We start from the raw sequence: 72089 nt of genomic DNA, 5'->3' as shown, positions 1-72089 counted from the left end.
AAGTCAGCGTCTTGTACTGGTGAGAGTACCCAACTAGGATCACCTGGGTTCCAGTCTAGGTGACATTGGACCAGTCATTCTGTTTCACCTTAGCCAACCTCCCAAGGTGGTAGGTGTCATGGAACAACAGCGAAGGGGAATATGATTTTAGACACTGCTTTATGACCCCATTGGGAAGAAAAGCAGGGTATAAATATCTAAATAAATTATATCTGTACAGGGTTGGGGTTCTAGCAGGAGCTCCTTTGCATATTAGGCCACACACCCCTGATGTAGCCAATCCTCCAGGAGCTTACAAAAAAGAGCCCTGTAAGCTCTTGGGGGATTGGCTACATCAGGGGTGTGTGGCTTAATATGCAAAGGAGCTTCTGCTAGAATTCCAGCACTGCATCTGTACATTAATAGTGATCTTGAAAATCAGAGGATATATTGTTTGCAAAGGGAACCTTCTCTACTTCAAGGTTGCTTTGCCTAGATTACCCTGGAAAGAAAATATGTATAACACCTTGCCCTTTCACCACACCCCCTCCAGCCTAGAAATAGCAGCTCTCCAGCAGCCCTGGCCTCACTCAATGCACAGCAGCCAAGAAGGTCAGAGCGCCTGCTCCGGCTGCAACGCCACTAAGGATGTTCTCCGCAGCTGAGAACGAAACGTCTGGAAGCAAAACTTTCTCCAGTAGAACACGGCACTTGAGCCCGAAAGATTCTACGAACCCTAATTATGTATAACACCGCTGGCAATAACCTCTTGACTCCTATGTAATTTACCTCCAGGGAGGGTGGGTCATAGAAGAGTCTACCTGTGAAAGTCATGAGGTCAGTGCAAAGGGAGAACTTCAACCTCTGCCTCTTGCTGGCCCTGCAGAGTTACTGGTTGGCCACTGTGTGAGATGGATGCTGGACTAGATGGACCACTGGTCTGATCCAGCAGGGCTCTTCTTACATACAGCCTCTGAGCCCTGTTGTTGGACCATCAGAAGAACTGCTTGGCCACTGTGTGAGGCAGGATGCTGGACTAGATGGACCATTGGTCTGATCCAGCAGGGCTCTTCTTACATACAGCCTCTGAGCCCTGTTGTTGGACCATCAGAAGAACTGCTTGGCCACTGTGTGAGGCAGGATGCTGGACTAGATGGACCACTGGTCTGATCCAGCAGGGCTCTTCTTACATACAGCCTCTGAGCCCTGTTGTTGGACCATCAGAAGAACTGGTTGGCCACTGTGTGAGGCAGGATGCTGGACTAGATGGACCACTGGTCTGATCCAGCAGGGCTCTTCTTACATACAGCCTCTGAGCCCTGTTGTTGGACCATCAGAAGAACTGCTTGGCCACTGTGTGAGGCAGGATGCTGGACTAGATGGACCACTGGTCTGATCCAGCAGGGCTCTTCTTACATACAGCCTCTGAGCCCTGTTGTTGGACCATCAGAAGAACTGGTTGGCCACTGTGTGAGGCAGGATGCTGGACTAGATGGACCACTGGTCTGATCCAGCGGGGCTCTTCAAAAAGGCCTCAGCCTCCATGACCTGTTGTTGGCCCTCCAGAGGAAATGGCTGGCCACTTAGAGACAGGATGCTGGACTACATGGACCACTGTTCTGATCCAGCAGGGCTTGTATTATGTTTTTATTAGGGGAAGGCCCCTGTGCCCTACTGTTGGCCCTCCAGAGGAACAGGTTGGCCATTGTGCGAGTGAGACAGGATGCTGGACTAGATGGGCCACTGGTCTGATCCAGCAGGGCTCTTATGTTTTTTTATTATGATTTAAATGTGGAATTCATTAAGAACATAAGAGAAGCCATGTTGGATCAGGCCAATGGCCCATCCAGTCCAACACTCTGTGTCACACAGTGGCCAAAAAAACCAGGTGCCATCAGGAGGTCCATCACTGGGGCCAGGACACTAGAAGCCCTCCCACCAAGAATACAGAGTACCACTTGTCCCAGACAGAGAGTTCCAACAATACGCTGTGGCTAATAGCCACTGATGGACCTCTGCTCCATATGCCAAAGCTATGGTAATGGTATTAATGTCCTGCATATTAGCTTTCAGGGGAATTTGGCTAGACCAAGTACACAAGATGGATTTTTCTTTTATGCAGCAAGGCCATCTCAGTGCCCTGAAGCTGTCGAGTAATACAGTGGTATTAAGACAGGGTGCTCAACCCTTGAAATAGCAGCTGATAGTATCTCATACACAGTAATCCACAGTCAGAGAGCAGGTCTTGTAGAACATCGGGCTGCGGATGGAATCAGATCCGCTGGGCACTGTGATTTGTCCAGTATTAATACATCCATCATCTGTGGCCACAAAAGGTCCAGTATAAACAAAAATCACCCTATAACTCCTTGTAGAAGTGGGGGGCTCTTCCCCCAGCTACCACGAAGCAAGTTATATCGAAATTTCTAAGATGAGTCTGTGTTCCTACACAAGATTAAAGCTCACATCAGTCAGATAAACTGAGCCCAGTGTTGTGTTTGCATTTTAGAATCATTATGTCCATGTTTAAAACAGAATTTCTTGCAAACATATTCACATATGTCTCTTCGATTGTGCACACATGCTCTCTAATATTCCAGAAGTGGAGAAGTGTGAGCCACTTTAAAAAGTCATCACCGTGGATGTACCCCATGTGATTTTCTTTCTGTGATGGAAGCCCTGTTTTCCTTCCTTCTGGTCTCCTCTGCAATTCTGCTATAGTATTGTTTGCAGGGCTTTTTTTGTAGCAGGAACTCCTTTGCATATTAGGTCACACCTCCCTGATGTAGCCAATCCTCCAAGAGCTCACAGGGCTCTTCTTACAGGGCCTACTATAAGCTCCAGGATTGGCTACATCAGGAAGGTGTGGCCTAATATGCAAATAAGTTCCTGCTACAAAAAAAACCCAGATTGTTTGCAAGAAGGAACCTCATGGTGCAGAATGGTAAAGCTACAGTGCTGCAGTCTGAGCTCTCTACTCACGACCTGAGTTCGATCCCGGTGGAAGCTGGGTTTAGGTAGCCGGCTCCTTCAGAGGTTGGTAAAATGAGTACCCAGCTTGCTGGGGGGAAAGTGTAGATGACTAGAGAAGGCAATGGCAAACCACCCCGTAGAAAGTCTGCCGTGAAAACGTCATGATGCAACGTCACCCCAGAATCAGAAATGACTGGTGCTTGCACAGAGGACTACCTTTATCTTTACCTTTGTTGTTTGCTGTCTCCAGTTGTGTTGAAACCACCAGTACTCCCGTGACACCTAGGGCAAAATTCAGGGATTACAACTGCAGCAAAGTTTAGAATGGAACCTACCCACGTGGGGAAGACACTTTGGATTTTCAAGGCTAACTTCTCCACAGGAGGGTGGTTTGGATTGGTACACTTGTGCAAGGAGAACCAGTTTGGTGTAGTGGTTAAGAGCGGTGGACTGTAACCTGGAGAATCAGGTTTGACTCCCCATGCCTCCACATGCAACCAGCTGGGTGACCTTGGGTCTGTCACAGCTCTCTCAGAGTTGTTCTCTCAACAGCAGTTCTCTCAGAGCTATCTCAGCCCCATCTACCTCACAGGGTGTCCAATGCGGGGAGGGGAAGGGAAAGGAGATTGTAAGCTGCTCTGAGACGAGTGAAGGGTGGGGTATAAATCCATGTCTTCTTGCTTTCTTCTTCAAGGAGTAAACATTAAGCCTCCTTTCCCTCCTCCCCGCAGAGGACCCTAGAGCAGGGGTGGCCAACGGTAGCTCTCCAGATGTTTTTTGCCTACAACTCCCGTCAGCCCCAGCCATTTGCCATGCTGGCTGGGGCTGATGGGAGTTGTAGGCAGAAAACATCTGGAGAGCTACCGTTGGCCACCGCTGCCCTAGAGCACACCATATCCTCATGAGATCTAGGACAGTGGCTAACCATCATGGCTTGTTATTACTCTCAAAAAGGATGGACAAAGAAAGTATTAAAGGGCATTCCCCCAGCCCCCAATCCAAACACTTCAGTTATTTTTTACAGCTTTCCTTGGACACTTGATGCAAATGCTGTGTGGGAAAGTTCTGGATGCACAAGAGAGGGTCTAGAGTAGATACACTCTAGATGCAAATCGTAGATACAAATACACTGTTGTATTTGATATTGCAAGTGGAGGTGATCACATGCAGTGTTCCCTCTAAGCTGAGTTAGTGTGAGCCAGCTCACCGTTTTTTTGCCTCTGACTCACACATTTTTGACGTAGCTCAGGAAGGATGGCCCCAGAGCAAACTAATGTATGCAAAACCTCATAACTTTAAGCCAGTATGGTGTAGAAAGAGACAGTTTGGTGTAGTGGTGAGGCGTGCAGACTGTTATCTTTGATTCCGCAATCCTCCACTTGCACCTGCTGGAATGGTCTTGGGTCACCCATAGCTCTTGCAGGAGTTGTCCTTGAAAGGGCAGCTTCTGGGAGAGCTCTCTCAGCCCCACCTACCTCACAGGGTGTCTGTTGTGGGGGAAGAAGATATAAGAGATTGTGAGCCGCTCTGGGTCTGATTCAGAGAGAAGGGCGGGGTATAAATCTGCAGTCTTCTTCTTCTTAATGCCAGTAGCTCACAAAGTAGAATTTTTACTTACAAGACTCCATAGCTTAGAGCAGTGTTTCCCAAAGTGGGTGATATTGCCCCCTGGGGGGTGCTGGAACAATCCAGGGGGGCGGTAATAGCCTTGGGTGCAACTGGGGGGCAGTGAATAAAAATAAGAGGGTGGTGGAAACATAAAGGGAGAAGAGAAGAGAAGAGAAGAGAAGAGAAGAGAAGAGAAGAGGGTGGGAGGTGTCAAAACATCACATTTCTGGGAGAGGTCCAGAATTTCTAATTTAGAGGAAAATTCCAATTAACAAAAATAGAGGGTTCCTTTTTGTCTGCTACTTAGTGTGAATTCACCCAATTAGACTAGTAATGAGGACCAGAACTCCTTCCAATTAAAATATAAGAAGGATGCAGTTTATTTACAAGACAGAAAAAAAATAGAGGTATACAGACAAACAAGAAAGACAGAAACAAAAAATCTTACTAGTCTATCCTAGCCAATACTTGCTATAGCTAGCAGCTTCTTAAGGTTGCTTGCAGTTTCTCTCTCAGCAATACAGTTCAAGTCAGGACAGTGAAGCAATTACACAAACTCCTCTAAAGAGTTTCAACCTGTAGCTTGCTCCTCTCAAGGTTTTCTGCAGAGCACCAAGCTTCTTACAGTCTGCTGGTTACCAGGTGGTTGCTTCTGTTGATTTCAGCCAACCACAATGCCCCAGACACAGAGATGGACCCTCTCATCTCACGCCGCTCTCAAGTTCCTCTTCACAGTGGGACTTCCCTCCAATTTCACACTATCTGCCCCGGGACTGCAGCTAGCGTCTGCTTTTTCACACCACAAACAGAAACTGGGTTTTAGAGGTTTCTGTTTGCAGCGCAAAAAAAGTGGATGCTAGCTGCAGCCCCAGGGCAGATAGTGTGAAATCGGAGGGAAGCCCCACTGAGAAGAGGAGCTTGAGAGCGGCGTAAGACGAGTGGGAAATCTGTCAGAGTGTCTTCTGCAGGGCCAGCGCATAGGAGTAGGTGGGTAGGTAACCACTTAGGGTACCACCCTGTCAGGGGGCACTGCTAGGCACTCTCTTACTCCCTCTTCCCTTGTGGCACAATTGCGCCAGCCAGCAGGCAAGCCAAGAGCCCCAGGCCATGCTGCCACGCCGCCGCTTTTCTTTGCAGGGCAAACATTGCCTGCGCTTGTCAGAGGTTTTCAAGGAAGTCTACAAAGAGTGCCCCTTTTTACCACTGCCCGCTGCTTTCAGGTTGAAAGCGGCTAGGCGGGGCACCTTCCCATTGCATTAGTTGGAGCTGACAAGGGGAGGGTGGATAATAATGATAAGGAAATTTCAAAAATTCTCTGTGTATGGGAATGTTACTATGGTTGATTTTATAAAACAATTTTAGAATTTCAAGCTTCAAAGAGTCTCCTTTACAACATCTTTGTTTACTCCGTGTGCAAATATGTCACTGCATCTTTTAGTCCACTTCTTGAAGGTAGATTTCCAGGGGGGGTGCTGCGTAACCTTTTTTCTGAAAAGGGGGCGTTAGGTCAAACAAGTTTTGGAACCTCTGGCTTAGAGGGAGTATTGATCACATATCTGAATTTTTAAGAAGTTCCTGCATATGGAAAAGTAGTGTGTATGAGGAAGCTAGCTTGAGAACCCATTCCTAGATATCTCATGTTCTATGATATTGGATTTTATGATATTGGATTTTATGATATTGGATTTTATGATATTGGATTTATATCCTGCCCTGTACTCTGAATCTCAGAGCAGTCACAATATCCTTTACCGCCCCCACCCCCAACAACAGACACTCTGTGAAGTAGGTGGGGCTGAGAGAGCTCTCCCAGCAGCTCTCCTTTCAAGGACAACTCCTATGAGAGCTAGGGCTGACCTAAGGCCATTCCAGCAGCTGCAAGTGGAGGAGTGGGGAATCAAACCCGGTTCTCTCTGATAAGAGTCCGCATACTTAACCACTACACCAAACTGTCTATGTGCAGGATACTATCATTCAGTTATGCATTGCAGACCAGCTCTGGTTGTTCAAGGTGCTGTTTGTCTGGTCTCAGCCTAACTTTTCCTTCTGGCAACTCTACATTTCAGGTCACTAAATTTATCCAGGTACTCTGACCTTCAGCCTCCGAACATTTAATATGTGCAGCTCTCCAGCAGGGGCAGCTGACCTTTATCTCCCTGCGCTATTAAAAATCCCAAAGTATACTTGTGGCAGGGCACTGAAAAATTGACTATTCCTTTCCGTGATTAACCCAAAGAGTGATGTTCGCTGAAGGAAAGGGAACGTAAATAGGTCACTTACAACAGCATGACAAATGTCATTGGGGGGGGGTATGAGAATATCACGGTGCGGCCGGTTTCAAGAGGAAATGTTTTCATCTGCTGTGTCCAAACAATGTTCACATGCGACAAGGCTGAAATTGTGGGTAGATATTGATTCAGCAAACATTTCAAATGCATATTAACGTTTTCTTTCCCCAGCCACTACTTTGAATAGCATGTTCAACACTTCCTCAGTGAAAAATTGGATCACAGAGGATTAGAGGTGAGGGAAATGTCCCATACTTCTTTCCTTTTTATAGTTCTCCCAGATAAGAGTCCGCGCACTTAACCACTACACCAAGTTGGCTGAATGAAGTGGTATAATCCAGCCACCCAGCCCATGGTAACATCACTACCAGAGAGCCAGTTTGGTGTAGTGCATTTTAAGAAAATGCCCAGCAGGAACTCATTTGCATACTAGGCAACACCCTCTGATGCCAAGCCTGCCGGAACTGGTTTCCTTTGAGTTCCGGCTCAAAAAAAGCCCTAAGAAGGAGATTGTAAGCCATTCTAAGATTCCCATTGAAGGCTGGGGTACACATACAATCTCTTCCAGTTTGGTGGAGTGGTGAAGTATGCGGACTCTTATCTGGGAGAACCGGGTTTGATTCCCCACTCCTCCACTTGCACCTGCTGGAATGGCCCTGGGTCAGCCATAGCTCTGGAAGAGCTGCCATTGAAAGGGCAGCTTCTGTCAGAGCTCTCAGCCCCACCCACCTCACAGGGTGTCTGTCGTGGGGGAAGAAGATAAAGGAGATTGTAAATTTTTACAATTTTTATGTGGTTGTTGTTGGCCTGCATTGTGCTGTGTATTTGGTCATGGACCGTAATAAAGCAAACTGAAACTGAAACTGATTGTAAGCCGCTGAGACTCTGATTCAGAGAGAAGGGCGGGGTATAAATCTGCAGTCGTCTTCTCCTCCTCTTCTTCTTCTTCCCACCTTACCCCCTCCCAGTGTTTGCGTCTTTTCAGCTCCCTGACAGGAATGTAAACCTACCATATTGGAGAGGTTTCATAGGCAGCGCAAGCACACAGTCACATGCCTGTTGAAACCTATTAGCCGTAATAGTGTAAATGGGGGGGGGGGGTATTGCAGCATTACCTTTGATCCAAGTTAATGACAGCATTGAGCAGAGCCATGCTGTTTTCTTGCTCCCCATTAAGCGACACGGTCCGTTAAATTATGCAAACAAGATGCCTTCGCTAGCACCACATTCAGAGATAATGCGTTATTTTACCTGGTGTCGCATCTTTTCAAATGTGACATGTAGCCGTCATCGCATTCAGAGCTCATTCTCTCCTTCCCCTGCCGCAACAAATGGCTTATTATGAAAAACACAGATTGCTGCTACCTCAGTTAACAACACAGAACTTCAGGTAGGGCTGCTAAGCCCCCCGGTCCAGGTGGGGTTTCCCCCACCCAGGAGGTTCCCAACCTGCCAGCCCACATAGGGCCAGTGGGGGGAACCTCCCCCGACATTGTCACCTGGAAGTGACATCATTATGCCAGCAACGGGACACAGCGGCCACTATAGGCGTTTCTGGGAAAACTCTATTGTTTCCCGGACGCTTTAGCCATGTAGGAGTGAAAATTCTATGGTACGATAGGTGTATGCCAGAGAGTGCAGGTTACTTGGCAATCCTAACTTCAAGCAAAAAAAGGAGAGGGTTCCTGTTGACAAAATTATTTGTGGCTTTAGGGCAAATGTACATAAGCAGGCAAGTCATGTGGTACTGAGTTCTGAGTTTCCCCTGGAAGTGACGTCACATTGTTGCCGGAGGGCCATTTGTTAGCTTATTTTTCTCACACTGCCCACAGGAGTGGTGGCAGGAAATGGGAGCCTGTCAGTTAGGGTTGCCAACCACCAGGTGGTGGCTGTACATCTCCTGGGATTACAACCGATCTCCAGGTGACAAAGAGATCAAGTCATCTGGAGAAAATGGCCTCTTTGGAAAGTAGAATCCAGGGCTTTTTTTTTGCAGCAGGAACTCCTTTGCATATTAGGTCACACCCCTCTTATGTAGCCAGTGTAAGCTCCAGGAGGATTGACTACATCGGGGTGTGTGGCCTAATATGCAAAGGAGTTCCTGCTACAAAAAAAGCCCTGTTTATAAGTATATGTCATGTAAGATGTGCTTTTGCTTTTGAACGTAGAATTCCTCCCTCTTCTTACCGTTGGAGTCAGATCATCTTTGTAATTTGTTTGAATAGCATTTTCTCCTTAACTGAGACTCGTGGAGGATCAGGGATACTGTGCACAGCTTCCATGCTTCCAAGCCGATTTTTTTTTTTTTTACATTTAGCCCAATAGCTGGGTTCCCCATCCAACCCAGCCATCAGCAGGGGATGAGAAGGTAGGGTTGCCAAATCCAGACTGGGAAACTCCTGGAGATTTGGGGATGGACCTTGGGGAGGGCAGGGACCTGAATGGGGTACAACACCATAAAGCAGGGGTGTCAAACTCATTTGTTAGGAGGGCGGGATCTAACATAAATGAGACCTTGTCTGGCCAGGCCATGGGTGTCAGAAAATGTAATGTCAGGTAACAGATATAAACTTTATAAAGGACACAGACAAAACAATTTTTTTTTTTTTTTTAAAAAGGTTAAAATAAAAAAATGCTTGAAACATTAGCACTTGTTAAAAGTGTGTTCTTTGTATCTCTCCCGTGCAATCCAGGGAACTGGGCAAAGGAAGCTCTGGCTCTTTCCTCCTTCCCCAGGGGACCAGGAGGGGAAGGCGCCCCAGCCAATAGAAGGAAGAGAGGCTTGGCTCAGTAGCTCTGCTGTGTGATTGAGAGAGCCTGGCAAAGCAAGCTCTCCTCTCCCTCCCTTACTCCCTAAGGGAGGAGCCTCAGCCAATGGAGAAAATAGAGGCTTTGCTCTGTAGCTCCTATGCGATTGAGCAAGCCTGGCAAAGCAAGCTGTGATGCAGAACGAAGCAAGAAGGAGGGAGAAGGAAGCAAATGACAGACAGTTACTCAGGGGCCTGATAGGAGTCCTTTGGGGGTTGAATCGGCCTCCAGGCTGCATGTTTGATACCCCTGCCATACAGTCTGCCCTCTAAAGCAGCCATTTTCTCCAGGGGAACTGATCTCTGTCACCTGGAGATTCCTTGTAATCCTGGGAGATCTCTAGCCACTGTGTGGGAGGTTTGCAGCTCTAGTCAGAGCTCATTTTTCATCTTCTGTTTCCCCCAGTATTTAAACACTGAACACAACATTGTTATTTCAAACTGTGCTTACTCTTCTCTGATGTTTCCTCCTTGGGCTAAATTCCCAAAGCACCAAAAGAAGAAGAAGACGACCGTGTCTCCTAAGCAAATTGCCAAATGTTTTATTTATCTGTTGATTTCTCCGGGCAGAATATTTAAAGGAAAAGGAAAGCTGACCTTTTCTTTTTTCCTTACCTGACATTATTTCTACCGAGAGTCAATAGCATCTTTGTGCATGCTACAAAATACGGGTTAGCAAACAGAATAAATTTCCAGAGCTGTGATTAAATTGTCTATGATCGCATTTCGATGCACCTTGAGCGGAGTCAGCCAACTGGTGGCCATGAAAGAAGGAGAAGGAAAAGATGATTTTTTTTTTTTTTGCTTTAGGTGGGTGTGCTGCAAAATTTATGCGTAGGAGAAGTTCAGTAATGCTTGTCTTTAGGATGAGCCTTCTTAAATCTCATGTTTCTCACAATGAATTCTCTCCAGCTTAACTGGCTCAAATGCCTTTTGTGTAATGGTTAAGTGCCAGTTTGGGGTAGTGGTTAAGTATGCGGACTCTTATCTGGGAGAACCGGGTTTGATTCCCCACTCCCCCACTTGCAGTTGCTGGAATGACCTTGGGTCAGCTATAGCTCTCATAGGAGTTGTCCTCAAAAGGGCAACTACTGTGAGAGCTGTCTCAGCCCCACCTACCTCACAGGGTGCTTGTTGAGGGGAAGGAAGATATAGGGGATTGTAAGTCACTCTGAGACTCTGATTAAGAGAGAAGGGCAGGGTATAAATCTATGGTTTTCTTCTCTTCTCCTTCTCTTCTCTCATTTAAAAGGATCAGGCAGTAGGTGATGTGAAAGACTTCCACCTGAGACCCTGGAGAGCAGAGATAAGCATGAACTGGCTGATGAACTAAAGTTCATCACAAATTTTGAGCGGTTTGTGGTTCGTGAAGTGATGTTCCTGAATGAAGAACCACCGCAAAAATACCATGAATTTTTATGCAGTTTGTGGTGGTTCACACAAAAACATCATGGAGCCATTTAGACCACTCTTTTCTGGAGAGCCAGTTTGGTGTAGTGGTTAAGTGTGTGGACTCTTATCTGGGAGAACCAGGTTTGATTCCCCACTCCTCCACTTGCACCTGCTGGAATGGCCTTGGGTCAGCCATAGCTCTGGCAGAGGTTGTCCTTGAAAGGGCAGCTTCTGGGAGAGCCCTCTCAGCCTCACTCACCTCATGGGGTGTCTGTTGCGGGGGGAGAAGATATAGGAGATTGTAAGCTGCTCTGAGTCTCTGATTCAGAGATAAGGGCGGAGTATAAATCTGCAATTCTTTTTCTTCTTCTTCTGCTCGCTACAAAAAGCCACAAAGAGCAGTAAGCAGGGGGTTTACATGGCTCTGAACCATTTATACCAAAAAGCTGAATGGCAGAGACCTCCCTGGAGGAAGAATATACCACTGTGTTGTGAATGCTACAGAAGCTGCGCCAGAGATTAGAAGCATTAAAAAAATATTTTGAACTTGATGCATAGTTTTGAGAACCTCAGTATAGCGGCTTAAGTTGTTCATAAGAACATAAGAGAAGCCATGTTGGATCAGGCCAATGGCCCATCCAGTCCAACACTCTGTGTCACACAGTGGCCAAAACCCAGGTGCCATCAGGAGGTCCACCAGCAGGGCCAGGACACTAGAAGCCCTCCCACTGTTGCCCCCCCAAGCACCAAGAAGACAGAGCATCAGTGCCCCAGGCATAAGAGCAAAAGAGAAGTCATGTTGGATCAGGCCAATGGCCCATCCAGTCAAACACTCTGTCACACAGTGGCCAAAACCCAGGTGCCATCAGGAGGTCCACCAGCGGGGCCAGAAGTTCAGAAGCCCTCACACTGTTGCCCCTCTCAAGTACCAAGAATACAGAGCATCGCTGCCCCAGGCAAAGAGTTCCAACAATACACTGTGCATCTCTTGATAAAGATATTTATCAAAACGAGAAGTATAACTATCAAAATTCTGTTAAGAACCTACTTTATGCACACTTGGAAGAATTTATATTCATACTACTCTTGAGTATTGAATATTTTTTTAAATATTCCTTGGAAGTCTGGAATTGTATTGGGACTTGGTGGTTTGGTTTATGTATTTTTGACCATTGCATCTATTGGCAACAGTATGTGTGTTACAACATTTCGACTTTTTTGCCATATGCATTACTAGCATTTGGTGTATTTTTCATGTTCATGTGTAATTAAGTACATTGTTTTCATCGAGCAAAGAAGATAGCTGGTGTCTTCTGGACCCTGCTTTTTCAGTGATGCAGAAGGAAGCAAGAGAGAGGGAGAAGGAAGCAGAAAACAGCCAGTTGGCTTGGGGACCTGATTTGACTCAGGCCACATGTCTGACACCCCTGAATTAGACTATTGTGGCATGTCGTTTATGCAGTATTATAGTTATGTATGATTTAGATATAGTAGATGAAGCTGTTGTAGAAAAATTATTATGTCTATGTAAAATGACTGGCCATGTTCTATGTATGATTATGGAATCATAGAGTTGGAAGGGACTTTCAGGGTCATCTAGTCCAACCCCCTGCACAATTCAGGAAACTCACAAATACCTCCCCCCCACCCCCGTCACGACTCAGGGTGGTCTTACCAATTGCTGCCACCACTCTGGGTTAAGGGTCTCTCTTGAGAAGGCCAAGAGTCCCCCCCCCACAGCCCTTCCAGTTCTCCTGTAGCCTAGGCCAAATAACAGGCGTGAGGACCAGGCAGAGTGAACAACAACGAAAAGGTTTATTTTAAAGTCAGTGCAATATAAACAACTAAGGTGCATAAAACAGTAAAAGGGTGAAGGAGAAAATAAAGAAATGCCCTAACACGTCTGTCAAGCATCGATATTTCCCAATAATCAGTCTTTTGTTATTGAATCAAAAGTTGTTTTATTGTAGAAACTCAATAGCTTTGCCAAGGACAGAATCCTTGGAAGTAATGACATATAGAGACTTACATAGTTACTTTATAGGATAGCTTCAGATGCAATTTGAGTCACAGGTCCAAAGGTTACTACATAGTATCTCTTTTTTTTACTAAGGAATATAGGCTATTAAAAACATCTCCCTTTCTCACACTTTCTCTGAGGCCAGATAAGAGCTGCCTGTGTGAATCTGGGGGAGAGGCGCATCACACGGTTACCAGCCATGCTAACCTAAACATCCTTGGGCCAGATGGATTTATCACAGTCCTTCCCTAGCCGCAAAGTGCCCTAAACTCCAAAAACCTGCCACTAAAGTGACCGCCTATTTAACAGCGCCTCCCGATAGCCAAATCCTCAATCCACTGCATTGCTATGTAGGGTAGGCAAAAAACGCACCCCGGCCACTGCCAATCAGCCAAGGTGTAAAAAATTCCTACCCGGCTCCTCCAAGGAGGCAACCAGCAATTGCCCACATAACATGCAGGGCGGGCGGGAGGGCCGATCATCTGCCAAGATGAAGGAGCCGACGAGGAGCGCAGATCTGACAGTTAGACTGTCAGATCCCGCCTTTTTCTCTGCGTGTCGAAACAGGCGCCCCCTGACTCTTCCCATCCAGGGAAGCAAACTCTGCTCAAGCAGCCTAGCAGCTATGCTGCAGGCTGCAAGCATAAGATTGTCTTAGGGACCATCATAGCATACAGAAATATGCATGCTTGAAAACGTCTGAACTTACTGTCCCTACTGTCTCAGTCAGACCTAGCCTACTCACCCTACCTCACAGGGTGAGTGTCTCTCCCTGGCAGCAGCCCTTCCTCAGCTCTGCCTCCTAGGAAAAGAACACCCACTTCCTGGGCTTGGCCTTTATATAGTCTCTTCCCAGGCCCCACCCCTCTCTGGGCCTGTTTCCCTCCAAAACATTCGCTACCCAATCAGAGGGATAGATGGGATCTTGGGAGATGTAGGCTTTTCCCAGTAACTCCTAAGCAGGCTTCCCTGGGGCCTGCAGGCCTCGCTAGGCCCAGGATCATGACACCCCCCCCCCCCCCACAAACACACACACACACACACCTCCAATGACACCTGCTCCGTGCCCAGAAGATGGGGAACAAAAAACTCTCCAAGATCCCTGACCAGACTGGCCTGGAGAAAAATTGCTGTCTGACTCCAAAGTGGTGAACAGAGTAATTGTGTTCAATATTATTATGGATTATGTTATTGTTTATAAAATTTGAAAATACCCCGCAAGGGGTGGGGAGAAGGAGATTTAAGCTGCTTTGGGGTCCCCACTGGGGAGAAAGCCTGGATATAAAGAAAATATTAACAGAAAACTAGCAGACCTTTCTTATTGGAAGATTAGTAGCTATATGCCTCCAAAATATTGTTTTTGATAGATTTTTTTCAGCTGAAATTATACACAGGGAGTAGGTAAATTGGATGCAGGTGCATCCCTAACCATTTCCCCATCTTCATTTTGCCTGCTTCTCTTTAGTCTTTTATTTCATTCAGACCTCAGCAAGAACTTCTAGAGGCAAAACCTCCCCTGCTTACAGCTCGAATTCCCAGTAATCCTGCTTTGTACTTCTTTCCACATCAATAAAACCACCATCTGTGTGCATGTGTTTTTGCCGTTGTTTTTTTTAAAAAAAAAATTTAATACCGACCAATGTGCAAAAGGAGTATAAAAACCTTCCTGAGCAGACTTCAAAATAAGGCCTGGGAACTTCGTTAAATCTTTTAAATGACTGTTGTCAAAAAACCCCCTCTGTTCTGGAAGGGGAAGGAGCTGCTCTATTGACTTCCCTTCTGTGATTGTCTTGGGTTGTTTACCCGAGAGTGCAGAAAACATTATTATGATAAAAGAACGGCAGTTGTTACAAGATCTTCAGCGTGCTTTGTGCTAGGGGCACCATCTCAGTTTCTTTTCTTTTTTTGAGGGAGGGATCATTTAGTAAAGTTATACAGAATCATAGAATCATGCAAGGGATCTCCAGGGTCATCTAGTCCAACCCCCTGCACAATGCAGGAAACTCACAAATACATCACAGGATCTTCATTGCTGTCAGGTGGCCATCTAGCCTCTGTTTAAAAGCCTCCAAAGAAGGAGAGCCCACCACCTCCTGGGGAAGCCTGTTCCACTGAGGAACTGCTCTAACGGTCAGGAAGTTCTTCCTAATGTTGAGCCCGGAACTCTTCTGATTTAATTTCAACCCATTGGTTCTGGTCCTACCTTCTGGGGCCACAGAAAACAATTCCACACAATCCTCTATAGGACAGCCCTTCAAGGACTTGAAGATGGTGATATCACCTCTCAGCCACCTCCTCTCCAGGCTAAACATGCCCAGCTCCTTCAGCCTTTCTTCTTAGGACTTAGTCTCCAGACCCCTCACCATCTTTGTCGCCCTCCTCTGGACCCGTTTTCCACACCTGGACTTTTTTGTTGTTGAAAAAGCTCAGCAAGAACTCATTTGCATATTTGGCCACACCCCTGATGCCAAGCCAGACAGAACTGCGTTCTTGTGCATTCCTGCTGGAGGGGGAAAAAGCCCTGTTCCACACTATGCAAAAAGGCATCTCCTTATTATGAAACTTATAGGGGAACTTATGGACAGGAGCAATGGCTCAGAGGTAGAGCACCCGCTTCCCATCCAGAAGATCCCAGGTTCGGCACCTCCAGTTGAGAAGGACCAAGCAGGAAGAAGAAGAGACTGGATTTATACCCCACCCATCACTACCCGAAGGAGTCTCAGAACGGCTTACAATCTCCTTCCCTTCACCTCCCTTTTTTTTTTGCCGCGATCTACATGAAGTTTGAAGGAATAGGAGAATTGTGTTCTTCATTCATCCGGGATGATGCCATTTTAGCCATTGGACTTTGGACCACATTTGAGCGAATATTCACACATCCTGAGAAAACCTCCTCATGCAAGGAGAATTGCATCTCAAATTATCGCCGTGTTTCCCACCGTTTCCTCCATCCTCTCTGGACTGCGATTGCTTCAAGACAGAAGCTATGCACCGAAGTCAACATGACTCAGCGTCTGATACTCAGCCGTGAGCCCTCGGAATTGTAAATGAAGGAAACCGTGCCTTGAAAATGTACCTGCCAAGACAGCCTCCCCCCCCCCCCCCCAAAAAAAAATGAAACTGGAATACTCTCATGATTTATTGATATTGTTCTCCATCATCTCTGCATATAATCTGGAAATAAATTCTTGTTGCCAGCCTTTCAAAGATGGAAATATTTATTCCAACAGATTCCAGTAGTGGGTTGAATTAATCATGATCTGCCGGGCTACACTCCGGGTAACACTAACCTTAGCAAGGTTTGTTCAGAGGTTCTCGAGACAGCTGCAGCATACAAATGTACTTGATAGAAGTCCTTCTGTTTTCGCATTTTACAAAACTGTAAAACTTTGTATTTGTCTCCTTTGTAAAGTACCGGCATCGCTGCCTTAAATGTGCAAAAAAAAAAATCCCTCCCATTTTCAGATGTTTCCCCAACTTTTGACCTTTTCCCCTCGCATCTACTCTGGAGAAGAAAGGGGATGTGGTTCTTTCCCGCCACCAGCTCTCTAAGGTCTTTTCATAGCAGGTGCAAGAGATTTAATCTAGGCCACAGGTGGCCAAACTATGGCTCGGGAGCCACATGTGGCTCTTTCACACATGTTGTGTGGCTCTTGAAGCCCCCCTCGCCATGTTGACCAGCTTGGAGAAGACATTTGTCTCTTTAAATCACTTCTCCAAGCCAAACTAGGCGGTGGCTTGGAGAATGCATTTAAAGTTAAAGTTGCTTTCTTTCCACCTCTCCCTCTTTCCCCCTCCCCCATCTATTTCCTTCCTTCCTTCCTTCCTTCCTTCCTTCCTTCCTTCCTTCCTTCCTTCCTTCCTTCCTTCCTTCCTTCCTTCCTTCCTTCCTTCCCTCCCTCCCTCCCTCCCTTCCTCCTTTGTAGAATCATAAAATCAAAGAGTTGGAAGGGACCTCCAGGGTCATCTAGTCCAACCCCCTGCCCAATGCAGGAAACTCATAAACACCTCCCCCTAAATTCACAGGATCTTCATTGCTGTCAGATGGCCACTTACCCTCTGTTTAAAAACCTCCAAGGAAGGAGAACCCACCACCTCCCGAGGAAGCTTGTTCCACTGAGGAATTGCTCTAACGGTGAGGAAGTTCTTCCTAATGTTAAGTCAGAAACTCTCTTGATTTAATTTCAACCCATTGGTTCTGGTCCTACCTTCTGGGGTCACAGAAAACAATTCCACACGATCCTCTATAGGACAGCCCTTCAAGTACTTGAAGATAGTACTTCCTTCCTTCCTTCCTTCCTTCCTTCCTTCCTTCCTTCCTTCCTTCCTTCCTTCCTTCCTTCCTTCCTTCCTTCCTTCCTTCCTTCCTTCCTTCCTTCCCTCCCTCCCTCCCTCCCTTCCTCCTTTGTAGAATCATAAAATCAAAGAGTTGGAAGGGACCTCCAGGGTCATCTAGTCCAACCCCCTGCCCAATGCAGGAAACTCATAAACACCTCCCCCTAAATTCACAGGATCTTCATTGCTGTCAGATGGCCACTTACCCTCTGTTTAAAAACCTCCAAGGAAGGAGAACCCACCACCTCCCGAGGAAGCTTGTTCCACTGAGGAATTGCTCTAACGGTGAGGAAGTTCTTCCTAATGTTAAGTCAGAAACTCTCTTGATTTAATTTCAACCCATTGGTTCTGGTCCTACCTTCTGGGGTCACAGAAAACAATTCCACACGATCCTCTATAGGACAGCCCTTCAAGTACTTGAAGATAGTACTTCCTTCCTTCCTTCCTTCCTTCCTTCCTTCCTTCCTTCCTTCCTTCCTTCCTTCCTTCCTTCCTTCCTTCCTTCCTTCCTTCCTTCCTTCCTTCCAACATCTGATATTAAAGTCTCGCAGCTCTCAAACATCTGACATTTATTCGATGTGGCTCTTACATTAAGCAAGTTTGGCCACCCCTGATCTAGGCACTGACCTGGATGGCCCAGGTTAGCCCAATCTCATCAGATCTCAGAAGCTAAGCAAGGGTCACCCTTGGCTAGTATTCAGAAGCCTCCAAGGAATACCAGGGTTGTGAGGCAGAGGCAGGCAATGACAAAACACCTCTGAAAGGTCTTTCTTAAAAAAAAACAAGTCTAGCTCGCCACCTAGTGGTCTCTAATGCTAAAAGAGCTAGAACTTCTGGATGCCAGGCAGTCTTAGGATTTCCTGGCCATACTGCACACGCTGTCAGATGATAATTAATCCATTATTATTATTAAAATATAAAACTGCCTTATACTGAATCAGAGCCTCAGTCCATCAAAGTCAGTATTGTCTATTCAGACTGGCAGCAACTCTCCAGGGTCTCAAGCTGAGGTTTTTCATGCCTATTTGGCTGGACCCTTTTGAGTCGGAGATGCCGGGGATTGAACCTGGGACCTTCTGCTTACCAAGCAGATGCTCTGCCACTGAGCCACCATGCCTCTCTGGGTCCCCAATGTAGCATCCAATGGGTACCCACCAAGTGTTTGTTTGTTTTTTTAAGTAGACAGGACCAGATGTGGCTCTTATTATTGAAGATCTGACTGGCTGTGCAAATTTTTGCAAAAATTGCTTTGGTAACACCTGCAACCGCAGCACAAGAATTTTCAATGTCTGGCTGAAGGTAAGCTGTGTGCAAGCACGAATATCTTCATTTAAAAAGCCACCCTGTAAAGCAAAGCTGAAATGTTGAAGAATTACTATTAGATGAGGAGAGCGTATACTATGAGGATTTTATTGGTCGTTAAGGGGCTACTGGGCTCCTATCTAGCTGTTGTACTGCAGACTAGACCAGCATCCCTCTGAAAGTATTAGGCTTAAGTATAATCTAACTCCCTGACATTTTGTGGTTGACGCCACCTCCTTCAGAAGCCATTTTGGGGTGGCTCCACCTCCTGAAGCAGCCATTTTGGGGTGGCTCCACCTCCTGAAGCAGCCATTTTGGGGTGGTTGCACCTCCTGAAGCAGCCATTTTGTGTTTGGGCTCACCACTCTGTGTCAGAATTCCAAAAGTTTCCTGCAGGCACAAAAAGGGTCAGGAACTTCTTGCTCCAGAACAATTAAACTTTGGAATCTTCTCAGCTAAAACCAGGACTTTTTTTGAGCAGGAATGCACAGAACACAGTTCTGGCTGGCTTGTCAGCAGGGGGTGTGGTCTAATATGCAAATGAGTGTGGTCTAATATGCAAAAGAGTTCTGGCTGGCTTGTCATCAGGGGGTGTGGTCTAAAATGCAAACCAGTTCCTGCTGGTTCTTCCTACAAAAAGTCCCGTGTGAAACAGAGGGTGTGGCCTAATATGCAATTGAGATCCTGCTGGGCTTTTTCTACAAAAAAAACCCCCTGGCTAACATACTTTCCATTTCAATTACCTCCCTACATTAGGATGAATTCCCAAAAGGACTGTGCCAGAAATGGTCCAAATTCTAAACAGAAAACAAGATTTGTTTGGTTTGACGTGTTCTACTTTCTGCTTTAAAGATCTGTTTCTCAAAAAAAAAAAAAAGTGTCCCATTTTGTTTCATTGCATGTCAAGGCACCCACGCTTTAATTGGAAGAGAACTTCATTGCAGAGTTTCCCTCAGCGCAGCAGAAGCTGTAAAGGAAGTTTCAGGATGCTGACACGCAATTTTACATTTCCCACTTCAAATAAAATGTTTTATAAGCTTAGCAAAGTTCAGTATCGACCTCAGGTTTCCATGTAGGGGGTGGAAATATTCAAAAGCTACATTAGAACCTGGATTCCTGTTTCGGAAACCAGCATGCATGCCAATAAACACATTTTTGGAAAGCTGCGCAAAGGGGGGAAATGAAAGAAAAAATGCTCATTATACATCTTCCGTGTCATTGATCCAACGAGAAAGAACATTTTCCTAATAAGAATGCAGCAAAAGGTCAAATTACAGTTTGATGTTTGTGTTTAAGTAGAACAGGACCATTCGTGGCCATCCCGTTCTGCGCACTGAGGGAATTCCTTGTTACTTTCTGTGCCGGAATGATGAGTATACATAGAATCATAGAGTTGGAAGGTACCTGCAGTGTCATCTAGTCCAACCCCCCTGCACAATGCAGGAAACTCACAAATACCCACCCAGTGACCCCAACTCCATGCCCAGAAGATGGCAAAAACCTCTAGGATCCCTGACTAAACAAGCTTGTAGAAAAATTGCTTCCAGATCCCAAAGAAGCAATCTTCATTTCCCTGGGTGTGTAAGAAAGGGCCACAAAAACTAAGTACTGATGCAATCCTTCCTGCCTTCTTTCCTATGATCTGCCTAAATTCACAGAATCACGATTGTGGTCAGATGGCTATCTAGCCTCTGTTTAAAAACCTCCAAAGAAGAGCCTACCCTCTCCCGAAAAAGCCTGTTCCGCTAAGGAACCACTGTCAGGAAGTTCTTCCTAATGTTTAGTCAAAAACTCTTTGAATTTCAACCTGCTAGTTCTGGTTTGATCTTCTGGGGCAACAAATTTACCCTTGGACTAATCCCATCAACACCTGACCTTACTTGCCTGCACCCATCTACCTTAATTAAGCAATGCTTAATTCTATTCACCTAATCCATTAGTCCTTTCTGCCCGGTACTTGTAGGGTCATCAAACCTCGCCCATACCATTGACACCTCAGAAAAGCCCATTAAGTTATTGCTTTCCTGCCAAACATATCATAATTGTCTGAGGGTATGTTTTGTCCTATATCTGGAGCACCTTGCTTCCCAGCAATGCATGTGTGTGCCTTTGATCCTCTACATACATTCCCACTTCAGTTGGGCTCTCTTCTGTCTTGAAATTCTGGTAATTTTGCTTCTTCTGTGAACCTCTTCAAGATCAGTAATTATCACCTTTCCCTAAAATTGCTTTCTCTCTCCCTGTGTTTCTCTTCGTTAGCTCTTGTGTGTGTGCTTATTATGTATACATTTGTTTATTCTTTCTCTTTTTCTTAATAAAAACTTTCCCGGTTGAACATCTAGAAGAAAAAGAAGAAACTGGATGTATACCCCACCTTTCGTTTGGAGTTTCAGAGCATCTTACCATCTCCTTCTCTTCTTCTCACCACAACAGACACCCTGTAAGGTAGGTGGGGCTGAGAGAGCTCTGACAAAACTGCTGTTGAGAACAGCTCCGAGAGAACTGTGACTGGCCCAAGGTCACCCAGCTGGATTCATGTGGAGGAGTAGGGAATCAAACCCGGCTCTCTAGATTAGAGTCCACGGCTCTGAACCACTACACCAAACATAGCCCGAAGAAGTTGTGTTGAACCTTATTTATTTATTTATTTATTTATTTATTTAAGATTTATACCCCGCCCTTCCCACAAGTGGCTCAGGGCGGCTTCATGGGTTCATAGTAGCAAGGATGGTCCTTTCTGTATGCAGGTCCCAGGTCATTTTGTAGAAACACATAGAGAAGTTGTGCTTTTTGAGTCTTCCTTTTTTGGGAAAGGAGGCGAGAAAGATTACTATATTTCCCCTGTCACCGCAGTTCTCCGGCACCCTCTCCCCATTAAATATAGGGCTATATTCCAAAGCGATTAAACCTTATCTTTCTTTTCTGCTATTCTCCGCGCCCCATCAAGTCATCAAATGTGGTGCAAAAAATATGAATTGTATGAACAATAGTTATTTTTTTTCCATCGGGTATCAGAGTTTTTCATAAATAGGCTATATTACTTGGATAGATGAAAACTCAGCTGTAATAATATTTATATTCATGAAAGACACCCCTGGTAATATGAAGACTACATCAAGATAGCAAAAGGATCAAAGCCAGGAGAGGGATATACCAACACAATATTATTTCACTAAAGTTTTTCACTGCCTCCAAAGAAATAACAACAGAATTATTAGGCAAAGGCAATGCGCCCCAAGTTTTCCACCTTCAGCAAACATTCTACATTGATCTGTCCACCAATGAATCCTTGGGCATCTGCCATGTAACCTCTGTGTGGTCGTGCGGATGCCAGTCTTCAGGTGCCCCACCCACAAGTATCCAAGTCTATGATTCTATAATTCACTGTGCCATGGTCAGCCTTAACCCCGCCCCTTCATGGGCTTTGAGAGACAGCAGGGTTAGAACAGGGGCAGCCAAACTGGCTTAGGAGCCACATGTGGCTCTTTCTCCCATATTGTGTGGCTCCTGAAGCTCCCACCACCCTGTTGGTTGGCTCAGAGAAGGCATTTGTCTCTTTAAATCACTCCAACCCAAGCCAACCTGTGGCTTAGAGAATGCATTTAAAGTTAAAGTTGCTTTCTTAACACCTCTCCATCCATCTATCTATCTATCTATCTATCTATCTATCTATCTATCTATCTATCTATCTATCTATCTATCTATCTATCCATCCATCCATCCATCCATCCATCCATCCATCCATCCATCCATCCATCCATCCATCCATCTATCTATCTATCTATCTATCTATCTATCTATCTATCTATCTATCTATCTATCTATCTATCTATCTATCTATCTATCTATCATCTATCTATCTATCTATCTATCTATCTATCTATCTATCTATCTATCTATCTTAGCAGCCCCATGGTGCAGAGTGGTGAAGCTGCAGTACTGCAGTCCAAACTCTCTGCTCATGACCTAAGTTCAAGCCCAGCAGAAGCTGGGTTCAGGTAGCCGGCTTAAGGTTGACTTAGCCTTCCATCCTTCCAACGTTAAAAAAACCCTTTCCATGGTGGGTCCATGGTTGAGACGCACTAGCAGTGTGAATGCTCAACTAGCAGCATGAATGGTTCCGCCAGGCTTTTGGTTGAGGCAGCAGGCGTCCTATTCGACCAACTATTCTGTCAATTGGCCTCCCTTGTTGTGACATCATGCTTTACAGCCTTGTTGTGGTGCTGAATCTGATTATTAACACCATCACCTCTTCTTGGGCCAAAAACTGTTGCATTTTGTGAAATGTGCCCTTTCCGCCAGTGATGCACCTTATTGCGTTTTATTGTTGTTGTTTTGGTTTTATTGTATTGTTTTAAATTTGAATTGCTGGTTTTTATTGTCTACTTTATGTTGCGATCCGCCCTGAGCCCGTTATGGGAAAGAGTGGAATATAAGCCTACTAAATAAATAAATAAACCATGGACCACTGCCAGGATCCTGCCGCTTCAACAGCTAGTGTCTGATTCCTCAGAAACGGACCAAACTCCAGAAGGTTTTTTGGAGCTGAGATAATATTGCACCAATTTCCCAGAATGATAGCACCCCTAGATTCAAGTCCAGTAGCATCTAAGAGACCAACACAATTTTTTGGGATATAAACTTGAAAACATACACCCCCAAAATCTTAAGAACATAAGAGAAGCCATGTTGGATCAGGCCAATGGCCCATCCAGTCCAACACTCTGTGTCACACAGTGGCCAATATATATGTATATACATACACGCTGTGGCTGATGTTCCATATTTTGTGAAATGTGCCCTTCCCACTGGTGAAATGTGCCCTTTCCACATTTCACTGTGGCTAATGCTCCATATTTTTATCTAACCCCCTCTTGAAGCTGGCTATGCTTGCAGCCGCAGTGAATTCCACATGTTGATCACCCTTTGGGTGAAGAAGTACTTCCTTCTATCCGTTTTAACCTGACTGCTCAGCAATTTCATCGAATGCCCACGAGTTCTTGCATTGTGAGAAAGGGAGAAAAGTACTTCTTTCTCTACTTTCTCCATCCCATGCATGATCTTGTAAACCTCTCTCATGTCACCCCGCAGTCGATGTTTCTCCAAGCTAAAGAGCCCCAAGCGTTTCAACCTTTCTTCATAGGGAAACCTTTCTTGTTGACATAACTTGAATCAAACTCTTCTATCACTTTTGTATCATTCCAAAAGCAAGGTGAGTCAAGTCTTTAAAACATTGGTTGTTGCTGGGAAGGATAATAAAGATAAAAATTGTCCCATTAAACACCAGCAGAGATGCCATTAGCATGCTAATGGACAGATGTTTCCTTAAAGAAGAGATAAAAGATATAAAAAGCGTAATGAGAATAAATAGTCCCTACCAGGCCAGAGAATCCTGCACAGGAATGAGAGAAAACAGACAATTCAATTTGGAAACTATAGCCATCTTTATGGCTGAATCCAGACTAAACTGTTTATCAGCGGAACGGGAACTTTCCTGTCTTCTTGTTCCCATTGCAGTCCCCTTATCTCCTCAAAATGCTGCTACTGGGGGGAGAGGGGAACAAGAGAAACAACATGAAGGCAGTCTTGAAATGGGAATGAGGAACTGGTAGAAATTGCCAATTGAGTTTGAAGCCAGCCCTATGTGTGCTATTATCCTTAGTGGGCGTCTTCGTGGATCCCTTATAATCGTGTTGCTCAAAGAAGAAGGAATGTTGATGACCCAGGAGTGTAATGTAAAAGTTGTGTGGTCTGCAATGAGACTCCAGAAAGAAGTAATTTCTTTCTCATTTGCCTTCATGAGATGCTGGAAGTGGAGTTTATTTATTTATTTATTTTTCGTATTTATATCCCGCCCTCCCCGCCGGAGCAAGTTGACAAGTTGTGTTTTTCCTCCGCTGATGGTTATGCCCAGGGCGTTTTTTTGTAGCAGGAACTCCTTTGCATATTAGGCCACACACTCCTGATGTAGCCAGTCCTCCAAGAGCTTACATTGTACTAAGAGCCCTGTAAGCTCTTGGAGAATTGGCTGCATCAGGGGTATGTGGCCTGATATCCAAAGCAGTTCCTGCTACAAAAAAAAAAAAACCCTGGTTATGCCCAATGGCAAGACAATGGAGAGAACAGATGAGGCACATCATCTGGAAGAAGGTGGTGGAGGCTACAGGCATGCTTTGCAGGGTGGACTCTATGGCGTTGTAGTTGCCAATAGCATTTCATTTGATTGGAGGGAGGTGTCCTCTGGCATGCCACAGTGCTCGGGTATGGGCCTGGTATTCTTCCATATTTTTATAAATGATCAGGATCTGAATCCCAGAGCCAGGAGGCAGCATCAGGGAAAGACCTCAGTCTCTGTGCCCTGTTGTTGGCCACAGTGTGAGAAAGGATGCTGGACTAGATGGACCACTGGGCTGATCCAGCAGGGCTCTTCTTATGTTCTTAGGGGAACCTCCACATTCAGAGGCACTAAGCCTCTGAATCCCAGAGCCAGGAGGCAACAACAGGGGAAGGCCTCAGTCTCTGTGCCCTGTTGTTGGCCCTCCAGAGAGACTGGTTGACCACTGTGTGAGACGGGACACTGGACTAGATGGGTCCCTGGCCTGATCCTGCAAGGCTCTTCTTTTCTTTGCATTTTGAAACAACAGTTATTCTATACTTTTGGGTACTGGGAAACTACCAAACTTCAAAGAGCAAATGGAAGCTGTAAAAGGTAAGGACTCCTTTAAGGGGTGGAAAGCTAGTCCAAGTGAGATTAATAAAAGGGAACACAGGCTGTGGCAAATTAAATGCAAGACTGTGATCTGGCAGGCAAAAAGGGACTATGAGGAGCATATTGCAAAAAACATAAAGACCAACAATAAAAATTTCTTCAAATATATTAGAAGCAGGAAACCAACCAGGGAGGCAGTGGGGTCCTTGGATGGCCAAGGGGTAAAAGGATTACTGAAGGAGGATAGGGAAATGGCTGAGAAGCTGACTGCATTTTTTGCCTCGGTCTTCAATGTGGAATACGAGAAGTATTTGCCCGCTCCAGAACCACTAATTTTGGAAGGGGTGTTGAAAGACCTGAGTCAGATTGAGGTGTCAAGAGAGGAGGTCCTACAACTGATAGACAAATTAAAAAGTAATAAGTCACCGGGTCCGGATGGCATACATCCAAGAGTTCTGAAAGAACTCAAAGTTGAACTTGTGGATCTTCTGACAAAAATATGTAAACTTTCATTGAAATCTACCTCCATTCCTGAGGACTGGAAGGTAGCAAATGTCACCCCCATCTTTAAAAAGGGTTCCAGAGAAGATCCGGGTAACTACAGGCCAGTCAGTCTGACTTCAATACCAGGAAAGTTGGTAGAAACCATTATCAAGGACAGAATGAGTAGGCACATTTATGAACACGGGTTATTGAGGAAGACTCAGCATGGGTTCTGTAAGGGAAGATCTTGCCTCACTAACCTGTTACAGTTCTTTGAGGGGGTGAACAAACATGTGGACAAAGGAGACCCGAAAGATGTTGTTTACCTTGACTTCCAGAAAGCTTTTGATAAAGTTCCTCATCAAAGGCTCCTTAGAAAGCTTGAGAGTCATGGAGTAAAAGGACAGGTCCTCTTGTGGATCAAAAACTGGCTGAGTAATAGGAAGCAGAGAGTGAGTATAAATGGGCAGTCTTCGCAGTGGAGGACGGTAAGTAGTGGGGTGCCGCAGGGCTCGGTACTGGGTCCCATGCTCTTTAACTTGTTCATAAATGATTTAGAGTTGGGAGTGAGCAATGAAGTGGCAAAGTTTGCGGATGACACTAAATTGTTCAGGGTGGTGAGAACCAGAGAGGATTGTGAGGAACTCCAAAGGGACCTGTTGAGGCTGGGTGAGTGGGCATCAACGTGGCAGATGCGGTTCAGTGTGGTCAAGTGCAAAGTAATGCACATTGGGGCCAAAAAATCCCAGATACAAATACAAGTTGATGGGTTGTGAACTGGCAGAGACTGACCAAGAGAGAGATCTTGGGGTTGTAGATAAATCACTGAAAATGTCAAGACAGTGTGTGATTGCAATAAAAAAGGCCAACGCCATGCTGGGAATTATAAGGAAGGGAATTGAAAACAAATCAGCCAGTATTATACTGCCCCTATATAAATCGATGGTGCGGTCTCATTTGGAATACTGTGTGCAATTCTGGTCACCGCACCTCATATTATAGCATTGGAAAAAGTCCAGAAAAGGGCACCTCATATTAAAGCATTGGAAAAAGTCCAGAAAAGGGCAACTGGAATGATTATAGGGTTGGAACACGTTCCCTATGAAGAAAGGTTAAAACGCTTGGGGCTCTTTAGCTTGGAGAAACATCTACTGCGGGGTGACATGATAGAGGTTTACAAGATAATGCATGGGATGGAGAAAGCAGAGAAAGAAGTACTTTTCTCCCTTTCTCACAATACAAGAACTCGTGGGCATTCGATGAAATTGCTGAGCAGTCAGGTTAAAACAGATAAAAGGAAGTCCTTCTTCACCCAAAGGGTGATTAACATGTGGAATTCACCGCCACAGGAGGTGGTGGCGGCGGCTACAAGCATAGCCAGCTTCAAGAGGGGGTTAGATAAAAATATGGAGCAGATGTCCATCAGTGGCTATTAGCCACAGTGTGCATATATATGTGTGTGTGTGTGTATATATATATAATTTTGGGGGGCACTGTGTGACACAGAGTGTTGGACTGGATGGGCCATTGGCCTGATCCAACATGGCTTCTCTTATGTTCTTATGTGACACAAAGTGTTGGACTGGATGGGCCATTGGCCTGATCCAACGTGGCTTCTCTTATGTTCTTATGTGACACAGAGTGTTGCACTGGATGGGTCATTGGCCTGATCCAACAGGGCTTCTCTTATGTTCTTATGTGACACAGAGTGTTGCACTGGATGGGTCATTGGCCTGATCCAACAGGGCTTCTCTTATGTTCTTATGTGACACAGAGTGTTGCACTGGATGGGCCATTGGCCTGATCCAACATGGCTTCTCTTATGTTCTTATTTGACACAAAGTGTTGGACTGGATGGGCCATTGGCCTGATCCAACGTGGCTTCTCTTGTGTTCTTATGTGACACAGAGTGTTGGACTGGATGGGCCATTGGCCTGATCCAACATGGCTTCTCTTATGTTCTTATGTGACACAGAGTGTTGGACTGGATGGGCCACTGGCCTGATCCAACATGGCTTCTCTTATGTTCTTAAATAGATCCAGGTGGGCAGCCGTGTTGGTCTGAAGAAGCAGAACAATGCAGGAGTCAAGTAGCACCTTTAAAACTAACCAACTTTTATTCAGAATATAAGCTTTCACGTGAAGAAGTTTGCATGCACAGATTACATTCTGAATAGAAGTTTGTTAGTCTTAAAGGTGCTTTCTTGACTCCTGTATTGTTCAAAGAGCAAAGTATTTATATTATTCAATGAAGTGAAAAGTTTCCATTAATAGGACATTTTAACCAATTCCCCCTCCCACTGCAGACTTTGAATTCTCCCCTTATGCCTCTCTTGGGGTCCCACTGTTCCCAGGGAGCTGAAGGGGGGGCATTTGGGGAGTACAATAGGAGGGGCTGGTGAGCTGCAGGTTCTGTTCTGCTAATGAAAATCCCTTCCACCGGAGGAGATTTTCCTTAGGATCTGAGTCAAGGACTGAAACATCCTAACAAGGCTAAATATTTCCTTCTCTATAGCTTACCGCGAACCCAAAGTGGCTGCAATCTAAGCAAGTCGGTAACTTTTCAGTATGATAACAGCAGCAATCCACAGATATAAAACATCAAAAAAGGGCAACTGAAATGATTAAGGGGAGGGAACACCTTCCCAATGACAAAAGGTCAAAGGTTAGTACTCTGTAGCCTAGAGAAATGACAATTGAGGGGTGACATGATAGAGGTTTACAGAATTATGCATAAGATAGAGAAGGTACAGAAAGTACTTTTCTCCTTGCCTCACAATACAAGAACTCGTGAGCACTCCATGAAATTAATGAGCAGCAGGATTATAACAAATAAAAGGAAGATCCAAGCGGGCGGCCGTGTTGGTCTGAAGCAGTTGAACAAAGCAGGAGTCAAGTCTCACCTTTAAGACCAACCAATTTTTATTTAGAACTTAAGTATATTGAACCCATCTCCCATTGTCATTGACAGTCAATCTCACATTTTGACATACTGCTGTTTTGTTGCTTTCGCATGCTCATGCTACTCAGATCAAAGGTTTGCTCAATTTGTTAATTTGACTATTCTGTCATTGTACCATTTTACATTCTAAGCCACTGCCTACCAGATAATTTTACTTCACTGTCATTGGTTCTTAAATCTGTACCATGTTGCATTCTGGCCCACTGCCTACCAGCTATGTATGGCTCTGCTCAGCTATGTATGGCTTTGCTCACTGTGCTGGATTCCTCAACTGATGGAGTGTGCTTAGAGAGCACACGAAAGCTTACGTTCTAAATAAAAATTGGTTGGTCTTAAAGGTGCAACTTGACTCCTGCTTTGTTCAAATAAAAGGAAGTCCTTCTTAAACAAAAGAGCAATTAACACATGGAATTCACTGCCATAGGACGTGATGGTGGCTACAAGCATAGACAGTTTCAGGAGAGGATTGGATAAACATATGAAGCAGAGGTCCATCAGTGGCTATTAGCAACAAGATATAGATGGAACACTCTGTCTGGGGCAGTGATGCTCTGTCTTTTTGACGCTTGGGAGGCAAGAGTGGGAAAGGTTCTGGAGTTCTGGCTCCACTGGTGGACCTTCTGATGGCCTCTGCATTTTGGCCGCTGTGTGGCACAGAGTTGTGGACTAGATGGGCTATAGGCCTGACCCAGCATGGTTTTTGTTATGCCATGAAAACGTTGTGATGTGACTTCACTCCAGAGTTGAAAACGACTGGTGCTTGCACAGGGGGCTACCTTTACCATTTACTATCTCAAAATGCTGCTCTGATCTGTGATCATCAATATGATGATGAAGCTGCCTTACACTGAATCAGACCACTGATCCATCAAAGTATTGTTTACTCAGACTGGCAGGTGTTGGATAGTCTCGGGCAGAGGTCTTCCACATCTTCTGTTCCCTGATCTTACAAACGGGAGATGCTGGGGATTGAACCTGGGACCTTCTACATACTGAACAGAAGGTCTATCACTGAGCCACGGCCCCTCTCCTGAGGTGCTTCTCAAGAATCGATGGGAATCCACACTGTGAGAAGTTCAGTTTTTGAACAGGTGTTTTGTCAACATTGAATCACTGTTATGCTTGACTGGTACGTCAGACCATGAAGCAGAGGTGGAATTCTAGCAGGAGCTTATTTGCATATTAGGCCACACACCCCTGATGTAGCCAATCCTCCAAGAGTTTACAAGGTGTAAGCTCTTGGAGGATTGGCTACATCAGGGGTGTGTGGCCTAATATGCAAAGGAGCTCCCGCTAGAATTCCACTCCTGTCATGAAGAAGAATGGGTTTCTGTAACAGCAGCGAGGAGCATCACAGTGCCACAAGCATTAGCTGAGATACACAGATTTGACTCCTTTAGAGCACATCTGGGCTGATCTAAAAGAAAGGTATTTGTCCTCCTTCTTAATGTGGTGGAAAGTGCCATCAAGTCACAGCTGACTTACAGCAACCCCATAGAGTTTTCAAGGCGAGAGATGTTTAGAGGCGGTTTGTCATTGCCTGCCTCCGCATCAGGATGCTGGATTTTCTTGGTGGTCTCCCATCCAAAGACAAACTAGGGCAGACCCTCCTTAGCTTCCGATTTCTGAAGAGATCAGGTTAGCCTGGGCTATCCTGATCAGAGGTGATGAATTTATCATCTCAAAAAAGAATGTCCAATTTTTTCTTTGTAGATGAGGATTGGGAAATGACCCTAGCAGACACAAAATATTTAGCTGCAGTGATTGGCTGGAAGATATTTGAGTGAGAAGATAAGAAGAAGAAATAAACATATTTAGATGTTTAAATTATTTTGAATGTTGTTTAGGTATAATCAGGAACAGGCCACAGATTCAACAGGAGCTCACAGGAGCACAGCTCCTGAAGCTTTCTGAGGGTTCCCCCTCTTCCTCCCCCCTTATTTTGTCCACTGAATAGGAGGTGCAACTGCATAACAATCCGTGGATTAGGAGAGCAGGCAACCAGCCAGCCACCAGGGGCCTTGCCACGCCCCCAGAAGCCCTCATTAACCCTTGGAGAAGCCCGTGGCATTCTTTCTCCACTTCTTATATGATTTTTGGTGGTGGGTGGCTTGCTGGTCTTTTGACTGGGGGGGGCAGCCCAGGAGAGCCCAGGTGAGCGAGGCCTGCTTGGGCTGGCTGGATCTCTAGCCAGCCCAAGCAGGCCTCGTTTGCCTGGGGTTCTCTTTTCTTACGTCAGGTTGCTTTTGGCTGGTAGGGGTGGGGGTGGCATATGTTAATGAGTTATGCTAATGAGCTCCACCACCTATTTTTCTACAAAATGACCCCTGATTCCTAATCGGGGCTGAGAATGCTTCACTGTTTTCAAACCAGATGCTCAAAATTTTTTACTTTCCCTGTTTACAATGGAACGAAACCCTTTTATTCTGAAAAACTGCACATTTTTTCTCGGGGTAGTTAGGGTTGCAATCCCCGGGTGGGGGTAGGGGAACCCCCGGTTTGGAGGCCCTCCCCTCCGCTTCAGGGTCCCCTGAAAGGGGGAGGGGGAGAGGGAAATTTCTGCTGGGCACTCCATTGTTCCCTACGGAGACCGATTCCCATAGGCCACGGATAATGGAGAATTGATCCACGGTTATCTGGGACTCTGGGGGGGGGGGCTGTTTCTTGAGCTAGAAGCACCAAGGTTGCAGCATAGCACCCAATGTCTCTCCTCAAACTACCCTCCAAATTTCAAAAGGATTGTACCAGGGGTCCAATTCTATGAGCCCCCCAAAAGGTGCCCCTATCCTTCATTATTTTAAAAATTGCAGAGAAAAATTGGAGGAAAAGGCATTTAAAAGGTGTGTAGTCCCTATAAATTTGATGGCCAGAACTCCCTTTGGAGTTCCATTATACTTGTCACAACCTTGCTCCTGGCTCCACCCCCAGTGTCTCCTGGCTCCACCCCCAAAGCTCCCAGATATTTCTTGAATTAAACCTGGCGACCCTAGGGGGTAGCATTATTTCAAAAATTAATTTCTGCTCCCTCTAAGCCTCTAAAAAAAAATCCCCATTTATTGTTTGTTGTTCTGTTGCCAATCATTTCCCAAGGGGCCATCAGGGGTTTTCTCAGGAAAATGATTTGATTCTTTCCCAACAAAATATGAGCTTTCAGCAGCCGGTACCCGATGGGGAGAGGGAGAAAGGCAGCACCGTGCGGCCCACCTTCTTCAGTCTTTCTGTAGCATTAAGTTCCCGTGGAGATTGGAGATCGCGTTTTCATTTTAGCCTTGCAGCTCTCAAATTCCTCGATGCTCTGAAAATATAGCCAGCTCACCCCGCAAATCTCTGCAGCTTGGAAGCTTGCCGGCTGATTTAGGAACAGCTTTAATTTTGGGCCTGCAGCCCTAGGACTCCAAGGATTTGGGCAACGGGGGCAAAAACGGTGCGTATCTATAGTTTCAATTCCAAGGATGTTCCTGGAGTTGATTCTCCCCCCCCCTCTCTCCCCATTTCAAAGTTCTGCAGCAAAGTAAGCTCCACCAGCATAAAGGAGGGACAAAAAAAGAGAGAGATGGGGGGGTGGTTTCTGCATTAAACAGTGCTTCTTCGACACCGGAATTGCTGCGGTGATCTAAAAAGCAGATTTAATGATCACTCAGGAGCTTGAAGGAGGATGGTGGGGGAGAAAGACTGAAGGGAAGCCAGGGATTTCCATTATCTGGTCTAACGCAGTTAATAAAACGCCAAGCGGCTGAGATGATCTCTGGGAGTTTGGATTATGAGCATCATTAGCTGCAACCCCAGCATACTGCCACATGGCAAAAGGAGGAACATAACTTGAACTTTCAAGCCATTGGTCAAGGGGGGAGGAGGGAGGGGGCTACTTCCCTTCCCTTTCTCGCAACAACCATGTTGTTCTGCAGACTTGCCCCGCCCCCATCCAGGCTGGCTCTGGAGATTTAAAGGCACACGCACCACTCAAAAAGCAAACCCTTCCCACCCCCTGCTCCTGTTAAACCCAAGTGGTGGCAAGTGAAAAATAACCCCCTCAATGATGCTGGCAATGACAGCATTACATCACTTCCAGATTAAAAAAAAAGAAGAAGTGATATAGGGTAGCTCCAGGAATTGCCAAAAACTCTATGCCATAGAAATGTTGAAATCATTTGTTATGAGGACCAGATTGTTGAAATAATTAAGGCCAAGTCTGACTCACTCAGGAGGGCCTCAAGTGGAAAGGCCACTATTCGTGTTACTCATATTATTCCTATGTATTAGAATTCTTGTATATTGCTTATATATTGCTTATCTGTGCACGTAGGTTTTTAAAACCAAGGACAGGGAATGCAGTTATGATTAAGACAATAAGAAGAGGGACTGGGGAAGTCTAAGGGAGAATACAGAGTGGCATAACAGGAAATATCTTGCATCATGAGAAAGGCTAGAAGATAAGGGGAAGTACAGGAATGCGAGGGTAGGGGGTGCTGGGACGGGACGCTTTAGGATGCCTTTGAGCATGTGTATCTAATTACTAGGCAGATTGTGAGGAGGCCTACCAATTAATGAGGGCCACGAAGGGAAAACAAGAGTTAGAAGCTTAGGCGCAGGCGCTTCACATAGTAATAGAGATAAAGAACTGAAGTAATACTCATATGTGTACAATGCTTCCTTATAAGGAAAAGTGTTATTTGCTTTGCGGCCGTGGTTGGCTTAGATTGTACACCCTGCGCCGATGACCCGTCTGGTCACAGGGGCAAAGAGGGCTGAGCGACGGGGAGTGTTAAAAGGCAACAGCTTGGGCAGAAACGGCAGAGAGATTGCCTCCTGCCGTGACGCCTCTCTCTCCACTGCTGCAGAGTGAAATAAACTCCTTTTGGCTTTGAGCAAAGTGTCTCTGCCTGGTAAATTGTTTGGGGTTCAGGGCTGAGGCCCAAAACCGGTTAACAAGATCAGACATAAATGGGACTTTGTGGGGCCAGGCCATGCATATTATAAAATGTCATGCCAGGTAGCGGGGATTTAAGTTTTATAAAGGATGTAGAGAAACACAAAGATATTATTTTTAAACTTAAAATACAAACATGCTTAAAACTCTTACAGTGTTTTGTTTAACGTGGAAAGGTGGTGGGGGGGGATAGTGGGATTTGGCAATGCAATTTTAAAAATAAAACATCAAAAAAAAGCACAGGGATCACAGCAGAAACTAAAAATATAAATCAAAATTACAAAATGATCTGGACTTAAGAAAACATGAAATGGCTGGGCATTGCAAGCTTCTCCCTTTGCCTCCAGCTCTACTCAGATTGGCAATGGTTCTTCAGTGTAATATCCCCCTTTGCCTGTGGGTTCCTGGGTTCGAGTACTCATTAGGCACCAGTTCTAAGGTCCATTTAGCAGAGACATGCTGGCTCAAAGTATCAACCCTTTATTTGCTGCAGCAAGGAACAGCTTCGAACTGACCATATAAACATTGAAAAGTATAATTCAGCATAAGACATAAGAACATAAGAACATAAGAGAAGCCATGTTGGATCAGGCCAACGGCCCATCAAGTCCCACACTCTGTGTCACACAGTGGCAAAAAAAATTATATACACACATACACTGTGGCTAATAGCCACTGATGGACCTGTGCTCCATATTTTTATCTAAACCCCTCTTGAAGGTGGCTATACTTGTGGCCGCCACCACCTCCTGTGGCAGTGAATTCCACATGTTAATCACCCTTTGGGTGAAGAAGTACTTCCTTTTATCCGTTTTAACCTTTCTGCTCAGCAATTTCATCGAATGCCCACGAGTTCTTGTATTGTGAGAAAGGGAGAAAAGTACTTCTTTCTCTACTTTCTCCATCCCATGCATTATCTTGTAAACCTCTATCATGTCACCCCGCAGTCGACGTTTCTCCAAGCTAAAGAGTCCCAAGCGTTTCAACCTTTCTTCATAGGGAAAGTGCTCCAGCCCTTTAATCATTCTAGTTGCCCTTCTCTGGACTTTCTCCAATGCTATAATATCCTTTTTTGAGGTGCGGCGACCGGAACTGCACACAGTACTCCAAATGAGACCGCACCATCGATTTATACAGGGGCATTATGATACTGGCTGATTTGTTTTCAATTCCCTTCCTAATAATTCCCAGCATGGCGTTGGCCTTTTTTATTGCAGATGCACACTGTCTTGACATTTTCAGTGAGTTATCTACCACGACCCCAAGATCTCTCTCTTGGTCAGTCTCTGCCAGTTCACACCCCATCAACTTGTATTTGTAGCTGGGATTCTTGGCCCCAATGTGCATTACTTTGCACTTGGCCACATTGAACCGCATCTGCCACGTTGACGCCCACTCACCCAGCCTCAACAGATCCCTTTGGAGTTCCTCACAATCCTCTCTGGTTCTCACCACCCTGAACAATTTAGTGTCATCCGCAAACTTGACCACTTCACTGCTCACTCCCAACTCTAAATCATTTAAAGACAGCTTTATTTGTTCATGTGCTATTGCTGCTTCAGCTTTCTGGTCTACTCCTGGGACTCAGGGGGGATTTCAGGGGGTCTTATCATCTCCCAGCCTTCCTCCACTTAGAATCATAGAGTTGGAAGGGACCTCCAGGGTCATCTAGTCCAAACCCCCCTGCACAATGCAGGACATTCACAAATACCTCCCCCCTACTAGGGTTGCCAATCCCCAGGTGGGGGCAGGGGATCCCCCAGTTTGGAGGCCCTCCCCCTGCTTCAGGGTCATCAGAAAGCGGGGGGAGGGGAGGGAAATGTCTGCTGGGAACTCTATTATTCCCTATGGAGATTTATTCCCATAGAAAAGAATGGAAAATTGATCCGCAGGTATCTGGGGCTCTGAGAGGGCTGTTTTTTGAGATAGAGGCACCAAATTTTTAGTACAGCATCTAGTGCCTCTCCCCAAAATATCCCCCCAATTTAAAAACGATTGGACCAGGGGGTCCAATTCTATGAGCCCCAAAAGAAGGTGCCCCTATCCTTCATTATTTCCTATGGAAGGAAGGCATTGAAAAGGTGTGCCGTCCCTTTAAATGTGATGGCCAGAACTCCCTTTGGAGTTCAATTATACTTGTCACAGCCTTGATCTTGGCTCCACTCCTAATGTCTCCTGGCTCCACCCCCAAAGTCTCCTGGCTCCACCCCCAAAGTCTCCTGGCTCCACCCCCAGTCCCCAGAAATTTCTTAAATTGGACTTGGCAACCCTACCCCTACATATTCCCCCAGTGACCCCTGATCCATGCTCACAAGATGGTAAAAAAAAAAAAAAACCTTAAGGATCCCTGGCCAAACTGGCCTGAAGACAAATTGCTGCCTGATCCCAAATTGGCGAACAGCATTTCCCTGGGCATGTGAGAAGGGGCCACGAGAGCCAAGCCCTGATGCAGCCCTACCTGCCCTCCTTCTCCCACTATGCTCCTTTTGAGTGAGGTCTTATGCAGGGGTGGAATTCTAGCAGGAGCTCCTTTGCATATTAGGCCACATACCCCTGATGTAGCCAATCTCCAAGGCTCTTTTTTGTAAGCTCTTGGAGGATTGGCTGCATCAGGGGTGTGTGGCCTAATATGCAAAGGAGCTCCTGCTAGAATTCCACCCCTGGTCTTATGACTTCAGCCCACCACCTCCTGACCTCATCTCTGTTATGTTTTGTAGGTTCTTAAAAGCAGACTTCAATTCTCATCGAACCGTAATGTTTTACTGCAAAACATGAAACTTTTGGACGCCCGGAAGGAGAACCACAACCGTCTTAGAAATAACATCTTCCCGCAAGTAGGAATTGGGAAAGGAATGAAATCCTTTCCACGGTAATGAATGACACAGAGAACGGCTCTCACCCCTTCCTGACCAGCCTGCTATTTTATCGGCCTAGACAGTCCCATTCATTTTGAAGTCCCGGGCTATGAAAATTACTTTTGGCGGAGTTTATTGCCGCAGGTAATGAGACCATAAATCTGCAAGCTGTTTGCTTTAGCTTTCCGGACAGCAAGAAGTCGAGAACGCGCACACAAAACTGTCAATATTTAGGTTACATTGGGAAAGGAGTAAAATCACAGCGCTGAAAACAATATCCTGTGTCCTTTGGATGCTTGTGTCCATTCTAGGCCCTACTTGGTGTACTGTGGTCTACGCAGAGTAATATATATTGAAGTGGAAACTAAATCTCAAACGGTACACCTGTCCCACAGTCACTAACATGACTTAGTTAATAGATTCAGATATTAATGCTGTGTCTTTCCCTGATACACGCCTCCACCACCCCTTCTTCACTTATCTCCCCTTGCTGAAAAGGGCTGTCAGGTTGCATCCAACTTACGGTGACCCCATAGGGTTTCCAAGGTGAAAGATGAGCAGAGGTGGCTTGCCATTGCTTGCCTCTGCGTAAACAACCCCTCTATGTCTTTGGTGGTCTCCCATCCAAGTACTAACTACAGCTACCCATGCCTGGTTTCCAAACTTTGATAATATCAGGTTGGTTAGGGCTATTCAAGCTGTTTCCTGTACGTAGATATAGCTGTAATCAGGGGTGGAATTCTAGCAGGAGCTCCTTTGCATATTAGGCCAAACCCCACCCTCCCCGATGTAGCCAATCCTCCAAGAGCTTACAAGGCTGTTTTTTGTAAGCTCTTGGAGGATTAACTACATCAGGAGGTGTGGCCTAATATGCAAAGGAGCTCCTGCTAGAATTCCACCCCAGGCTGTAATTAGGGTTGCCAAGTCCCCTGTGGCCTCCATAGAGTTTCCCCTCCCAAATTGCTAGAGTGTTCAGGAAAACCATAGAGTTTTCCCCAAAAAAGCCTAGAGTGACCGGCGTGCGGCATCGCCGGTGCAATGATGTCACTCCTGGGTGACGTCATTGCACCGGCAACGTTGGGGGAGGTTCCCCCCACTGGCCCAATGTGGGTCGGTGGGTTGGGAACCTCCAGGGTGGGAGAACCCCCGCCCAGCCCAGGGGCTTGGCAGCGCTAGGTGTAATATGAATAATGCCGAATTCTTGATAAATGTTGAAAAATGCATCCATTCCTTGGTGGGCTCTTGTTGCCTCTAAGCTGTGTTAGCATGAGCCAGCTCACAGATTTTTGTCTTAGGAATAGGGTTGCCAATCCCCAGGTGGGGGCAGGGGATCCCCCGGTTTGGAGACCCTTCCCCCGCTTCAGGGTCATCAGAAAGCGGAGGGAGGGGAGGGAAATGTCTGCTGGGAACTCTATTATTCCCTATGGAGATTTATTCCCATAGAAAATCATGGAGAATTGATCCGCAGGTATCTGGGGCTCTGGGGGGGGGGGCTGTTGTTTGGGGTAGAGGCACCAAATTTTCAGTATAGCATCTAGTGCCTCTCCCCAAAATACCCTCCAAGTTTCAAAAAGATTGGACCAATTCTATGAGCCCCAAAAGAAGGTGCCCCTATCCTTCATGATTTCCTATGGAAGGAAGGAATTGAAAAGGTGTGCCGTCCCTTTAAATGTGATGGGCAGAACTCCCTTTGGAGTTCAATTATGCTTGTCACAGCCTTGATCTTGGCTCCACCCCTAATGTCTCCTGGCTCCATCCCCAAAGTCCCCAGATATTTCTTGAATTGGACTTGGCAACCCTACTTAGGAAGGATGACCCCAGCGCACACTAATTTCATGCAGTAGCTCACAACTTTAATGCCAGCAGCTCACAAAGTAGAATTTTTGCTCACAAGACTGCAGCTTAGAGGGAACTTGCTAACCAGGGCTGACCCTGCTTAGCTTCCAAGTTCTGATGAGATCAGGCTAGCCTGGGTCATTGAGGTAAGGGCTGGTGATATTTGTTGTTGTTAACCATTCAGTTGCGTCTGACTCTTGGTGATTCTATGGGCCAGCTCTCTTCATCTTTTCCAGTCTTGTACTGGATTTTTTTTTATTGTTCCATGCTCAGGCAGGTGTTGGCTTTTATGGTGTCTAGCAAGGACGTTCTTCCTAATGTTGACCTGGAAACTCCTTTGATTGAATTTCAACCCAATGGTTCTAGTCCTACCTTCTGGGGCAACTGAAAACAATTCCACACCATTCTCTGTATGACAGCCCTTCAAGTACTTGAAGATAGTGATCATACCACCTCTCAGCCGCCTTCTCTCCAGGAAGCAGCAGAGGCTTCTTCATGGTCTAACTTTCACAGGTTGCTCTGGGGAACACAGTACCACAGACTAATCTGCATTTGGTTGCAAGGTTGATATCCTTGCTCTTCCATATTCGATCCATGCTCCTTATTGCTGCGTAACCCAGTGAGATTCGACATTTTATTTGTGGACTGCATTTGCCGCTTTGGTTGATCAGTGATCCTAAGAAATTCCATGTATTTAAATTATAACTACTAACACCAGCACCTACCATCAAGAGCTTAGGAGTGACACTGGATACCTCACTTTCAATGGAGGCCCAGGTCACACATATTGTCAAGGTGGCATTTTTTCATCTTCGTCAATCCCGGCAGCTGGCCCCCCTCCTATCTCGTTCAGACCTAGCCACAGTAATCCATGCAATGGTCACCTCTAGATTAGACTACTGTAACTCACTCTATGCTGGCCTACCCTTGAGTCTGATCCGGAAGCTCCAACGGGCTCAGAATGCGGCAGCCCGAGTCCTGACAAGAACGCCACGGATGGCACATATTCTACCTGTGCTGCGCAAGCTACACTGGTTTCCAGTTGAGTACCGGGTCAGCTTCAAGATTTTGGTTATGACCTTCAAGGCCTTGAGTGGTCTGGGACTAATGTATCTATGGGACTGCCTCCTCCTGTCACGGGCTGGGGCCAGGCCAGGCGAAGTCCAGGGGCAGTCCAAAGTCTGTAGCTGGGTAGCAAGGAGGGTCCAAAGCGCCAAAACCAAATCACAGTCCAGGTATCGTAGGTCAGAGGTTCAGAAGCCAAAGTCAGGGGGTCCAGAAGTCAATGCCAGAGTCAGGGGGTCCAGAAGCCGAAGTCAGAAGCCGAAGTGGATGCTAGAACGTCAGGTAAGTGACTAGTTGCTTCCACAAAGCCTTCTCTCAAAGCCTACAGCTATATAGCCCTCTGCTGTCTGTTGCCCATTTGGGCTAATTGCTGACTCAGAGGGCAGCCAGGATCCTGCTGAGACTCAAGCACCCTCACTCCTAGAAGGGCCAGAATCCTTTCAAAACTCAGGGCTCAGGGAGCGTCTTGCTCGTGAGCGTGCCGCCCTCCACTATGTCCCTAGAAGGGCGTTGCGCTCCAGTAGTCGAAATCTGCTGGTGGTCCCTGGACCGAAAGAGGTCCAACTGTCCTCAACAAGGGCCAGGACTTTTTCAGTCCTGGCCCCAACTTGGTGGAACGCTCTGCCAGAAGACAACAGGTCTCTGCAGGATCTTTTACAGTTTCGCAGGGCCTGTAAGGCAGAGATGTTCCACCAAGCCTTTGCATGAGGACAGCAACGGTTGCCATGCTGGCACCTTTTCCTCTCCATCCCCTCTTAGGGGGATCCCCCCACCCCCCGATGTGATCCAAAAACTGAATAAGAGCACTTTAATGTAACTGATTTTACTGTTGTACATCAACCTGAGCCTGGCACTGGCCAGGATAGGGCGATTCATCAAATAAAATAAATAATAATAATAATTACAATTGCCGCTTTCCCCGGTATCAATGGGTATCTCTATAATCAAGATCCCATGTTGAAATGAAGCCATTTAATCCAGCCAGATTCTTTTAAAATCAGATTATGGAATTACTTTTGGGCAGGGGTGAGAGTTTACAAGGCTCTTTCTTGTAAGCTTTTGGAGGATTGGCTACATCAGGGGTGTGTGGCCTAATATGCAAAGGAGCTCCTGATAGAATTCCACCCCTGATTTTGGGCAGCCAACCTCCATTTGGGGTCTGGAGATCTCCTAGAAAGACAACTGATCTCCAGATGAAAGACAAAAGTCCCCCCAGAGAATATTGCTCTTTTGAAGGGTGGACTTAATGGCAGTACACCCAGCAGAGGTCCATTCCTTCTCCAAACCTTCTCAAGGCTCCACCCTCTAATCTCCCACGGTTCCCCAGTCTGGAGTTGGCAAATTTAGATCAATTATTAATCAGACCATTTGTTCTTTATTCCCTAGGGTTGCCAATCCCCAGTGGGGGGCAGGGGATCCCCTGGTTTGGAGGCCCTCCCCCTGCTTCAGGGTTCTCAGAAAGTGGGGGATGATGTCTGCAGGGCTCTCCATTATATCTTATGGAGACTGATTCCCATAGAGTATAATAGAGAATTGATCCATGGATATCTGGGCTTCTGTGGGGGGGCTGTTTTTTGAGGCAGAGGCACCAAATTTTCAGCATGCATCTGGTTCCTCTCCTCAAAACATCCCCCAAGTGTCAAAAAGATTGGACCAGGGGTTCCAATTCTATGAGCCCAAAAAGAAGGTTTTTAAACAGAGGCTAGATGGCCATCTGACAGCAATGAAGATCCTGTGAATTTAGGGGGAGATATTTGTGAAGTTCCTGCATTGTGAAGGGGGTTGGACTAGATGACCCTGGAGGTCCCTTCCAACTCTATGATTCCACGATTCTAAGGTGCCCCATCCTTCATTATTTCCAATGGAGGGAAGGCGTAAAAGAAATGTGGTCCATTTAAATGTGAAGCCAGAACTCCTTTCAGAGTTCAATTGTGCTTGTCACACCCTAGCTCCTGGCTCCACCCCCAAAGTCTCCTGGCTCCACCCCCAAAGTCCCCAGATATTTCTTGAATTGGACCTGGCAACCCTAATCTTCCCTAGTCTTGCAACCATATTTCTCATTGCAGCTTTGGTGTTCAGCAACCGCATCCCTTTGCTTTTTCATTCCGCGGGGGCTACCGCTGGAGGCGTGTTGACTTGCACTCCATTTATTTGGGTCAAACACAATCACAGCCTTGGATGGAGTCTTCGAAAAGCAGGCCTTCATCTCACAATCGGCAGCGAATCGAGAGGCACACCCCCTTCCACTTAGCACGACGTCCGGCCACTTCAAACAGCAGACGCGGCTGTCCTGCCAACCTATAATTTGTTTTCAATCATCTCCTACCCTGTTATTGTCATAGGAAGCCACTGGAAGGAGAAGAATAAGCTTTGGAGACAGGCACCCGTACGCCTGGAAGGAGCCAGGAGGTTCAGTATGAGCAGCCAAGTTGTTATTCCTTTTCGTTTTTCAATACTTGCCTTGGATAGTCCAAACTAGCCTGATCTCATCAGATCTCGAAAGCTGAGCAGAGTCGGCTCTGGGTGTATTTGGATGAGACACCACCAAAAGATTACCAGGGTTGTGACCCAAAGGCAAGCAATGGCAAACCACCTCTGAACGTCTCCTGACATAAACACCCTATGGCAGGGGTGTCAAACTCATTTGTTATGAGGGCCGAATCTGACATAAATGAGACCTTGTCGGGCCGGGCCATATTGGGCCGGGCCGGGTCATGTCGGATTGGGCTATCCATTATATCCATGTCAGATTGGGCACACATTATATGTGTGTACCTATTTAAGATTAGGTAGCAGAGACATAAACTTTATGGACACAAGCACAATTAAAGCTTGTTTTCTTTTAAAAGATGCTTAAAACATTAGCACCCATTGGTCTTAAAGGTGCTTTCTTTGTAGCTCTCCCATGGGATCCAGGGAACTTGGCAAAGAAAGCTCAGGCTCTTTCCTTTCTTCCCCAGGGGATGAGGAGGAAGAGGAGCCTCAGCCAATAGAAAGAAGAGAGGCTTGCCTCAGTAGTTCTGCTGTGCAATTGAGAGAACCTGGCAAAGCAAGCTATTCCTCCTTCCCTTCCTCCCCAAGGGAGAAGGCTCAGACAATGGAGAAAATAGAGGTTTTGCTCTGTAGCTCCTGTGCGATTGAGCAAGCCTTGCAAAGCAAGCTGTTATGCAGAAGGAATGAAACAGCTAGAGAACCACAGTAAATGCTGATAGCAAAACAAGAAACTGTGGAAAATAACGAAATACCACACAATGTAATTAAAAATATAAACACAATTCAAAAACAGCTGCAGCAATAATTGTCATAGAAAATAGGAGGCAAGAGAGAGGGAAAAGGAAGCCAATGACAGCCAGTCGCTCGGGGGCATGATAGGAGCCCTCTGAGGGCCGCACATTTGTCACCCCTGCCCTACGGGGTTGCCATAAATCAGCTGTGACTTGACAGGGAAAAAAATTGATCCCAAAAGACCTAAAAAGTCTTCTTTCTCCCGTATGAACCAGTTTATCTGCAAGAAGTCATTGCTGGAGGACCCTGAATGAAGATGAAGCTGTTTAGTCTGATATGCAGAGGAGCTCCTGCTAGAAAAAGAGGCCTAAATCTTAATCAGACTATTGGTCCATCAAGGTCCGGGTTCTCCTCTCAGAACGGCAGCTGCTCTCCAGGGTCTTTGGGGGAGAGTGCTTTATTTAGGGTTGCCAACCTCCAGGAGGTTAAAGACCACACAACCGAAGTTATAGTGACTCAATAATTAAGAATGTATTGAAACAAAATCATACAAATATGTTCAATAGAAGACTAGGTAGCAATAACAATTCCCCAAAAATTTCACAATTCCATCAAAGGCGTCCCTTTGAGCCTTGAGCCTTTTGGAGTTTAGTGCCATTTTGTAATCTTACTGGAGATTTTCTGTCCCATTTGTCCCTTGGGAATTCTATGTGCAGTCTTTAGCCGCACTGAAAAAGAATCTCGTGGGTTTTGCAGCTTTTTGCAATTTATTGATGCATCAGAAACACTTGTATATTTTTCCTGAGCTTTTGCCTTCGGTTGAGATCTGTGGTTGGAGCACCCGATGCTAGAAGAGGATCTGAAGCAGGAATAATCAAGTCGACCTCCTGTTCATTGGGACTCCTTTGAGGGAATCGTGAAACTTTTGAGGAATTGTTATTGCAATTTAGTCTTCTATTGAAGATATTTGTATGATTTTGTTTCAATACATTCGGTCACTATAACTTCAGTTGTGCTGTCTTTATCCTACGTGACCTCTCTCCCTTTGCCAACTTCCAGGAGGTGGCTGGAGATCTGGGATTACTAGAGACGGGCATGAACCAGCTCACAAACTAAAGCTTGTTGTGAATTTTGGCAGGTTAAACTGAAGAACTGCCATGAACTTCCATAAATTTTGGTGCAGTTCGTGGCAGTTCTGCTTTCTGCTCTTTCCAAAAAACACCTGAGCGGCGGGGAGCTCCCCACCACTCAGCTGTTTAGCTTAAATGGCTCAGAGCTATGATTTTGATGGCAAAAAAATGCCACGGGGAGCAGAAAGCAGGGTTCAATGGCTTGGGGCCATTGAAACCAAACAGCTGAGCAGCTGTCCCCACCACTCTGCTGTTTGGAGACCTCTGCTTTCTGCTCCTCTTGAAAAGCTGTGGGGAGCGGAACACAGGAGTGTAAACTTTAAATGGCTCACGAACCAATGCAAACTGGGTCGGCTGGCAAACCAACCTCCCAGTTTGCATGGGTTCATAGTTTGGTTCATGGTTCAGTCACAAACCATGAAGCAAACCATAAAAAACATATTTGTGCCTGTCCTTAAGGATTACAACTAATCTCTGGGCAACGGAGATCACTGCACTTGGAGAAAATGGACATGCTGGGAAGTGGACTCTATGGTATTATACCCTGCTGAAGTCCCTCCCTTTCCCAAACCCTGCCCTTTCCAGACTCTACTCCCAAAATCTTCAGATATTTCCCAATACCTGGCAACTCTAGTTTTTTGGGGGTAAGGAGTTTTTCCTTCTCCTGTCTTGTCTTTTTCTTGTTTGTTTTTATTGCTGCACCTTTTACTGATGTTGGTTTTTTACTGTATTATGGTTTTAAACCTGGTTTACCGCTAGAGCCCTAATTATGTAACCCACTCTCATCTTGCTTGCAGAAAGGGCAGGACAGAAATCAAATGAATGAATAAAAATGATCAATATTGCAGTGGCTTTTAAACCTGGAGAACCAAATCTGATAACATAAGGGCACCTTCGTGAACCATGATGTGATAACCATCTTCAAGTACTTGAAGGGCTGTCCTATAGAGGATGGGGTGGAATTGTTTTCTGTGGCCCCAGAAGGTAGGACCAGAACCAGTGGGTTGAAATTAAATCAAAAGAGTTTTTGGCTCAACATTAGGAAGAACTTCCTGACCGTTAGAGCGGTTCCTCAGTGGAACAGGCTTCCTCAGGCGGTGGTGGGCTCTCCTTCCTTGGAGGTTTTTAAACAGAGGCTAGATGGCCATCTGACAGCAATGAAGATCCTGTGAATTTAGGGGGAGGTGTTTGTGAGTTTAGAGTGGTTCCTCAGTGGAACAGGCTTCCTCAGGCGGTGGTGGGCTCTCCTTCCTTGGAGGTTTTTAAACAGAGGCTAGATGGCCATCTGACAGCAATGCGGATCCTGTGAATTTAGGGGGAGGTATTTGTGAGTTTCCTGCGTTGTGCAGTGGGTTAGACTAGATAACCCTGGAGGTCCCTTCCAACTCTATGATTCTAAGATTCTATGATTCTATTGATATGAAGCCTGTGGAGCATGTGAATGCTATAGAATCTTCCAATTGGATCATATGATAAATGGCTTTCTGTATTCACCTTCTGTCCCTAAAAAGGGGGGGGGGTCCCTCTTTCAGGGCGGGCAACCGCCAGTTCTGCAGGAGTTTCATAGTAAACCCTGGTGCAGCAGCAACAGACCCAGAAGGCAGGGGAAAGGCTGTCGTCAGGGGGGCACTCCGACGCAGCTTCTGCGGGGAACTGAAGGGGGGCTGATTGGCTTCTCTTCTTTGCAATTTCACCTCAAGCCACAACACTGGAGCCTGGACAACCAGCCTCCTGCAGCTTTCCCCACTGCAAATCGATAGGATTTCCATTACATTTCAATTGTCTTGCAATGGAGAAAGCCACAGGGCTTTGACGGCTGGCGCTCATACATTTTTAAATATTACCTCCTTGGGCAGAGCGTGGAGGGGGGGATGGGGGAGCACAGTTTCTTAGTGCTTCCCTCCCACTCAAGGAACCAAGGTGGAATATCAGGAACTAATCAAATCCAGCCACCAGCTCTCCATGGGCATAACTGCTTTCCCTATGCGAGAGACTTCTCTTTCTTGTATTTTTCTCAGCCCTCCCATCTTTGTTGTTGTTCAGTTGCACAGTCGAGTCCAACTATTTGTGACCCTGTGGACAAAGTCATGCCAGGCCCTCCTGTCTTCCACCATCCTCCAAAGTCTGCTCAAATTCGTGTTTGTTACATCAGTAACGCTGTCCAGCCATCTGCTCTTTTGCCGTCCCCTTCTTCTTTTGCCTTCTGTCTTTCCCAGCACCAGGATCTTCTCCAGGGTGTGCTCCCTTCTCATTGGGTGGCCAAAATATTTGAGCTTCAGCTTCAGCATCTGACCTTCCAGGGAATAGTCTGGGTTGATTTCCCTTAGGACCGACTGATTGGATCTTCTTGCAGTCCAAGGGACCCTCAAGATTCTTCCCCAGCACCACATCTCAAAAGCATCTATTCTTCTGCGCTCGGCCTTCCTTATGGTCCAGCTCTCACAGCCATACATTACTACTGGGAATACTATCGCTTTGACTATACGGACTTTTGTTGGCAGGATGATGTCTCTACTTTTTATTGTACTGCCCAGGTTTGCCATAGCTGTCCTCCCAAGGAACAAACGGCTTTTAATTTCATGGCTACAGTCACCATCTGCAGTAATCTTGGATCCCAGAAATGTGAAGTCTGTCACTACTTCCATGTCTTCCCCTTCTATTTGCCAAGGAGTGATGGGGCCAGATGCCATGATCTTGGTTTTTTTGATGCTGAGTTTCAAGCCTACTTTTTTGTTCTCCTTTTTCACCCTCAGCAAGAGGTTCTTTAGGTCCTCCTCACTTTCTGCCATTAGAGTAGTGTCATCTGCATATCTCAGGTTGTTGATGTTTTTCCCAACAATCTTAATTCCAGCTTCTTCTTCATCCAGGCCAGCATTCCGCATGATGTACTCCCATCTATACCCTGTGGCAAATAGCCACTGATGGACCTCTGCTCCATATGTCTATCCAATCCCCTCTTGAGGCCATTTATGTTTGTAGCTGCCACCACTCCCTGTGGCAGTTAATTCCATGTGTTAATCACCCTCCACATGCAGCCAGCTGGGTGACCAGGGATCAGTCACAGTTCTCTCAGAGCTCTCTCAGCCACACCTACTTCACAGAGTGTTTGTTATGCGGAGAGGAAGAAAAGGCCATTGTAAGCTGCTCTGAGACTCCTTCAAAGCAGGAGTCAAGTTGCACCTTTAAGTCCAACCAAGTTTTATTTAGAACGTAAGCTTTTGTGTGCTTTCTAAGCACACTTCATCAGATGAGGAGATCAGGTATAGTGGCTAGAATACATGCAGTTTGTTGATTAAGAGGGCAAACTAACTGATCACATGGTCATATAAAACAGTGTAGTCACATAAAACATGTGACCATGTGATCAATTAGTTTGCCCTCTTAATCCCTCAACAAACTGCATGCGTTCCAGCCACTATACCTGATCCCCTCATCGGATGAAGTGTGCTTAGAGCAAACGAAAGCTGACATTATGAATAAAACTTGGTTGGTCTTAAAGGTGAAACTTGACTCCTGCTTTGTTCAGTTGCTTCAGACCAACACGGCTGCCCACCCGGAGAGCCAGTTTGGTGTAGTGGTTAAGTGTGCGGACTCTTATCTGGGAGAACCGGGTTTGATTCCCCACTCCTCCACTTGCACCTGCTAGCATGGCCTTGGGTCAGCCAGAGCTCTCTTATCTGGGAGAACCGGGTTTGATTCCCCACTCCTCCACTTGCAGCTGCTGGAATGGCCTTGGGTCAGCCAGAGCTCTCTTATCTGGGAGAATCGGGTTTGATTCCCCACTCCTCCACTTGCAGCTGCTGGAATGGCCTTGGGTCAGCCAGAGCTCTCTTATCTGGGAGAACCGGGTTTGATTCCCCACTCCTCCACTTGCAGCTGCTGGAATGGCCTTGGGTCAGCCAGAGCTCTCTTATCTCGGAGAACCGGGTTGGATTCCCCACTCCTCCACTTGCAGCTGCTGGAATGGCCTTGGGTCAGCCAGAGCTCTCTTATCTGGGAGAACCAGGTTTGATTCCCCACTCCTCCACTTGCACCTGCTAGCATGGCCTTGGGTCAGCCAGAGCTCTCTTATCTGGGAGAACCAGGTTTGATTCCCCATTCCTCCACTTGCAGCTGCTGGAATGGTCTTGGGTCAGCCAGAGCTCTCTTATCTGGGAGAACCAGGTTTGATTCCCCACTCCTCCACTTGCAGCTGCTGGAATGGCCTTGGGTCAGCCAGAGCTCTCTTATCTCGGAGAACCGGGTTGGATTCCCCACTCCTCCACTTGCAGTTGCTGGAATGGCCTTGGGTCAGCCAGAGCTCTCTTATCTGGGAGAACCGGGTTGGATTCCCCACTCCTCCACTTGCAGCTGCTGGAATGGCCTTGGGTCAGCCAGAGCTCTCTTATCTGGGAGAACCAGGTTTGATTCCCCACTCCTCCACTTGCACCTGCTAGCATGGTCTTGGGTCAGCCAGAGCTCTCTTATCTGGGAGAACCAGGTTTGATTCCCCATTCCTCCACTTGCAGCTGCTGGAATGGTCTTGGGTCAGCCAGAGCTCTCTTATCTGGGAGAACCAGGTTTGATTCCCCACTCCTCCACTTGCAGCTGCTGGAATGGCCTTGGGTCAGCCAGAGCTCTCTTATCTCGGAGAACCGGGTTGGATTCCCCACTCCTCCACTTGCAGCTGCTGGAATGGCCTTGGGTCAGCCAGAGCTCTCTTATCTGGGAGAACCGGGTTGGATTCCCCACTCCTCCACTTGCAGCTGCTGGAATGGCCTTGGGTCAGCCAGAGCTCTCTTATCTGGGAGAACCAGGTTTGATTCCCCACTCCTCCACTTGCACCTGCTAGCATGGTCTTGGGTCAGCCAGAGCTCTCTTATCTGGGAGAACCAGGTTTGATTCCCCACTCCTCCACTTGCAGCTGCTGGAATGGCCTTGGGTCAGCCAGAGCTCTCTTATCTGGGAGAACCGGGTTTGATTCCCCACTCCTCCACTTGCGCCTGCTAGCATGGCCTTGGGTTAGCCATAGCTCTGGCAGAGATTGTCCTTGAAAGGGCAGCTGCTGTGAGAGCCAGCCCCACCCACCTCACAGGGTGTCTGTTGTGGGGGAGGAAGGTAAAGGAGATTGTGAGCCGCTCTGAGACTCTTCAGAGTGGAGGGCGGGATATAAATCCAATGTCTTCTTCTTCTTCTATGAGACTCCTTCAGTTAGTGAAGAGTGGAATATAAAACCAACTACTCTTCTTCTTCTTCTTCTTCTCTGAGATCCAGTTCCAGCTATCTTCACATAAAAGGAACCAGCACAACACAGTTGAAGCTGATAATATGTTTCTACATTGGTTGAGATCAAACCAAGCCTATACTCTCTCTAGAAGCTAAAATGACTCAATCAAGGGTATCTTTGTTTGGTCACATTATAAGAAAACAAAACTCATTCGAAAAGACAAGAACGTGAGGAAAACAGGGACACTATAGGAATGCAGTTTGAGAGCAGTAGCCAGCTGTGCTGACCTTTGCATCATTGGAGCAAGCACAATGTCATTAGATTGTTCATCATTTATAACTGGGTCATCTGGTGGCTTAGGAGGTGGTGCAAGTCGCCCTAGGGGTGCTGGAGGTAGGATCTGAGGCAGGGTCTGAGGCAGGGGAGCTGAAGGAATTAGTCCAACCTCCATCTGCTGATTGAATAGGATGTTGGTGGGTGTAAGCCCCTTTAAACAAGCCCTCACTTTACACCAGGTGAACAGAACTTTAGCAGTGACCCTAGGATGCTCTTGGAAGGCAATACCTATTTTACACCAATCTTCTAATTTAAACATTCCACTTTCAGGGACCCAGGGACAGATATCGTCTATGGCGTGAACAAGGTCAAAAACTTCTGTCTTAGTTACAGAATGTCCTTCTTTGGAGAGTAAATAATATATATCTTGAGAGAAATCTGCTTGAGCAGCAGTTAACGAAGACCCCACCTTCACTACAGTGTGTGTGTGGTCTAACTTGACAAATCAACTCACCCAAGGGATCTTGAACAGATGAATAGGCGCCTTGGGGCCCTCGCCGGGCGTATGGGTGGCTGACGACGACCAAGCAGTAAATCAAGTTATCTTATCTTGTTGTCTCTTTGCCTCACACGGGGCACCAGATGTAAGGACCAGCCCTGACACCATATGTGCTGGAGAAAGATTTATGAGGCAATAAAAACTCAGGGAAGACGTCTTGAGAGAGAAGTTCTAAGTGCACTGGAGATTTGCGTGGGGAAAAGTAACTCCTCCTTCGCACCTCTGCACTGATTTTATTAGCTCTATGACATCAAAGCATTCCACCTATACCAGCCAATTAATCATCGTGTCTATACATAGGGGTCAGGTGTCTGGCCTTACAATGGCTTTCCTCCTTCCTCAAAGGTCGGGGACAAAGGGTGGCAATCGGGGGTGAGCTTTCCCAGAGGCGCACACTAGATTGTGGGGTGCCTCAGGGAGCAGTTCTCTCCCCGATGTTATTTAACATCTACATGCGCCCCCTTGCCCAGATTGCCCGGAGTTTTGGACTGGGTTGTCATCAATATGCGGATGACACCCAGCTTTATCTGCTAATGGATGGCCGGCCTGACTGCGTCCCAGTGAACTTAGACCGGGCACTGCAGGCCGTGGCAACTTGGCTTAGGCTGAGTGGGTTGAAGCTGAACCCGACGAAGACAGAGGTCCTTTGCGTGGGGCGCGGCGCTCTGGGAGGGGAAATACCTCTCCCAGTTTTTGACGGTGCGCCGCTGAAAGCGGCGGGCCGGGTCAAGAGCCTGGGAGTCCTACTGGAGCCTTCACTATCAATGGAGGCCCAGGTAGCGGCCACTGCCAAGTCGGCATTTTTCCACCTGAAGCGGGCAAGGCAGTTGGCTCCTTTCCTGGAGCGCCGGGACCTGGCAACAGTGATCCATGCGACGGTCACCTCAAGACTAGATTACTGCAATGCCCTCTACATGGGGCTGCCTTTGTGTCGAACCCGGAAGCTGCAGCTAGTGCAGAACGCAGCGGCCAGGCTGTTATTAGGACTCCCGAAATGGGAGCATATACAGCCGGGGCTGCGTGAACTGCACTGGCTGCCAGTTACATACCGGGTCCGATACAAAGTGCTGGTTATCACCTTTAAAGCCCTATATGGCCGAGGACCTGCCTACCTGAGGGACCGTCTCTCCCCTTATGAGCCCCAGAGAGCACTGAGGTCAGCAGGGAAGAACATGCTGACTATCCCTGGGCCAAAGGAGGCAAAATTACAGAGTACCCGGGCACGGGCCTTCTCTGTTATAGCCCCGTGCCTTTGGAATCAACTCCCGGAGGAGGTACGGGCCCTGCAGAATCTGGACCAATTCCGCAGGGCCTGTAAGACCACTCTTTTCAAGCAGGCCTTTGTAGACCATTGATAGGATGGCTGTTTAATCCACCAACGATTTTATCTAGTGACCCCTGCCATAATATAAATATACAGAATAACATCAAGAAGATCACCGCCGTCTAAATTATGGAACGACCCAGACAACTGGAACTGGTTTTAGATTGTTGTTTTTAAACTACTGTATAATTTAATTGTTGTTTTAATTTACCTTATATTGTATAATTTTATTGAACTGTTGTTAGCCGCCCTGAGCCTGCCTAGGCGGGGAGGGCGGGATATAAATAAAATTTATTATTATTATTATTATTATTATTATTATTATTATTATTATTATTATTATTATTATTATTATTATTATTATTATTATTCTGTCCAGCAACAGTGGGCACATGCGTACATTAAACAAACAACAAGTTTTCTCTGACAGTAAAAATCAAGGTTGCATGCAAAACACTCCGTCCACATTTTTATCTCTCTCTGCTCTCAAACTGCATTCCTACAGGACACCCAGCCTGAGATGGATGGACTCAGTCAACAAAGCCCCGGCCCACAGTTTGCAAGATCTGAGCAAGGCTTTTAACGACGTTTTGGAGGTAATTAATTTACAGGGGCATGGTTGTTGGAAGCAATCTGAGGGCACTTAACGCATACATACACACCGGTCTGGGGATGCTGCAAACTTTTTGCAGCAAACATACCATTTTCAAGAACTGCAGTTCCATCATTTGACTCAAATAGCTGCTCACCAGCTTTGCAGCTGCACAGTGGTTGTACTAACGGACTGTCACCTGCACTTCTGCATCTACACAGTGGGTGAATACAACTCTCCATCTATTATATAGTGAGTTCGGACAGCTTGAGGTAAGCAAGAACGTTTATTGGACAAGAGCCGAACTGAACTGAACACAAACAGGCAAATCCTTTTATACATTTGGCCTGAGTTAAACACGCCCCCTTATGTTGGCAGCAATCCACCCTATTGGCCTCTCCAGGATCCTTAATTTGCATTTCCTGAGATAAATGCCTTGCATCCCGATTGGCTGCTTCTAGAGAACAGCCAATCGGAATGTAGGCATCAGAGGAGGATAAAGAAGGTCACTTCAAGGTCAACTAATAGACAAAACAAAGCAGCAATCAAAACAACCAATACACAATACCATCATGGAGAGCCAGTTTGGTGTGGTGGTTAAGTGCATGGACTCTTAACTGGGAAAACTGGGTTCGATTCCCCACTCCTTCACATGCAACTGCTGGAGTGACCATGGATCCATCATAACTCTCTCAGAGCTGTTCTGCTCAAGAGCAGTTCTTGGAGAGCTCTCTCAGCCCCACTTACCTCACAGGGGAGGGGAAGGGAAAGGAGACTGTAAGCCTCCCTGAGACTCCAAGTGAAAAGCAGGGTATAAATCCAATCTCCTCCTCTTCTTTTTCTTCATGGTCATGGATGGTCACACGGCATCAAATAAACTCAGTAATACAAATATAAATGAACAAAAAAGGAGTCAGAACTGTACTTATAGAATGATAGAAGAATCATAGAGTTGGAAGGAATCATAGAGGCCATCTAGTCCAGCCCCCTGCTCAGTGTAGGTTCAGCCTAAAAGTGTTCACCCAGCCAGTGTTTGAAGACTCCCAGAAAAGAGGGGCTCACCACCTCCCCGGACAGCCCATTCCACTGCTGAACTACTTGTATGATTTTAAAAAAGTGCTAATATTCAACCTGTGTCATTCTGCCCAAAATTTAAAACCTGATCCTCTGCTGCCAACAGTCACGGCTCCCTGCCCCCTCTAAGTGACAACCATTCAAATACTTTGAGAGAGCAATCCTGTCCCCCCCCCCTCCTCTTCTCCAGACTGAACATTCCCAAATCCCTTAGCCTTTCCCTCAGGGGACTTGGTCTCCACGCCCCTGATCATCTTCATTGCTCTCTTCTGCACCTGCTGCATTCACATCCTTTTTGGGGAGTGTGTGTGTGTGGGGGGGGTGTGGGATGGTATTTTTGTATTTGTGTATGTGTGTGTGCATCTGGAAGTCATGGCGACCTCTGGTGACTGACCCCTACTGGGGGCCTGGAGGATATTCAAAGAGGTAGCTGAATAAAGCCTGCCCCTGCCCTCCTGACTGCTGGTATTCCAAGGAGGTCTCACATCCAAAAAACTTGCCAGAGTCAACCCTGCTGAGCTTCCAAGATCTGACGAGATTGGGCTTGTCTGGGCTATCCTGGTCAGGGCTTGTTCACATGCTCTTAGAAGTGTGACCTCCAGAACTGCTCACAGCATTCCAGGTGCAGCCTGGCCACTCCAGTGTACAGCAGAGCAATGACATCTTATGATTGGGATGTAATGCCTGTTGATGTACCTCAAGACCGCATAAGCCTTTTTTGCCGCTGCATCACACTGATGGCTCGTATAAAGGTTACACATATTTAGCTCAAAACCTCCCCGCGAGTTTTTTTAAAAAGAGCATCACTTGGAGAAAAATTCTCTTTGCTGAGCTGACTTTCCATCTGCAAGGAGGATTTTTACGCAGATGATCAAAAACTGGGACTTCCCACAGCCCTTTCTGCAGCCACCTCAGGAGTCTGTTGCTTCCTTTGGTTGCATTTGTAGATCAGGCCTTATTTGAATGCATGCCTTAAAAGTTCTGCAATTAGTTAGGGCGCCTTTACCTGTGTGGCGGAGCTCCACTGTGCGATGCTATTGATTTCTACCTTAAAGCGGATGTTAAAGCGTATTCATTGATGCAGTGCTGGTACAGCACTATTTTGGATTTTGTAAACTTATGCTAACGCAATAGAGCAATGCAATTTGGAGGCTCTTCATTGATTGTTAAAACTAATAATATTATGCATCCGATTTGAAGCTGTATGCAATTACTAGATTCTTTTCAGGATAAATCCACCACCACCACCCTTCCAAGGGTGCATATTTTTTTTGCTCCTGTGGAGAGCTCTTTTCCAAGGACATTCAAATGTGCCCCGAGTTCAGATGCTGAATATCGCAAATGCAGACACTTGAATTCAAATGCTATCAGATGCAAAGCTATCATGCATTAGCAAAAATTGCTAGGCTAACACAGTGAATGGTGAATGTGGACTAGAATCCGTGTGCAATATGCATTGCAGGTTTCTTTGTACGTGCTTTGAGTAATACTCCCATTGCATTCAATGCATGTGTGCGTTAAGTACCATCAAGTCACTTTCGACTTATGGCGACCCTGTGAATTAACGACCTTGCTCTAGACTTCCTTGGTGGTCTCCCACTCAAGCACAAACCAGGGCTGACCTACCTTAGCTTCTGAGATCTCATGAGATTGGGCTTTGGTTGCCAAATCTGACTCAAGAAATATCTGGGGGCTTTGGGGGTGGTGCCAGGAGACATTGGGGTGGAGCCAGAAGCAAGGGTGTGACAAGCACAATTGAACTCCAAAAGGAGTTCTGGCCATCGCATTTAAAGGATCCGATCTCCTTTTAAATGCCTTCCTTCCATAGGAAATAATGGAGGGTAGGAGCACCTTCTTTCAGGGTTCATAGAATTGGACCTCCTGGTCTAATCTTTTTGAAACCTGGGAAGTGTTTTGAGGAGAGGCACCGGATGATATGCTGCATTTTTGGTGCCTCTACCTAAAAAAAAACAGCTTTCCCAGAGCCCTAGATACCTACAAAATTCTCCATTGTACCCTGTGGGAATGCGTCTTCACAGGGTATAATGGAGTGCCCAGCAGACATTTCCCTCCCATCACTTTCTGATATCCCTGAAGTGGGGGGAGGGTTTCCAACCTGGGGGGTACCCTGGCCCTACCTAGGAATTAGCAGCCCTACCTCGGGATTAGATCGGGCTACCCTGGGCAGGGAAGTATCTGGTAGACTCCGGCACAAATCTCCCATGTGCCATGGAACGCAATGATCTTAGGCCAGTCACTCTGGCCCCTTTCAGATTACCATTCTAAACCAGACGTTTTCTGTTGTTGGCCCAGATCTGAGTTAAGTGATCCAGGGACGGAAGTTTCGTGCAGCGTGTTTCATTCCACGAATGAGCCATTTCTAAAGTGATTCGGCCATTTCAAACAGAGGAGCATTTATTTCCCCTGCCCTTTTTTGCTGCAGAATCTCAATGTACCGCAATAGGGCTGCTGTTTCATTGAAGTGCTATATTGGTATAGCACAGGGCTGGCCAAATTGTGGCTTGGGAGCCACATGTGGCCCTTTCACACATGTTGTGGGACTCTCAGAGCTCCCACAGTACCATTGGCTAGCTTGGAGAATGCATTTAAAGTTGTTTTCTCTCCACCTCTCCCTCCCTCTTCCCTTGCCTATCTATTTACCTCCCTCTGTCCCTCCTTTCCTTCCTTCCTTCCTTCCTTCCTTCCTTCCTTCCTTCCTTCCTTCCTTCCTTCCTTCCTTCCTTCCTTCCTTCCTTCCTTCCTTCCCTCCCTCCCTCCCTCCCTTCCTTCCTCCCTTCTTTCCCTCCCTCCCTCCCTTCTTTCCTTCCCTCCCTTCCTCTCTTCTTTCCCTCCCTCCCTCCCTCCCTCCCTCCCTCCCTCCCTTCCTTCCTTCCTTCCTTCTTCCTTCCTTCCTTCCTTCCTTCCTTCCTTCCTTCCTTCCTTCTTTCCTTCTTTCCTTCCTTCTTTCCTTCCCTCCCTTCCTTCCTCCCTTCTTTCCCTCCCTCCCTCCCTCCCTTCCTTCCTTCCTGTCTTGCAGCTCTCAAATATCTGACATTGTTTATATATGGCTCTTATGTTAACCAAGTTTGGCCACCCCCGCTATAGCCCCTTGCAGACCTTACGAGGACTGGCAACCACTCATGGGTGTATGTAACCCAAATTGGTGCACCACATGGATTTTGCAAGTTGTGTTCTGCTGTTGTGTGCATGAACAAGAACCACCCCAAAGTCCAAGGGTGAGTTCAAGTATACTGCAGCCAACTGTGTCAAATGAACGTGGTGTTCCTGTTCTACAGCATGACACACTGGACATAGCGCACTACCAATGGGTGCAATTGCCAGTCTCCTGGTACATGCATCCATAATGTCTGAAAAGATCTTGTACGGGGATGGAGTGGATCAATGCCCTTGGCTCTTTCCTCTTTGCACAATTGGCACCTGTTACAATGTGGTTTTCAGTCGGAGTCTTTGCTGGAGTAGTTTCTTCTTTCATTTTCACTAAAGGTAAAAGGTAAAGGTAGTCCCATGTGCAAGCACTGAGCTATTACCGACCCATGGGGTGACGTCATATCATGATGTTTTCTTGGTAGACTTTTTACAGGGTGGCTTGCCATTGCCTAACAGCCCCGTGGTACAGAGTGGTAAAGCTGCAGTACTGCAGTTCTAAGCTCTGCTCACGACCTGAGTTCAATCCCAGCAGAAGCTGAGTTCAGCTAGGCGGCTCAAGGTTGACTCAGCCTTCAATCCTTCCGAGGTCGGTCAAATGAGTACCCAGTTTGCTGGGGGGAAAGTGTAGATGACTGGGGAAGAAGAAGAAGAAGATGATGATGATGATATTGGATTTATATCCTGCCCTCCTCTCAGAGTCTCAGACCAGCTTACAATCTCTTTTATCTTCCTCCCCCACAACAGACACCATGTGAGGTAGGTGGGGCTGAGAGAGCTCTTACAGCAGCTGCCCTTTTAAAGACAACTCCTATGAGAGCTATGGCTAACTCAAGGCCATTCCAGCAGGTGCAAGTGGAGGAGTGGGGCATCAAACCCGGTTTTCCACACACTTAACCACTACACCAAACTGGCTCTCACTGCCAAACCACCCCATAAAAAAGTCTGCTGTGAAAACGTCGTGATGCGACATCACCCCAGAGTCGGAAACGACCGGTGCTTGCACAGGGGGACTACCTTTACCTTTTTTGCCATTGCCTTCCCCACTCATCTACACTTTTTGATGACTCTTGTTCATTTCAAAATAGTTTGGATGCAATTTCTTTTACCTCCTTTGCCAGCGAGACGTTGAAAAACTGCCAGCAGATGGTTCTCCCCGAAACTGGGCAGATGACGACTTGAAAGTAAGCAGCGTTGGGAGATTTCTTGGGGAGGTTTGGGGACGGGAAAGACAGCTGTCCCTGGAATATCTTAATTACAGTCTTTACAAAGTTCTAATTAATGTAATGTTGTTTTTATGATTATATTAATGTTGCATCCATTAGCATCTCTGGTAGGCCTGTATGAATTATTTTTGGAAATCCACACATGGTGTGGAAGATGCTGATGGCGCCACTGGATGGGAGCCATGACTTTAGAAATCAGCTTTCAAGTTTTAAAAAACCACAACAACCAAAAAATGATGCAAACTAATCCGTTCCAGAGGGGTAATCAAACTAATCCCATTTCACATCATAAATCTGCCTTTTTGCTTACTTAGTACATTTTTATTCCACCCTTTCATGAAGGAGCTCAATGTAGTCTTCATAGGGTGGCTCAGAGGTAACTTTGCTCACAAAGCTGGGCATGATTAGCCTGGAGAGGAGGTGGCAGAGAGGTGATAGGATCACCATCTTCAAGGACTTGAAGGGCTGTCATATAGAGGATGGTGTGGAATTGTTTTCTGTGGCCCCAGAAGGTAGGACCAGAACCTATGGGTTGAGATGAAATCAAAAGAGTTTCTGGCTCAACATTAAGAACTTCCTGACCGTTAGAGCGGTTCCTCAGTGGAACAGGCTTCCTCGGGAGGTGGTGAGCTCTCCCTCCTTGGAGGTTTTTAAACAGAGGTTAGAGGGCCATCTGACAGCAATGAAGATCCTGTGAATTTAGGGTGTGTGTTAAGCCAATTGCCCTAAAAATAGGGTTCTGGGTTAGGGTTAGGGATAAGGAAGAGCTATGCAGCAAAAGAAAAAGGGGAAGGGTGCCTATCCACTCCTAAATAGCACCCTAGTCTGTTCTCCTTCCCAACCCTCGATAGACGCATTGAGTAGGCCAATCAGGACGGTGGCCGGGCTTCATGTGATTCTCCCCTTGCTCCAGTCAGGCTCAGCCCCTATACAGGCGGTATCTGGCCCTCTGGGTGCGGCTGGAGAATCAGCGCTGAATGATAGAGCGGGAGCAGCCCCCCAACAAGGTATAGAATGCTCTTCTAGAGTCAATCACACAGTTCTCATTCACTCATTCACAATCACACAAGCCTAACAGGGTGAATTTCTTAAAGGAGTATCCTTCCACGTCTGGCTGCCAGAAGACACGTGTGTTGATCCCCATGTATATGAGGGTTCTGCCAAGCTTTCTCCACCATTATCTGTTAAGCCAATTGCCCTAAAAATAGGGTTCTGGGGAAATTAGCGTGGTGGGCAATCAGCCTTTTAGCGAGATCTTGAGAACCTATATATACAGAAGGTGTCTGCTTTGGAAATCACCCAATAACAAGGAGATTTGGTCTAATAATAAAAGGGGTTTTATTATAAAATACAACATACACATAGGCCTAAGAAAACAGATATGAAATTGATAGAGGGGTAACACAAGGGTAAAAACATACAACCTGATCTTGGTGGCTTAGGGTCCAGTCACAACTAGAAGATATTGGCATGCACTGCGATGTGCCATGCCTGATGCTTCTTACTTAGAGGGGGGAGGGAGGAACAATCTGGTTACATATTGCTCAGGCAGTGAGAGAGTGAGCATGGCTTTCTCTCTGGTTATATTATTTTTGGAAAGGAAATGTCCTCCTAAAAAGGGGCGGGCTTGTTGGTGGGCAGGATCTAGTCTATTCTGGGTACCTGATTGGATGCCCACCTCTGGTCACCTGAATGGATCTCCAGGTAACAATGGGACAGGGAGAGGCTCCAAAGTGGCAGTTTGGGCAAGGCATGGGTGGAGGGGATTAAACAAGCTATCCAAACTTAAGTCTTACAGACTGGGAGCTGTGGCTACCTTGATGGAATCAGTCCACCTCAGTTTGGTGTAGTGGTTAAGAAGAAGAAAACTGCAGATTTATACCCTGCCCTTCTCTCTGAATCAGAGACTCAGAGCGGTTTACAATCTCCTATATCAGTGATGGTGAACCTATGGCATGGGTGCCAGAGGCGGCACTCAGAGCTCTTTCTGTGGGCACGCATGCTGCCTTGCCCTCCCCCCCCGCACGAGGCTCTGGAATCATATTTAATTGAAGCTCCTCCTCTTCCCAAACTCAGGCTCCTTCCCCCAAATCTCCAGGTATTTCCCAACCCAAACCTGGCAACCCTAAGTGGACCTTCTTCAGAGAGACAACAGGGCACTCCAACCTTTTTGAGCTCATGGACACCTTTGGAATTCTGACGTGGGGGGTGCAACCACAATGCAGCCCCCAAGCACAACACACAGAGGAAAATTCCTTGCAGGTGTTCCTGCAGTTTTAGGGAGGGGGTTAGATGGGACTCACTAGGGCAAGGATGGCCAAATTTGCTTAACACAAGAGCCACATAGAATAAATGTCAGATGTGTGAGAGCCACCAGACACGAATGTCAGATGTCTGAGAGAAGGAAGGAAGGAAAATAGTTGGGGAGGGGGAGAGAGAGGTGGAAAGAAAGCAACTTTAACTTTAAATGCATTCTCCAACCCACTAGCTGGCTTGGCTTGAAGAAGTGGTTTAAAGAGACAAATGCCTTCTCTGGTGGGGGCTTCAAGAGCCACACAATGTGTGTGAAAGAGCCACATGTGGCTCCTGAGCCACAGTTTGGCCACCCCTGCACTAGAGAGATGGGTATAAGGCAGCTTCACATTTTCATGTGGCCAAGACCTGGTTGCATTTCACATTTCAAAACTGTTGTGGCACGGTCCAAGCCGGAGGGAAGAAGAGAGCATGGGTGTGTGGGGATGGGGGGGGGGAGGAGAGATCAGCATGTTTTTTTTGAAGGGATGTGGGTTTATTATAGGTAATGTTGGATCCCACTAATCTGGCAGAAACAGCGGCTGGGATCGCCTCTGGTTTAAGAGTGGAAAGGGAGGAACTGCAGGCTTCCTTGCTTTCAAATACAATGCTTTTGATAGCGGTATCTGAGCAGAACTCTTACAAGCTGCAGGAAACATAAGGCAAATTGTTGATAAGCTGTTTTTGAACTGTTGCACTGCTGTTCTGGTTTCTCAGAGCATCCCTGACAAGTGTTTGTCCAGCTGCTGCTTAAAGACTGCCAGTGAAGGGGTTGATTGCACTGTTGAACAACTCTTACTGTTAAAAAGGTTTTCCTATGCCAGTCCTCTCCTCTGCTGCCAGCAGGAACAACTCCCTGCCCTCCTCTAAGTGGCAGCCCTTCTAATACTTCAAAAGAACAATCATGTCTCCCCCCTCAACCTCCTCTTCTCCAGACTGAATATCCCCAAATCCTTTAGCCTTTCCTCATTGGGCTTGCTCTCCATGGTTACTCAGAAGTAATCTACAGTGAGCACTGTGGCACCTACTTTCTACACATGCACAGGGTTGCAGTTTTAGTTTAAAGAAAAGAGAACATATTGGATTTATATCCTGCCCTTCACTCTGAATCTCAGGGTCCCAGCACAGCTCACAATCTCCTTTATCTTTCTCCCCCACAACAGACACCCTGTGAGGTAGGTGGGGCTGAGAGAAGTTCTCCCAGAAGCTGCCCTTTCAAGAACAGCTCTGTGATAGCTATGGCTGACCCAAAGCCATTCCAGCAGCTGAAAGTGGAGGAGTGGGGAATCAAACCCGGTTCTCTCAGATAAGAGTCCACACACTTAACCTCTACTCCAAACTGGCCCTCCTTTCTCACATCAGACTTTCTAGTTAATACAATTCAGACTATCCCTGAAGTTTCCAAGGGTAGCCATGCTGGTCCATAGTAGAACAACTAGATTTGAGCCCAGGAGATCAGCATGATTTGGGGGAGGGGGCACAAGCTTTCCAGCATTAGAGCTCCCTCGATTAGATAAAAGGAGCTTTGTCTCCCAAAAATCTTGTTCTCTAAGATGTTGCTGGACTCAGATTTAGCTATACAAATTGGTGGACTTCTTTCATCAACTTAATTTGTTAACTAACATCATGTATCCCCTGCCTTCCTCCCCCAAAAGGACACTGAAGTGGTTTGACACACTCTCCCCTTCTCTTTTATCCTCACAACGAACCTATGACATGGGTTAACTCAGTATATTACTGGTCCAAGGTTTCCCAGCAAGCTGCCAGGGCAGAGTAGGCATTTGAATCAGGACTTCCCAGATCTGATTTGGACACCCTAACCCCCAGCTCTGACTAAACACACTATATTTTAATGTATTCTTTTTTTTCCTAATGGCAAACTAGAATGATGTTTATAATGTATGTTACATGTTCAAAAGTAAATTAGGTAGACAGGAACACCTCTGGGAAAGGCATGTTCTCAGTTTAACCCAGACCTGCAAGCAACAGAGCAACGAACAGCCTCCATTTATTGCCTTATGACACCCACCATCCTTCTCCCATTCTGACATGTTACTATTTTGTTGGTTTCCTAAGCAAATGCTATCCAGACCAAATGTTCTTTCAGTTTGTTAATTCCACAGTGAGTTGTTTTTTCTACTACCAATCTTTCTTTTAACCAGAAATGCCAAGGATTGAACCTGTGACTGTCTTGTGACCCTGAGCCACAGCCCAAATGGACAAAAATATCACCCTCCCCACCACACCAGAGATTCTCACTCCAGCATCTCTCTGTTCTTTCTTTCAGCCTCCTAAATCGAACACAAATTCCAGGAGAACTGTCCAAAACAGATACTTAGTTGGCCACTGGAAAGCAATTAGAGTCTCTCTGTCTTGCTTGATGATGTTTCATCTTGAGTTTGCACCATTCAGGATGAAACGGAAGCAAACTATAAAGCATTTTCTCTGCAGGCCTCGGTAATGGGCAGGAGCCTTCTGCAGAATTAATAGTGGCAGCCATTTGTAGTCTTGTCTTGCAGTAATAGGTTCCTTGGCATTTTATAGAGTTGACTCTGACCTGTGCAGCGTGCAAGGAGCTTCACTTCCAGTGCATAAAAAAGGGAACCGTCTACCTTCCTTAGATGCTATTAAAAATTGAAGAGCTTATTTGCAGTTGTATACAGCAAGGAAGAAAGGGGGCTTCTGCAATTAATAGTCCACAATCCAGTGGGACATCTCTGAGCAGAGGCTGGCCCATACCCAGCATGCAAAGCTCCGTTACTTGGGAGTGCTGTGGTCAGAGAACGGATAAGATGGGACCACACTACTGTCTAAAATGGGCACTTACACAAATAGTTTAATTCCAACCCCCATCTGTATTGAAAATCATAAGAAGATAAGAAGAGCCCTGCTGGATCAGGCCAGTGGTTGATCTAGTCCAGCATCCTGTCTCACACAGTGGCCAGCCAGTTCCTCTGGAGGGCCAACAACAGAACATAGAGGCTGAGGCCTTAATGAGAATATAATAGAAAAAAGTCAGGGTGAAACTATACTATCAAAACATATATATGTAACAGGGAAAACCCTTTTGGCCTCTACTTCTGAGTAGACTCTGCGCCTAAATAATCTAAGATGAACAGTATAAATGTGCACAAAAGGCACTTTAATGTTCCAAAGCTTCTACCTTAAACACAAGAGTGCACGCAAGCACGTAGACATGACCTCTATTCCCAAACAGTCTGCACTAAAATGAATTCAAACAGTCTGCAGAAATCAAAGATTTCAGGTTTTCACGGCTGGTAACATCATTAGGGTTTGTAGAATCTTTCGGGCTCGAGTGCCTTGTTCTACTGGAGAAAGTTTTCCTTCCAGACGTTTCGTTCTCGGCTGCGGAGAACATCCTCACTGGCGTTGCAGCCGGAGCAGGCGCTCTGACCTTCTTGGCTGCTGTGCATTGAGTGAGCCAATTTGAAGCAATTTGAAGTTTATGTTGAAGTGCTCTGAACATATATATGAACATATGAAGCTGCCTTATACTGAATCAGACCCTGGGTCCATCAAAGTCAGTATTGTCTACTCAAACTGGCAGCGGCTCTCCAGGGTCTCAAGCTAAGGTTTTTCTCACCTATTTGCCTGGACCCTTTTTAGTTGGAGATGCCAGGGATTGAACCTGGGACCTTCTGCTTCCCAAGCAGATGCTCTAGCACTGAGCCACAGCCCCATTCATGGCTCTCCAGGGTCTCCAGCTGAGGTTATTCATGCCTACTTGCCTGGACCCTTTTTAGTTGGAGATGCCGGGGATTGAACCTGGGACCTTCTGCTTCCCAAGCAGATGCTCTACCACTGAGCCACCGTCCCTCCCCTAAATTTATGTGAGCTTTAAATAAACATTTAAATTCTTGTGGGCTTTGTATACTGGATTATAAAATATAGCTAGATTGTTGGCTGAAGGAAGAATACTTGTGCAAACCTTCAAAGTGGATTATAAATTCCTGATAGTGGATATTATGGATATAACCCTTTAATTTTGGTCTTATTTTTCATATGGTTTGAATATTTTTGGCTTTTTATTTTTATACATTCATTTTCCCCTTTTCCCCATATCATATTTGGAGTTTTTCATTTTTTATTTTTATTTTGGAAATATCTAGATTAATTTGTGCTGGTTTATTCTATTTTTTCTTCTTTCGGGCTATTTGCTTAATTTTTAACTTCGGATTTCACCTGCGGATTATAAACGGGGCATTCAGCCCTGGATTATAATTCATAACCTGGAGCAGTTGGATGAGTTTGTTAAGACTTGGATTTTACTGAGCTATCATCTTTAGAAAAAACACCACAGTGAACTGTTTCTGTTTCAGCGAGTCAAACTATTTCAGCTAGGTGGCACTAAAGATGTTGTACTAAAAAGATCTTGTTTAGTATAAGTTTTATCATTGCTCTGCGTTTGATAAATTGTTGATAGAAGCTAGAAGGCTGTTTTTCTAAAATCACTGTATAATATTGATATTGTCTGTCAGATACTAGCTTATCTAATACAAACGGGAACATTGAGTTCCAAAACAAATTTTCAAGAGGCAGTGTACGGATCTTGTGGTTGTGAGTGCAAATATATTAATAAGGATGGAAAATAAAGCTGTGACTGGATTTAAAGAAACAATTTTTAAAAAAGATAATCGAGAAGGTAAACCACCAATTCCTTCACCTAGCTCTTCGTCTGGCCCAGGAAAATTTACGACCATGCAGGGAGATATGAAAGAGATGCAAAATACTCTACTAACTGTCACAGCGCAGTTGACTGGTTAAGTAGATAATATAGGAGAGCAGATGGCAGAGATTAAACAAGAGCTCCTAGAGAACAGAAAACAGACAGCAGAGACCAATAAATCTTTAAAGGTACTGGATGCACAGGTGACGGACAATACACAAAAGGTGGAACAATTGGGAAAAGAACAGAATATATATGATACCAGACTTCTACAGCTGGAAATAGATAGAGCAACCTATATGCTGAGGTTTCAAAATGTACCAGAAGAAAAAACTGAAGATTTACAGAAAATATTAAGTGAGGCCTTGGCAGAAATTCTACAGGTGATTCCTAAAAGGATGGAAGAAGAGTTTGATCAAGTTAAGCGACTACCATCAAGCTTTACGAGACGGAATAAATTGCCCAGCGAAATTCATTTGAAGCTTTCTAGAAAGAAGATTAGAGATGATATTTTGAAGCAAGCAAGAGACAAATCAGTGATGATAGCAGGAAATATGATAAAAATCTTGAGAGAGGTACCATGGCCAGTGAGACAAAAGAGGAGAGAATATCAAACCCTGACAAGTTTCCTGAGAGAAAGAGAAATACCCTACACATGGCTAATGCTGGAAAGTCTGCTTTTTACTTATGAAGAGAACAGATATAAGATAAATTCAATCTTTAAAGCTCAGAATTTTCTGGATAGATCGAAGGAAAAAGAGGGGAAGGAAAAGAAGGAAGATGAAGTGGAAGAAGAAAGCTCTGATGAAGAGGATCCAAATAAACCACGGAAATACCCGACAAGATTACAGACTAAAAAAGATAAAGATAGTGATAAGAAAAATCCATAATGGCATCAATAATTTCTATTAATGTGAATGGACCTAATTCTCCTGTTAAAAGGAGGAAGACCTTTAGATACCTGACAAAATTGGAAATGGATATAATTTGTTTACAAGAAACCCATATTTTAGCTAAAGATCAACACCTTTTGGAAAATAAGAAATTTGGCAGTTTGTTTACAGCAACAGAGATGAACAAAAAGAAAAGGGGAGTGGCAACCTATGTTATGGATAAATTTAATCCACAATTACAGTATGCTTCAGAAGATGGAAGAATCCTTTTAGTGGAAATCACGGTGGACAATAAAAAAATCCTACTGGTAAATATTTATGCCCCGAATGATCTCCAAGAAAATTTTTTCCAAGACTTACATCTCAAATTGTCAAATCTAGAATATGCAGAATACTGCATAGTAGGAGATTTTAATGCAGTTTCTGACAGACAATTGGACAAAAAAAATGCATAAACATACTAAAATCAAAAATCTTCAATTACCAACAAGTTTTTGGATGCTAGTAGAAGAACTGGACCTGGTTGATGTATGGAGAACAAGATATCCAAATTTGAAAGATTTTATATACTATTCGGCCAGTCATCAAACATGGTCAAGAATTGATATGTGTTGGCTCTCTATAAATTTAGCTAAATATTTAGTTGAGACAGAAATCCAAACAAGAGTCATATCAGACCATAGTCCTGTAATGGTAAAATTTAAAGGCACACGAATTAGAAGATCAGGGAAGTTAAATACCTCTTTTTTAAAAGACAAAGACTTTCTTAAAGAATCCAAGGTTGAAATGGAATCTTTTTTTAAAACAGAATATAACTCAAGATGTAAAGATGCAAGTAGTTTGGGACACTGCTAAAGCATATTTCAGGGGCCTTGCAATCAGATATAGTGCAAAGAAGAAAGAAAGAACTGAAAATTTTCAAAAATTAATGTGGCAAGCAAGAGAAGCTGAGAAGAATTTAAAAATACAACCCATGAGACAGGAGTTCCAAAATAAGGTTAAAGAAACACAACATCAACTTAATTTACTACTTATAGAGGAGATAGAGATAAAATTGAGATTTGCTAGACAAATTTTTTTTGAACATGCTAATAAACCTGGAAGGTGGTCACCCTACAGAATGAGAAAAGAGAAGGCCAAAAGAATAATTCTGGTTTTGAAAGACGAGAATAACAAAGAGAAAGTTCAAAGACAGGAGATACGGCAAATCGTGGAACAATTTTATAAAAAATTATATGAAGACAAACAAGTTCAAAAGGCAGATTTAGAAGAATACAGTAGCCAAAATAATCTTAATAAATTTACAGAAGAACAACAAAAAATTTTTAATGAACCAATAACGATAAGGGAAGTGAGAGACGCAATGGCATCTCGAAAGAATGGTAAAGCCCCGGGTCCAGATGGATTACCTGCGGAGTTCTATAAAGCTTACGAGGAGCCCTTATTGTTACCATTCAAACGTCTCCTTGAAAGGATTCAAGTGGAAGCCCAAATACCAGCTTCATGGCAAGAAGCTACAATATCCTTAATTCCAAAAGAAGGTGCAGATTTGAAAGATATAAAAAACTATCGGCCAATCTCTCTTTTAAATGTGGACTATAAAATTTTTGCAGCAATACTGGCACAACGTCTGAAGAAAGTTCTGCAGTCCACAATACATCAAGACTAGGCTGGATTTCTTCCTAGTAGATATCTGAAAGACAATGTTAGAACAGTTTGTAATGGAATGGAATACTATGAGAGTCACCCAGAGAAACAATTGGCATTAATCTGACTGGATGCAGAGAAGGCCTTTGATAATGTTCGCTGGCAATTTATGCTGCAACAACTGAAGGGAATGGAATGTGGTGAAAATTTCTTGAGAGCAATAGAATCAATATATTCCTCCCAAAAAGCAAGGGTGAGGGTGAATGGTGAATTAACAGAAGAAACTGATATTCAAAAGGGTACAAGACAAGGTTGCCCACTGTCACCACTTCTTTTTATCTTGTGCTTAGAGATATTGAATAACCAAATAAGAGAAGATACAAGTATTAACGGAGTTATGGTAAAAGGTGAACAATACAAATTAAGAGCCTTTGCGGATAACCTGGTTTTTATACTAGAACAGCCAATATATTCAATTGACTGTCTTATAAACAAGATCAACCAATTTGGTTATTGGGCAGCTCTGAAGATCAATTATCATAAAACAAAATTCCTGACGAAGAATATGTTAGAACAAATCCAACTTCTTCAACAAAAATCAGGGTTTCTGTATGATAAAAGAATCAAATATTTAGGTGTACTCATCTCAAATAAATGCAGTAGTTAAAAAATGGACAATTATGACAAACTACTCAAAGAAATTAAAAAAGGTTTGGAAAAGTGGCGTGACCTGAATTTATCCTTAATGGGAAGAATAGCCTCAATAAAGATGAACATTTTGCCAAGACTGTTATTTTTATTCCGTACTATTCCAGTACTCTTAAATAGCGAGTTCTTTCAAGAATTGAACAAGATGGTTTCTAAATATATTTGGCAAGGTAAAAAACCAAGATACTGCAAGACTCTAAACTGAGAGCAGGTATGGGACTTCCAGATTGGCAATTGTATTATAAAGCTTCTGTGCTCCTGTGGGTAAGAGACTGGATACTATTGAATGATAAGAGACAATTGCTGCTAGAGGCACACGATCTTAATTTGGGTTGGCATGCATATTTATGGTACTAAAGACTTGAAGGACATTCTTATTTTAAGAACCATTGTCTACGGAAATCTTTGTACCACACATGGTCATGGTTAAAAGCGAGAATTTACCAGAAAATTCCAAGATGAGTATCCCCAGTGGAAGCATTCACTCCTCCAAACTTTTTAAAACCTAATCAGAGTTACAGATATGATGACCTGCTGGAAAAAAGATAATCAACTGAAAACCAGAGAAGAGCTAGAAAACATGGATATTAAAATGAGTTGGTGGTTGAGAATGCAAGTTGAATCGAGGTATGCCAAAGACAATAGGCTTTAACACAGAGCAATATCCATTTGATAAATCTTTTAAGGTCCTCAAGAAAATCTAATCTCTAAACTATATGCATACTTATTACAGATGAAGATGCAAGATGAGGTAGTAAAAGATTGTATGGTCCAATGTGCGAAAAACTTGGGACATAACATCACATTAGAAGAATGGGAGAGGCTTTGGAAACTCAACATTAAACTAACTGTCAGTAACCTTTAAAGAAAATCTATATAAGATGTTTTATAGATGGTACATAACACCACAGAAATTGTGCAAGATGTATACTAATATGTCTAACAAATGTTGGAAATGTACTAAACAGGTGGGTTCTTTTTATCATATGTGGTGGACATGTGAGATGGTGAAAGACTATTGGAAAATGGTTCATGAACTAACCCAGAAGATTATGAAGACACAGATTCCATTCCAACCAGAACTATTTTTATTGAATATATTTCCTGAGGACTACTCCAAAGAGAAGAGACACTTGTTGGTGCATATTAACACAGCAGCCAGGATTCTACTGGCACAGAGATGGAAGCTTCAGGAGATTCCCACGAGAATGGACTTGGTGGGGAAAATTCTGGAAACAGCTGAGCTGGACTACTTATTCCAGTTGATAGCTGGGAAATCTAAGGAAGAAGCAAGAAAATACTGGTTGAAATTCTATACTTGGCTAGATACTCAAGACTCTTAAGATTCTTTGGTGTGAGCTTATATCTCCTTTCTCCTGTATTTTTCACTATAAGATTGCCTTTGTTGGAAATGTCAACTTGAATAGGTACTTTAACAAGAAGACTTACAATATAAATGTATCAAAATGTTGATGTTCTAAAGCTAAGAGATAATAATATGTGACAACTTATGTATTCTAAGAAAGTATATTAGATGCACTTGTATTCTATGAAAGTATACTACATGCAGATTAAGACAGATTTGTAACTGTAATTTCTTACTCCCTCTTACTCTTTACCCCTAATTTCTAGAAAACTAATAAAACTTCTATCTATCTATCTATCTATCTATCTATCTATCTATCTATCTATCTGTCTGTCTGTCTGTCTGTCTGTCTGTCTGTCTGTCTGTCTGTCTGTCTGTCTGTCTGTCATCTTCATCGTCATCATGGCTTTTTTGTAGCAGGAACTCCTTTGCATATTAGGCCACACACCCCTGTAGCCAATCCTCCAAGAGCTTACAGTGCTTTTAGTACAGGGCCTATTGTAAACTCCAGAAGGCTTGGCTATATCAGAGGTGTTCCTGCCATAAAAGGAGTTCCTGCTACAAAAAAGCTATAATCTATCTATCTATCTATCTATCTATCTATCTATCTATCTATCTATCTATCTATCTATCTATCTATCTATCTATCTATCTATCTATCTATCTATTTATCTATCTATCTATCTATCTATCTCTCTCTCTCTCTGCATTGCTCTGTGATATATGGGAGTTTGCATCTAATATTAAGTACATTTGCATGTTTTTGTGGGGAAAGTGTCTCATATCACTTTTTCTCTCTCCTACCATCTCTGGAGAACTGTACCCAATCAATAGCATGCATTTATAATTCAGGGATCTTGAGTGCAAATCATATTTGCTCTTACAGCAACCAATTTTTTGCTCAATTTTTAATAACTCCTTGGACTTTGATCAATGTCAAGGTCATTTTCCTTGCATAATTTGGGGAGTGAAAACCAGCCAGCTCTGTGGATGTCATTAAATGGCAGTGAAGCGGGGGGGGGGGGGGAGAGATGGAAGGCTCGCTTGGAATGGGAAGCAACATGTCTTTCAAATATTTAATGACTTGTGCATTCAGAGTAATCTGTTTCAATGTCCAGCGTTTACGAGAACCATTAAGAAAGGTCACATTCTTTATTTTTCACGGGCTATTTTATCACCCTTCTCCCCCCAAATATGCTATATTCTACTCCACGGCAAGGCAGAAATTGCCATGCTGATGTTGTAAAACAAGAAATACTAAAGATCACCAAGATGATGCCTTCTGACCTTGGAAGCCCTAAAGTTTCGCCACTGGCCATACTATCTAGAGCAGGGGTGTCGAACTCACTTGTTATAAGGGCCGGATCTGACATAAGTGAGACCATGTTGGGCCAGGCCATGTCGGGATGGGCTGCACCATGTCGGGCCAGGCCATGTATGTACCTATTTAAGATTTGGTATATAAACTTAAAGATATATAAACTTAAGATATATACTTAAATATATATCTTAATATATATTTTAAGTTATACTTAAGATATAAACTTAAAATATTAGCATGTTGGTCTTAAAGGGAACTAGGCAAAGGATGCTGTGGCTCTTTCCTTCCTTCCCCAGGGGACCAGGATGGGGAGGATCCTCAGCCAATAGAACAGGGGTGGGGAACCTCCGTCCCGAGGGCCGTATATGGCCCTCGAGGTCACTTGGTGTAGCCCTTGGGAATTGCTGGACCGAACCAAGCCATGTGGCAGCCTCCCTGGGGCCTGGCTGGCCAGCAAGGATCGTGGGGCCCAGCCGTGCTGTGCAGCAGCCTCCCCAGGGCCAGGCAGGGAACACAGGGCCCAGATGTACTGTGCAGCAGCCTCCCTGGGGCCTGGCTGGCCGGCCAGAATTGCTGCAGGGCCTGGAAAAGTTACTGCCACAGTTCAGTTTGCACTTGATTAGAGAGCCAGTTTGGTGTAGTGGTAAAGTGTGCGGACTCTTATCTGGGAGAACCGGGTTTGATTCCCCATTCCTCCACTTGCACCTGCTGAGATGGCCTTGGGTCAGCAATAGCTCTGGCAGAGGTTGTCCTTGAAAGAGCAGCTGCTGTGGGAGCCCTCTCCAGCCCCACCCACCTCACAGGGTGTCTGTTGTGGGGGAGGAAAGTAAAGGAGATTGTGAGCTGCTCTGAGACTCTTCGGAGTGGAAGGCGGGATATAAATCTAATATCTTCGTCATCTTCTTCTTGATTATCCCAGATGGTGTGGCCTAATATGCTAATGAGTGTGTGACCTAATATGCTAATATTAGGGGATGTGGTCTAATATGCTACTGAGTTCCTGCTGGGCTTTTTCTACAAAAAAGCCCTGGACCTATGCATTTGCCTAGGGTGGTGGGCCGGTCGTGTGTGTGTGTGTATGTGTGTGCCAGATTAGGTTCTCCCCATATGACATCAAATAGAAAAACAATTATTTGCATTGATTTTGCTGGCCTGGATCATCGTCCCTCGGCGGAGCACTGTTTTTTAAGTTGATAATTTTTTATGGCTGGCAAATGATGTTATAAATATCCATGTGGCCCTTGGCAGAAAAAAGGTCCCCCACCCCTGCAATAGAAGGAAGAGCGGCTTGGCTCAGTAGCTTTTGCTGTGCAACTGAGAGACCCTGGAAAAACAAGGTCTGCCTCTCCCCACTTTCCTCCCCAAGGGAGGAGCCTCAACCAATGGAGAAAATAGAGGTTTTGTTCTGTAGCTCCTGTGCAATTGAGCAAGCCTTGCAAAGCAAACTGTTATGCAGAAGGAAGCAAGATATAGGGAGATGGAAGCAGATGACAGCCAGTTGCTCGGGGGGGCTTGATAGGAGCCCGCTGGGGGCCTGATTCGGCCCCTGGACTGCATGTTTGACACCCCCAACCTAGAGGTTATGGTTAGAACAGGGCATTTTTTCAGCAGGAATGCAGTTCTGGCTGCCAGTACTGACCTTGATGGACTGATGGTCAGAATTGGTGTAAGCAAGGGTGGAATTCTCGCAGGAGCTCCTTTGCATATTAGGCCATGCACCCCTGATGTAGCCAATCCTCCAAGAGCTTACAGGGCTCTTTTTTGTAAGTTCTAGGAGGATTGGCTACATCAGGGGTGTGTAGCCTAATATGCAAAGAAGCTCCTGCTAGAATTCCATCCCTGGGTGTAAGGCAGCTT

The sequence above is a fragment of the Heteronotia binoei genome, chromosome 3, assembly GCF_032191835.1.
Source record: "Heteronotia binoei isolate CCM8104 ecotype False Entrance Well chromosome 3, APGP_CSIRO_Hbin_v1, whole genome shotgun sequence".
Taxonomy (NCBI): Eukaryota; Metazoa; Chordata; class Lepidosauria; order Squamata; family Gekkonidae; genus Heteronotia; species Heteronotia binoei.
Note: the sequence above shows the minus strand (reverse complement) of the source record.